At 36.7% G+C, this 70,632-nt stretch overlaps 8 protein-coding genes across 9 annotated transcripts in view; 3 read left to right on the plus strand and 5 right to left on the minus strand.

Moving 5' to 3' along the window:
• Positions 1-11,221: 11,221 nt before the first annotated feature.
• LOC137714634 (ankyrin repeat-containing protein ITN1-like) lies at positions 11,222-15,704 on the minus strand. Its single transcript, XM_068453798.1, has 5 exons — positions 15,614-15,704; positions 14,604-14,696; positions 14,215-14,508; positions 12,867-13,216; positions 11,222-11,833 (listed from the first exon to the last, which is right to left on the minus strand). The coding sequence occupies exons 1-5, from the start codon at positions 15,702-15,704 to the stop codon at positions 11,222-11,224; spliced, it is 1,440 nt and encodes a 479-aa protein (XP_068309899.1).
• Positions 14,078-18,609, minus strand: LOC137716595 (uncharacterized). Its single transcript, XM_068456042.1, has 5 exons — positions 18,088-18,609; positions 17,593-17,992; positions 17,258-17,404; positions 14,604-14,720; positions 14,078-14,508 (listed from the first exon to the last, which is right to left on the minus strand). The coding sequence occupies exons 1-2, from the start codon at positions 18,572-18,574 to the stop codon at positions 17,832-17,834; spliced, it is 648 nt and encodes a 215-aa protein (XP_068312143.1). The 5' UTR covers positions 18,575-18,609; the 3' UTR covers positions 14,078-14,508; positions 14,604-14,720; positions 17,258-17,404; positions 17,593-17,831.
• A 7,633-nt stretch (positions 18,610-26,242) lies between these two features.
• Positions 26,243-28,972, plus strand: LOC137716062 (chlorophyllase-1-like). Its single transcript, XM_068455454.1, has 2 exons — positions 26,243-26,632; positions 28,014-28,972. The coding sequence occupies exons 1-2, from the start codon at positions 26,351-26,353 to the stop codon at positions 28,701-28,703; spliced, it is 972 nt and encodes a 323-aa protein (XP_068311555.1). The 5' UTR covers positions 26,243-26,350; the 3' UTR covers positions 28,704-28,972.
• A 2,258-nt stretch (positions 28,973-31,230) lies between these two features.
• LOC137714159 (protein LIFEGUARD 2-like) lies at positions 31,231-33,051 on the plus strand. Its single transcript, XM_068453436.1, has 4 exons — positions 31,231-31,698; positions 31,787-31,900; positions 32,459-32,616; positions 32,724-33,051. The coding sequence occupies exons 1-4, from the start codon at positions 31,440-31,442 to the stop codon at positions 32,928-32,930; spliced, it is 738 nt and encodes a 245-aa protein (XP_068309537.1). The 5' UTR covers positions 31,231-31,439; the 3' UTR covers positions 32,931-33,051.
• Positions 33,052-35,387: 2,336 nt separating this feature from the next.
• Positions 35,388-40,299, minus strand: LOC137714120 (VAN3-binding protein-like). Its single transcript, XM_068453405.1, has 7 exons — positions 39,931-40,299; positions 39,507-39,632; positions 37,548-37,980; positions 36,495-36,749; positions 36,351-36,400; positions 35,976-36,033; positions 35,388-35,898 (listed from the first exon to the last, which is right to left on the minus strand). Exons 1-7 carry the CDS (start codon positions 40,297-40,299, stop codon positions 35,690-35,692), a joined length of 1,500 nt encoding a protein of 499 aa, XP_068309506.1. The 3' UTR covers positions 35,388-35,689.
• A 3,119-nt stretch (positions 40,300-43,418) lies between these two features.
• Positions 43,419-45,816, minus strand: LOC137716398 (uncharacterized). The gene is made up of 2 exons (XM_068455845.1): positions 45,435-45,816; positions 43,419-44,714 (listed from the first exon to the last, which is right to left on the minus strand). The coding sequence occupies exons 1-2, from the start codon at positions 45,702-45,704 to the stop codon at positions 43,737-43,739; spliced, it is 1,248 nt and encodes a 415-aa protein (XP_068311946.1). The 5' UTR covers positions 45,705-45,816; the 3' UTR covers positions 43,419-43,736.
• Positions 45,817-46,512: 696 nt separating this feature from the next.
• Positions 46,513-51,183, minus strand: LOC137715724 (serine/threonine-protein kinase Nek2-like). 2 transcript variants are annotated; one of them, XM_068455065.1, is made up of 15 exons: positions 50,873-51,183; positions 50,302-50,437; positions 50,151-50,217; positions 49,964-50,029; positions 49,806-49,852; positions 49,646-49,691; positions 49,439-49,519; positions 49,311-49,353; positions 49,169-49,218; positions 48,998-49,079; positions 48,842-48,891; positions 48,610-48,683; positions 48,214-48,265; positions 47,569-48,030; positions 46,513-47,479 (listed from the first exon to the last, which is right to left on the minus strand). In XM_068455065.1, exons 2-15 carry the CDS (start codon positions 50,385-50,387, stop codon positions 46,844-46,846), a joined length of 1,842 nt encoding a protein of 613 aa, XP_068311166.1. In that variant the 5' UTR covers positions 50,388-50,437; positions 50,873-51,183; the 3' UTR covers positions 46,513-46,843. The 2 variants fall into 2 exon arrangements, with proteins under 2 accessions (XP_068311166.1, XP_068311167.1); XM_068455066.1 differs by having other exon boundaries at positions 50,847-51,183.
• A 15,916-nt stretch (positions 51,184-67,099) lies between these two features.
• LOC137715612 (sulfate transporter 3.1-like) overlaps positions 67,100-70,632 on the plus strand; it is a 7,167-nt gene continuing 3,634 nt past the window's right edge. The window contains exons 1-5 of the mRNA XM_068454956.1: positions 67,100-67,744; positions 67,980-68,187; positions 69,004-69,175; positions 69,709-69,774; positions 70,493-70,606. Of these exons, the coding sequence (XP_068311057.1) occupies positions 67,408-67,744; positions 67,980-68,187; positions 69,004-69,175; positions 69,709-69,774; positions 70,493-70,606 (897 nt within the window). The 5' untranslated portion in view covers positions 67,100-67,407. The remainder of the gene's footprint in view (positions 67,745-67,979; positions 68,188-69,003; positions 69,176-69,708; positions 69,775-70,492; positions 70,607-70,632) is intronic.

The following is a 70,632-nucleotide window of genomic DNA, read 5'->3' on the forward strand; positions in this document are numbered from 1 at the left end:
AGTCCGATTTGCATATTTTCTTGTTACATATTTCTATATATATATATATATGTGTGTGTGTGTGTGTTTGTTTGTAGGTACTATGAACCTGAAGTTTATAAAATTTTCTCGACAAAATTAATTGAATGGATTTAAGTTTTCGAACTTTTATGCATGTGACTGGTTCAATTAATTTTATTCTAGATATGACTAGTGGGAAAGTTAGTTGTCTGGCAGATAGTGCAACTACGGACACCGTTTTGCGTGAACGCATCTATTTCACTAACTTCGTACCTAAGAATGCACCTCTGACAACCCTCTCAGGTTCATCCATCCTGATCGAAGGATACAGAAAGACTCGTAAATGTTGTCCAATGGCACTATTTTGACCATTCAAGAGACACTTTATTCTCCACATTCCAGAAGAACGTTGTTGAGCATTAAAGATATACGAGACAATAATTAAAGATAACAATTACCACGTTGAAACCCATGTAGAAAATGGAGTTGAATTTCTATGCATAACTTCCTGCGAATATGGCCAGAAACGTATTCTAGAGAAGATGGAGCATATCCTAAGTGGTCTGTATACTACGACCATACGCTCTATTGAAAACCACTATATGGCCGGCCCTACATCTAGGGACCGCGCATGAAATTACTCTTTGTCATGATCATTTGGGACATCCTGGACGAACAACGATGTTCTGTATCCTTAAATCAACACATATGCATCCATTAACCTGAAGTTTAGGTTCGATTCAAGGAATCACATGTCAAACATGCTCCATGAGAAAGCTTATTATTAAGCCTTCTTATGATAAGATTCATTCGAATCCTCCCATTTTTCTACAACAAATTCATGGGGACATTTGTGGACTGATTCACCCTCCATGCAGACCATTTAGATATTTTATGGTTTTGGTTGACGCTTCTACACGTTGGTCACACGTGTGCTTTTTGTCTATAAAGAATGTTGCATTCTTCAAACTGTTGGCTCAGATTATCAAGCTCAGGGTTCACCACCCTGATTATCCGATCAAATATATTCGATTGGATAATGCTGGAGAATTCACATCTTAAACTTTGGATTACTATTGCATGTTGGTTGAGGTTGAAGTTGAACATCCAATACCCCATGTTCACACTCAGAATGGCCTAGCAGAGGCATTCATGAAGTGCTTACAAATGATTGCTCGATCGTTGGTCATATATATCAAGCTCTCAATCGCTGCTTGGGGCCATGCAATATTGCACGCATCCATGTTAGTCTGTTTGAGGCCTATTGCGACCCAACCATATAATGCCTTTTAGTTGGTTACCAGATACGAACCTGACATATCGCATTTGTGCGTTTTTGGTTGTGCGGTTTATATGTCGATTTCGCCGTCCTTACATGCAAAAAATAGGGCCTCAGCGAAGGATGGGAATTTATGATTGATATGATTCTCCTTCGACTATTCGTTACTTAGAACCTTCGATAGGCGATCTGTTTACTGTTCATTTCATGGATTGTCACTTCTATAAGACAGTCTTCCTGTCGTCAGAAGGAGATAAGAACGTCAACACTCCTGAAGAAAAACGCGAATTATCGTGGAGGACTCCCACTTTGTCTCATTTAGAAACCCACACCGCTCAGTCTGAAATTGAAGTGCAGCGCATATTAGATCTTCAGAGCATACCAGATGTTTTCACCGATCTAGAGCGCGTGACAAGATCACATATTTCAGCTACAAATATGCCTTCAAAGATGGATGTACCATATGTACGACAGACTTCCCTCCTGGAGGCCCTAGACGCCAATCTTGGTAATCCATATACATTAGTGGCTAGCCAATCATCTCTTTTACACAAAAGCATGGCAGACCTCTTGGTTCAAAGGATTCACACCCCCGAAAGAGGAAACCCATGGCACAGAGACCTGAAAAGCCTACTGTGAATCCAATTATCGCTTACTCATTCTATCAAACTCATGAGGAAATTCTAGATTACTGAAGCGTCTTTGAAGAGACGAATCCTCATCTCGAGAATCATGAGATTTCGGTCTATCATGCTAGCTTATATGATGTGTGGTGTAGAAATGAGATGATCGTCGACGATGCATTAACATATGTAGTAGCTACTGAGATCATGTTGAGCGATGCCATTGAACCTCGTTCCGTTGATGAATGTCAACATACAACTGATTGGTCAAACTGGAAACAAGTAATCTAAGTCGAACTCGATTCGTTTGCGAAACGTAAGGTGTTTGGACCTGTATCTCCTGCTCCTCCACATATGAAGCCCGTTGGCTACACGTGGGTTTTCGTTCGGAAATGTAATGAGAAGAAATTAAATTGTGCGTTACAAAGCTCGTCTTGTTGCACAAGGCTTCTCATAATGCCCCAGGATTGACTATGACAAAACTTATTCACCCGTTATGGATGTGATTACTTTTCACTACCTTATCAGTTTGGTAGTTTCCGAAAAACTGAGTATGCAACTAATGAATGTAGTAACTGCGTATCTTTATAGGGATCTTGATACAGAAATCTATATGAAAATTCCCGAATGACTTTACGATTTGAAACAACTTGGAAGAATGTGGAATAACCATTTGAGTGAGTATTTGACTAGTCAAGGATATATGAACAACGAAATATGCCCTTGTGTGTTCATTAAGAAGTCACATTTCGGTTTTGCGATAGTTGCAGTATATGTCGATGACATGAACTTTATCGGAACTCCTGAAGAGCTCGCAAGAACTGCCGCGCACCTGAAGTCAGAATTTGAGATGAAAGATCTAGGAAATACTCGATACTGTCTTGATCTTGAGATAAAACACCGTTCGGATGAAATCTTAGTACATCAAACGAACTACACCCAGAAGGTGTTATGTTGCTTTAACGAGGATAAAGCGAAGCCTTCGAGTACTCCTATGGTCGTTCGATCACTATATGCAAAATGAGATCCTTTCTATCCGAAGGAGGATGATGAAGAGATTTTGGAGCTTGAAGTTCTTTATCTAAGTGCGATAAACAATTTATTGTACTTAGCTTAATGCACTAGACCCGACATCTTCTTCATTGTTAATCTTTTGGCAAGATACAATAATGCACCAACACGCAGACAATGGACTGCCGTGAAAAACATCTTCCGTTACCTTAAGGGTATTACGGATTTGGACTTATTTTATCCTTACAGATCCTCGAGTGATGTTGCACCATTTGCTTCTCAAGTCTATTCTTGCTTTGTTGGTTCTGTCGACACATGATACTTATCTGATCCACACAAGGCGCGTTCTTAAATGGGTTATGTCTTTACCGTTGGAGGCACTACAATCTGTTGGAGGTCAACTAAATAGACCTTAATTGCCACTTCGTCTAACCATGCTGAAATTCTCACCTTACATGAAGCAACTCGGGAATGCTTTTGGTTGAGAACAATTGTGGGCCATATTCAAAGCTCCTACGATCTCTACCTCGCCGTAGATGTCCTTATGACGATCTTTGAAGACAACGCAACATGCATCGAACATCTCAAGAAGAGTTACATCAAATGAGACAACACCAGACACATTGTGCCGAAGTTTTTTTTTTTCACATTAACAACAAGAGCATCAGAAAATTGAAGTCACGCAAATTCGTTCACAAGACAATCTGGTTGGCCCCTTCACCAAATCACTACCGAATGCGACGTTTTAGAAGCTTGTTCAAGGAATTGGTATGCGTAAACTTTCTGAGTTGTCACATTGCTATTTCTCTTTGGAATTGTGTCAAATCAGGGGGAGTATCCTGAAAAATACTTGCTTGATGTTAATGTACTCTTTTTCCTTACAATTAAGAGCATTTTTCCCACTACGTTTTTGCTACCTAGCTAGGTTTTAATGAGGCGCCCACCTTGGGCTAGTTATATCCCTGATGACGTCTTGTACACATTTCTTTTGACTTTGCATTTCTCACACATTTTTCCTTAGACTATGGATTTTGTCCCTGCTCGGGTTTTTGCCATATCCGTAGGGTTTTTTTTAGTAAAACTCATTTACTTGTGCAAGTTCCTACCTTATTGAGAATAAGCGTTGTTTCTTAGAATCAGTGCCGACGAGTTGACTTCCTCAACTTCTGCATGATGCTAAATCTACCTTGAGAATTTACACACTCAAGGAGGAGTGTTGTAAACTTTCCTAGTTTATAAGTGATTGTGTAAATCCTAAATTAGATTTGATTCTAGATATCATTTCCTATTACAACTTGAATTCCTTGGGGATGAAGGAATTTCTTCGCTCCTTTTACTACTATAAATAAAGGCACTATGTAGGAGGGATAACACATACATTCCCCTACAATTCTACAAACACATCTCTCTCAATCTCTCTACCCTTGCCGCCAGCCCCCTTTAGCCTTGTCAAATAAAATAGGCTACAACGGTATTTTGATATGTTATTTGTTTTTTTGTTTAGATATGTATTAAGCTACTGGTAAGTTTATATTATCATAATTTTGGTACGCAAAAAGCTAACGGCAAGTTATGTATAACCCTAAAACCTATTGGTGCGTTTGAAGTGAATATGAGTACATATCAATTCGGCCTATGTACATTTCAATTTAGTAAGCATACATTTTAATTCAATAGGAGTGCATTTTAATTTATCATGGATACGTTTTAATTTGAGAATAAATTGTGTTGGTACATGTTTATTTTTAAAGAATGATGGTACATTTCAATTCAATCATTTTGAATTTCTAGAGACTAATATAAAGAATGAGAAATAACCATAATGACAATAGTTACAATAATGAAGAAATAAGTTACAAATATTTTTGTATAAAATAAAGTTATAAATAATTTGGATATATTGAAAATTTTTGATAAATAATTGAATTTAAGAAAGGGATATGATTCCATTAAAAAAAAAATAGCAATAAATAAATTAATATTATTGACTGCATTTTTTTTTACCTAAAAATGAATTTAAAAAATACTTAAATTAAGAATGTAACTAGAATACAGGGTTTAATCTAAAATTAGAAAGCAACAAATGTTTAATCTAGAAAAATCTAAAATAAGGAATCTGATTCTAATTTTTTTTTTTTTTTTGGACAGTGATAACAACGGTAACCAATAACCTGCCAAACATAAAGAATGCCAATGGGAGCAATTGCCCTAGAGAAATTGCCAGGGAGATCAAACCTCTGTTAACTAAGAAGACAAGTTTCACAAGGAGGATGCAGGAAGAGGGTGGACATAGGCTTTTTACGCACAGCAGACTGAACTCGTTTTCAGCTTCAAAATCTCGATAAAATAAGTTAATGAGATGACCAAATAACCCTGGGAACATTCGCTCAGGTCCATGTCATCCATTGTTGTGGGACATAAAAATGGGAATAAGACTGGAAGTAGGGAACCCTAGGCTTTAAAAAACACTTCAACCTTCACTCTACTTCCAAGATGAATGTCAATCGCCCTAGTTTAAATTATGAGGTACAGGCGTACAGTTCCAAGTTCAAGTTTCAAAAACGTTATTGACCTTAATGTGGGATTTTCCATTGGTAACCTAATGTATTGTTACGAAGTAATCGAAAGGTAGTAATTTATTTTATTGGGTTGTTAATGGGTATTTGTTAAGATTTGTTTAATTTGGTATCGTCACAATATAGGTGTGAGATTGGTTGTGATGATGATGGTGTAAGGTGAAACCAAATTAAATAAGTCTTAATGGTTACCCATTAACAATCCAATGAGTTAATTTGCCACCTCTACTCGAAAATATCATCTTGATTCATTAATACACTAAATTTAAAATTTTTACTATACCATTTGATTAGTCTAAGCACACACCAAATAATGAGTCGTTTGCAATTCATACTTAATATGCTAATATACTAAAAAAAAACCAGTTAGTATGACCGAAAAATAAATAATTTATAACTATTAATTGATTTACTATTTTTAATCGATGCAACACATCAAACACATCACATGATTAGTCCCTCACTGTTGTATACACAAAGAAATATGTTTTTTCATTGGAAACATTTTGTCCTATGAAAGATAATGACAATGTGACACACCCCAACCCAGAATGTCCACTAGGACTCCGAATCGAATTGTGTTGGCCGACACCTGTAAGGTGATAAAGCCATAAAGTGTAGTGATGTGGAAAGTATGAATAAATTTAAACCTAAGTAAATACCACAGTGCGCTGGTGAGCGGGAATGAACCCATTCATACGTGACGTCAGAGCATAAGTAAAGTACAGTAAAGTAGGTAAGGATTATACCCTCAGAAGTAGCCACCTATACTGAGACTCGCTAAGAATCCTCGTCGATACGAACTTTCAGTAGCTAAAACCTGGAGGGGTGCAAAACAGAAAATGTGAGTGGGCAAAAACAAAGTTTTTGAAAACACATTTCTCTTTTTAAACATAATAACCCCTCACCGTAAAACTCGTACAGTTTCCCAGAAAATAATACTACAAACGTAATTAGAAACCATTCTCGAAAGCAATGGAAATCGAGTATATACCATGTCAAGTACCTTAGCTGTAAACATTTAAGTCAGGTGATATAATTTAAAGCAAAATGATATGTCAGTCGGAGTCACCTAATATGACCTATACGACTGAACTTATAGCTCATCAATCAACTTTTGCAAAAGAGTCGGAACCACCTAATGTGGTCTGTACGACAAGACTGGGTGTAAATAAGTACGCTCAAGTCCTACGATCACATGAAGATTGTGCGAATAATCGCAAGTCACCTACGTGTCGGAACCACCTAATGTGGTCTGTACGATAGGACTGTGCACCAAACTTGGATCCAAGGTGAGCGTGCAGTGCGGGAGGTGAACATCACGTGAAGAACTGTGCCCTAGCTACGGGCGGGAGCACTAACATTGGGGTGTAGGGTAGTGAGCACTAAATACAACTAATCATAACCATACACATCGTAATCACTATCATCATGATATACTTACCTGAAACTTACCTGGGCCTCCGCAACATTAACAAATATTATGCATATGTATACTAATGCATATACTAACATGTAATGTAATTGACATGGCATTTAAAAACGTAAATCCATTTAACACAATTCTGGGAAAATGTAAAGTATATGTGTATGTGTGTGTGTGTGTGTGTGTATACAGAAAACCAAAAGCCCACTCACCTGGAGTCCGCGCTATACTCCCTAGCACGAATATTGAAATGTCTCGAACGATCGTCGCCTAGAACAAATATCAAACCACGTCTCAGAATCCTTACTAATAGAACATGTAATTTACATAAAACACATCTCCAAGGACATTCTAGAATGATATGAGACCCGTTGATTAAAAGTTAATCATCAGTCAAAGATCGACGGTAGGGTCCACTACCCTACGTAACTCAATCCAAAAGATCCGCATCTTAGATCTTCAGTCCGTAACTTCCAAAGATACACATTATGTTTCTAGAACAACACAGTAAAGTTTCATTACGATCCAACGGCTAGATCTCCGCCAATTGCAAATTCAAGTGGCAATTAACGTTTTATTTTATAAACTTACAAATCCGATTCGGGAAGATCTGTAATTTTCTATGGTCCTTAAATATTACGTACTATAACGTATTAAAGTTTAGTGATGATCCAACGGTCGGATCGTCAATTGCTATAATGTTTAAGTGGCGGACCTTAACAAAATTTCGTCGAATTCTACAGATTTTGCAGATTTTCTGGGCAATCTTTGGAACTCCATATCTCACTTGTTTGTCAACCAAATTTGACCCATAATATACCAAAACAAAGCTAGATAGAACAAAATTATACCTGCTTGGAGTCCAAATTGTCGCCGGAGATGGCCATAAAATGGCCTGAAAGACGGCTGTCCACGGGAAAACAGGGAAATTCGCCAGAATTTCTGGGCAACCTTTCAACGTCCATAGCTTTGTCAATACTCAACGAAATTGATAAGCTCATATTTATATATATTTTATATCAAATTCACTTGTCTTTTCTTAGTTAGTTCCTTATATTTTTGAGTTATTTACTTTGTTTTTGTGTTTTGTAGGATTTGTCAAGTAAAGAAAAGAAAAATAACACAAGTGGAATTTTAAGTAATAAATTCGTCAAAACTGCCTGTGCAGGTCAGCTGACTTTGGAAGAAAGTTACGGACATCTCAGAATGAATTAGAGAATGAGCCTTATATGCTTGGAAAGCTACGGATGTCTATTTTCTGGAGCATTTCGCGGATTGTTAATATCATTTTTCTAGAAAAAGTTATGGTCGTTCTAACACTGAAAGGTTCCCAGGAGGCTGAGCAGTTTGTAACTGACAAGAAAGCATTGAAAGCAATAAATCCCATAAAACTAACAGCCAAAACTGATGCAGCCAAGAACAAGCCAGCTTATTCAAATATCAGAGGAAATGAAAAATTAAGTGAGAGTAATGGGCATAAAGGCTGCCCAAAGAGTTACAATTGTTTTAACATTTCCTCCCACTTATTGTCATCACTAAATGGCTGTTAGTGGGGGGAGTTATGGAGAAAAAACTGTGGCAGCAGAAAAAAAGAAAAGAGCTACAGGTGGCAGCAGCAAAGGGGGAGAAAAAGTGTGAAAAAAAATATAGAAAAACAAGGAAGGAAGCAAGGAAAAAAGGAAAGGCTGCTGCGTTGGGGAAGGAAGGAAAGGAAGGAGGAAATCTTGGCATTCTCTTCTCTCGGTTTTATCTTCTCAAACTCATGTCTTTCTTTTGATTTAATTTGAGAATTATGTGTAACTAATTTTTAGTAGTTAGGGGCTGTTTTGAAGCCCCGAATATTATTGCAAGTTTGTTATGATATTTCGTTTGAATTACTTTTACGAATGGATGAAAATTGGTTCACTACTTGTCTCATTGATGAATTCTTTTTGTGTTTTCTATGGATGCATAATTAGTAAGCATATCTAGGATTCTAATGCTATGAATATGTGTGTGCCTGCCCTTGTCGAATGAGAACCTACATATGTTCTAGAGTAGTACTTGTTAATTGCGATTAACATGTGAATCAATTTCTAGGATAAGTAAGACAACGCTAGTACTTACGATGCCTTGTGATGACTCAAACTCTTTTCGTTCTTAATGATTTCTACTTGTTAAATCTATGAACACACCATTCTAGATTGCATGTTAGGGACTAAGTTAAATTGAAAACGCCATTCTCTTAACATACTACATAAGAAAGAGTAATAGGTTGGGTTCTAACATTGAACCAACTTGAGCATCTTCATCCGAAAATGAAAGGAATTTGAATGAAACATAACATGTTTGCATGATTATTTGGTGGTGGATAGCAATTCCCCTAACTTGTTTTTCTTAATTTGCGAACTACTCAAAAATCTATCTCTGTTCTGTTTTTGTTCGATTTAATTTAAATAGTAAATCAACTCCAAAAATCCCAAAAATTTGTGTGAGTGTAGCTCTGTGTGTCTAGTATCTGCATATAAAATTTCGTAGACTTTAGATAAGTGTAAGTCGGTCTAATAATTATTTTTCGGTGGCTGGTCAGTAGTGACAGCAGCCCAGTTTTTGTGACATTTTAAGTAGTTAGATAAAACAATCTTCTGCGGGAAAGACCCTTATTTTCATATGCTACAATTGACAAATCTTAGTGTTAATAAGGAAAATTAATAGGACATTTGTGTGCTACTTTGTGGTGTGTATTTAATCCTATCAGAAATCAAGTGATTCAAAAACAGAAATCATAGTTCTCGACGAGAGGAAGAGATTGGTACCTTTAAATATGGATATCTTGTTGTGATTTTGCCGTAAAACGCCTTAAAATTGGCCGAGGTCGCCGGAAACTGGGCAAACTTTAAATCGTTATAACTTTCTCATTTCTCCACCAAATCACACGATCCAAAACATGAAAATTCATCTACACAACATGAGGAATCGATTTATACATGCTTTTAGTTCAAAAGATGGCTGGGAATTGTCTGAATCACGCCTAGAAGTCTCGGCCCAAAACTTGTTCTTCGAACTCGAGGTTAGGATTCATTTTCAATGAAACAAGACTCAAAACTGGGTTTATAGTGGTGAAGAAATGCAGATAATGGTGGTTTTGATGTTCAACAAGCCGAAATTTTTGGTGATGATGGTCGTTTGTTTCACGGGAGAAAGGGAGAGCCGAGAGAGAGTTAGAGAGTTAGAGAGAAGAGCTACGAAAGAAGAAGAAAAAGAAAGAGAGAGAGTGTTCCAGAAAAGTGGGGGTGGCCCTACGTGGTACTCATCCAATGGTCAGACAAAATACCACATGTGTTTCAAATGACAAATTACCAAAATACCCTCGATGTTTAAAGGTTCGTAGAATCTTCGTTATAACTCCGAATTACATTCCGCTTGTTCCCACGTATCCGTACCGACGTGTAATACGAGGATATGACAAGAAAATGAGTCTTATGTGACACAACACAGCAGTCAACAAAAGTCAACGTATTCACCTCGAAGGGCATTTTCGTAAATTCACTTATTAAAACTATAAAAAACCGTAAAATTGGGAACGGGTCGTTATACAATGAGAGTGTCTTTTATTTGTGGTGTGTTTTGACTTTGGAGTCGTTTTATCGTGTCCCAACAACAATTCACATACTCAATAGCTACTTTGAACAAGTTGTCTTCGGTCAATTATTTTTTACTAAAGAAGTATTTTCAGTGTGTTTGATATTAAAACTAAAAAATAAAAATAAAAAAAATAAAAAAAGGTCTTTTCAGTGTGAGCAGAAATCTATTTTCTAAGATCATATTTTATTTCCTGAATTGTCATGAATACATCATAGACTTTTAAAGTGGTAGATTTCAACGTTTAATTAGCTATTATCCATCCTCAAAGAAAAAAAAGTGTGTATCTTCCTTTACGAATCGGAGTAAAACAAAGCATATCCTTCCTTTAGAGGATGAGCACACAAAGATCACTGTTTCACTTATAAATGTCAATTTGTCCAACCTCTTACATTACAAAGATCATATGATCAGGAAAAAAAAATACATGACCATGGAAAAGAAAATATAGCTCCACTCATAAAAAATAAATTTAAAAATTAATAAAATGATTGAATACGTGACACAACTTAAGAACCATAAAATTTAAAAACTTAATTGAATGACGAATGTAAAACAAAGTATGCAAAGCACAAGTTCCAACCGATTGCCAACCAAAGCAAAACATGCAAATTTAAATCAAAGTTACATGGTTTTGCAACTCAAGTTTACCTCCCCATGTAAATAGGGGCTCTTGATGTTGAAACTAAAGAGGAGCTATCTTGTAACTCCGTTGTGGTACTTTCTTAAAAGTAGCCCAAATCAGATCAACGTACAGTGGAAACTGCGCCATGGCAAAAAAGGTTACCGGCAAGCAAGTGATTGCGTAGACTGGAAATGTAGCGTATTTGAGCTTATCTTTAAGCACGAAAAAATGTCCGGCGCAAAAAGAAACCAACACGGAAGCTATAGACACGAACAGTGACGTCAGCCCTACCAACAGCTTTCTCGGCAGGTCCTTACCGAAGTCCTTCTCTTGGTACCGGGACGTTAAAATGGCTAGGAACATGACCATGGCCGTGACGGAGAAGCAGAGGGCGACCAAGGAGGCAATGGCGAAAATGTCAAAAGCTGGCTGATTTTCTAGGTTTGGTGTTCCGCTTCGTTCATCGACGCCGCCGGGGACGGTGGTTGAGGTGGCGAAGGCAACGGTGGCAATGAGGGCAGCCACGACGGAGCAGGACTCGGAGGTGTTGGTCAGCCACTCCCCTCCGTCCTTGACGATTGTGGTGTGGGTTTCGGTGAAGATTTCCCTTGCTGTCCTGCCCTTCTTGTTGTGGCGGGCAAAGAAGTGTAGCGGCATGGAGGTTTTTACAAACTGCAAATTAGGAAATAATTTGTTTACAATTGGGAAATTTGATTTTCTAACTATTAATTTATGAGAAAATCGGAGGCAGTGGTTCATGATAATTAATCTCTAAATTTGTCATATTGTGGAGCAACTATTTTTTTGGGTAACTTGGTTATTAACTTATGTCCTTTATTTGCCCCTTAAAACTTTTATTTGAATGAAAATTTAAACTGTGTTTCTCTAAAAGGGTTTCACATTGTGACAAATTCAGAGACTAATATTTACTAATTTTTAGTTTCAAAATCTAAGCTCCAATCAAGTCAAAGTTAGGGACAAATGTCAAATTCTCTTAATTTATTATCATTTTAATCATTTTTCTTTGCCTGAATGAAATTATTCCGATTCTTTCATCTATAGTTTATTCACTCTCATCTATAATTATCTTGGGGAAATTTTGAAAACTAGTAAAGTTGTAGACATATTTAAGAGCCTCAAGATGGCTCAAGAACTGTTCAAGGGGACTTTTACTGTGACTATATTTCTAAATTTTGTAAAAAGAAAACCTTAAAATGTTTAATATTAGTAAAAATGTTCTCCAAATTTCGCATAATATGTACTATCTTAATTTTTACAAAGAATGCAGCCACTTAGCTCTGCGATCTAGTGATATTCCTTTTTTATTTGTAAGTAAGATGTCCTAAGTTTGATTCTCGCTAAAGGTGAATTCGAATTGAATTATTGTCCATTGTGAGACTTAGTCCACTCCTTCCGCCTCTTAGTGTAGACACTCTCTATAAAGAATACAAAATTTAGATGGTACAAACAATAGTATTTGAGTGATTGTTAAGATAATTCACTATTCGGTTTTCGTCCCTTGTTTGATCATAGTTAGATATTATTGCCTAATTTTCTCTTTATGTCGGCAAAAACAGAAATCATTTTAGTTGGTGTGTGAATATATCATAGATAAAATAAAATGGTATGATGAAAAAGAAAATATAAAATAAAAATATAAGATTAATCGGTTGATTATTTCAGTTCTTTGAATTTGAATCCTTACCTCATACCATCTGATTTCCCATTGCATTTGTAGCGCAGCTCCAGGAATTAGCCAAGGCTTATGCTCTCCCAACTTTGCTGCTAGATGTAATGCACTATTCCCATCATGATCCACCATACTGAACACACTTTCTTTCAGGATTTTTCTTTTGAGCAAGAGCTTGTACACATGGGGTTGCCTGTGTTCCACTGCCAACAACACTATGTTCTTTTTCTCTAAGTTCATATCATGTATTGCCACCGGAAAAAGTTCAAGGATCTCCTCCACCATTTCAGTAACCCCATTTTTTGCAGCAATCAGTATTGGCGATTCCCCTCTTGCGCTTGGGGTTTTATTCTCCGCCTTTTGATCTGTTGATGACCCTAGAAATTATCAAGTCATTTGATGTATATATAACAAAGGGGTTTTTTTAACTTCAATTCTTGAAAAAGATTTTAGTCCTTTAACATGTACTTAATTCAAATTTATATGTCACTTAGTACTACAGTCTAGTGCTATTTCTATTCGCTTGTAAGAGAGAAATCTTATGTTCGATTCTTGACAAAGACGAATTTCAACCACATATTATTGTTAGCCCATTGTGAGGGTTAACTTAGTCCCCAATTCCTTGTAGATAATATGATTTGTTAAAAAAAAATATTATATTATATTTTTGTTTTCATATTTAGTGGATATATTATTTAATGTCTCCAAATTAAGTTTTAAATTTATTATTATACATATTTTAATTCATTAATTGTTTAGCTTCCTCTAATTAGTGTACCTAAACATTCATACCATAATATATTTTACTGATTAGTGTACTAAAATGTCCGTACCTAACATAGTATGATGTATTAGTGGCACATAAGAACATATACAAAAACATATAAGTGTACTGAGAAATCCGTACCCAAACATATTATAGTAAATTAGTGTACCAAAATATCCGTACCTAAATATATTACACTAAACAAGTGTACCGAAATGTTCATACTTAAACATAATATACTAAACTAGTTTACCGAAATGTCCGTACCTAAACATATTGTAATAAATTAGTGGCATATAAGAAAATATGCAAAAAGCACAAGTGTACTAAAAAGTCTTTTCAAAATATTTTCTTATATAAGATACTTATAACAAATTGGTGATGCAAAATGTCAACAAATAAAAGCTAAGATATTTTTTTTAACAAACAATATTGTCGACGCTAAACGGAAGTGGGATGGGCTTAGCCTCATAATAGGCTAGCGATAACGTGGTTCAAATTCACATTTGGTGAGAATCGAACCTAAGATCTCTCACTTATAAGTAAAGAAGAATACCACCGTAAATTCTAATTAAGCAATTTAAATAGCAATTATACCTTCTGGGATGTTTTCTTTACCATTATTTGGCTTCTCAGCCTCCTGTTGAGGCAATGGGGAAGTGCTACTAGTCACAGTTCCTTGTTCACTGTCGCCCTCGGGGAGCATGAAGATGGCGCGGCCGTCAACAAGTTCATAAGGTTTGGTCTCATCATTGTCTTTGTGGGCCTGCGGATTCATACCACTGTCTTCATACTCATATGATCTAGCTCGTTTTAACAATTCGTTCATGATCTGAACAGACCATTTGTGTTTTTCTTTCTTATCCCTTATCTTTCTTATCTGCGCAGACCCTTTAAACAACATATGATGATTAGATAAAGAAAATTATGTATCTAAATAAGAGAGAATAGGAGATAAAATGAAAAGTTCATTACGGATTTATTACCTAAGCCAAGTACAATCAGCATTGCCTTTGATAAAAGCTTGACAGACTCAAAGCAGGTGTTGTAGTTTACGGGAAACTTTTGGTGTCCTTGACCTGCATCAACATTGGATTTTGGCCCTACATGAGTCAGAGTCAATAATCTGCTGTCTTTTTGTATGTCTAGTTTGGTAATTTGAATTTTGATTTAAACTCTAATCTGCTGTCACATGGCAGAGATGAATTGTAATGTTGCTGGCCTATAGCCTTAGCAGCTGTCCTATGTACTGGGGACATTATCCAAATCATGAAAATCCACTCTGCCCTTCATTCATATCTTCATTTTTTTATAATCTTTAATTCTAGATTCTGATTAGGTTGGAAGCTGGTCTGAATACAAACAGCATATATAAAATTTTCTCGACAAACTAAGATTTCTAAACCCTACACCCTAATTTGCTTCCCTATATTTAGGAGGGTAGGTAAGACAGGTATAGGATTTCTAATCCTATCAAATGTGACAAAATAATAAGGGTTAATTTCAGTTTATTACTTTTAAGTTTCGTAACTTTCAACATTTGATACATGAAGTTTTTTTCATCCCAGATTCATATCTCAAGTCTTAATTTTGAAACAGTCTCATACATCTGTTAAGCTGATTGTTAATTTGCCACTAACTGGTGATGTGGTGCCCATATAGATAATGACTGAAGGTCACGTGTCATTAAAAGTCCACATAGAAATTCAAAAGGGAAGTGTTATTGACATTCCAAAAATCTCATTTTACACTCCTCACAAGTGTATTTTGCTTTCTAAATATAGAAAGTTTAGAGTGTAAAATGAGAATTTTGGAGTACAAATAACAATTCCCATTCAAAAACAAATAATAATTAATTAACAAAAAAAAAAACACATTTTTCTTCTCTTCTTGACCCTTTTCCACTCCCCCTCACATCCACCCTTTCTTCTTGTTCTTTGGATTCCCTCTCCTGCATTTTCACAAGCACTTCCTCTAACCCAATAAATTTGTTTACTCCATTGCAATTGCTTTCCTCCATCAGCAATTGCTTTCCTTCCTCTAATCCAGCTTTCGTCGGCAAAATCTGACCGTCTAATCACCGTCATAGTCGGCGAGCTCAAAAGAGTACCAACATTTCACGCATGAAATCGGGTTTCTCCCAGATTTTTGGCTCGACCCAGTTGCTTTGAGCTCCGAATCTTCGTAGCAATGGTTGCAGAGCCTTGGATTTTGAAGATAGGTAACCAGGTGAACTCCAATCTCAAGCATGCTCTTCTTCTTCTTTAACCTTCTAAGAAATCATCAGTTTCCAAATCCTAACCCGCCGCCAAAACCCAGCAGATCATCAACATTCTCTACTTCGAGGTCTCCAGTGTCATGTCCAAGACCGTCCACCTCCACGAGTATCTCACCGACTCCGAGATCTAAAGTTTAAAAACGAGATCTTGAAGTTTAGGAAGAAGATTGCAAGAAATGGAGCGGTAGTTCAACCTTTTCTATCCTCTCAAGATCTCACTTGGAATTGTGGGTTAGGGATTTGGGGTTTTGACTTCTGGTGGACTTGACGGTGGTGGGGGAAATCAAGTTGTTGGGTGTGATCTTTATGTTTGTGAAAATGCAAGTGAGGGAATTCAAAGAACAAGGGAAAAGAAAAATGTATTTAATTTTTTGGGTACAAAGGTGGAGGCCAAAGAAATCCCGCTCATCTCTTCACTCCACGGCCAAATCCCACTCATTGGGTTTTCATCTCTTGTTCTTTCATCGCAGCAACCCGCCAAAACCACCAAAGTTGCACCTCCGTTGCACCTAGATCCGCAAAAGAAATAATTGCAGAAGAGAGAGAAAGGGACAGGGAGAGAGGAGGCAATTATCCCCACCTTTTTCTATTTTTTTTTTTTTTTTAAGTTTTTAAATTTTGAATTTTGAAATTTTGGTTTTTTTTTTGAATTTTTAATTTCCACATGGACCCCTTAATGACACGTGATGCCCAGTCATTGTCCATATGGGTACCACGTCATCAGTTAACGAGAGGCTTCAGCCAGACTAACGAATGTATGACACTGTACCAAAATTAACACTTTAGGTATGACTCTGGAACGAAAAAAAACCTCATGTACTAAATGTTGAAAACCACGAAACTTGAAGATAGTAAATTGAGATTTACCCAAATAATAATATTAGTATTGATTCTTGAAGGGACAAAACTTTCCTTATTCAAGGAATAAAGGAAAGTCTCTATCCACCATTATAACGAGATATCATTTTACAGTACGAACGTCATAGTTAAGCAAAATTGTTCACATTCTTTAATCATCATCGTCGCTAGAAAAATCTATTCGATTTGGAGGCCGTTTCAAAGAAATTAACAGTTCATCTTGAAGAAGATATTTGTTACATATTTGTCAATTTTTTTTTTTATACATATAGATGACTATACGGGCTCCAAATCAAAAGAGTTTTCTAGAATTGATCTTTAGACGATGATAAAGAGAATGAACGGTTTCATTGGCATTTGTACAGTGAAAGGGGAGGAGGACTTTTCCCCTTACTAGAATGAGGAAACTATATATATATATATATATATATATCCTTCTTGAAGCACCTTATAATAAAGTGTAAACGTAGAAAGGTTACACAACATGCCTTCCTTAGAAGTTACCTGGATTTGAAGTGTTGAGAGTTTGCTTTTTAGGTTCTGCAGGGTTCTCTGGATCTGCTGATTTTGTTTCTCCTTTCTGTACTTGAGGGACACTCCCTGTACCTGCTGATTGTGTTTCTTTTCTCTGATTGGCATGGTTTTGAATAACTGCAAAATGAATACTTACTTTTTAGTGGTGAGCATAAGAGAATTACATCGAACTATGAAGATAAAATATTCAAGTCTAAATTATAATCACTTGGCTATGATTATAATTCTATGGTGGCATGAAGTTTGCAGGAGAAATACTCAAACAATTGAGGCATTTTGAGATATTTGATTTTGAATTCCCCTACCGCTGAGAATTGGTGTCCCGAACAACCTAATGAAGTTGATGCATGTATGGTAGTTTTCTGGATATTTGGGATTCTTTTCCTCTTTGAAGGTCTTAATTATTCCCTCATTATCTGGATCCCATCGCTCCGCCTTGAGTTCATCAACATAAATACCTTCCAAATTACCAAATATATACAAAGAAGAATGAGTAGGGTGATACATGTAATTATATTTCAATCTTACCAATAATAGTTCTGTATTAGTACTCACAGTAGTAAATAATATTTTGGAATCGGCTGAGGTGGCTACCGCTTTTGAAGGCAGAAGGCTTGGTAGCCAGAAGATGGAGAGGGGAAAAGCCTTCCGCATTGACATAATTAACAAGATCTTCATACAAGTGAATTATCTGAAATGCCAAATCTGTCAACCAACAAGGTACACATTGTTATTTATTTACATATCATAAGGGAATATATAGCTGAGATATGGAAGTGATCAAGTTAAGGGATCATTACCAAAGTAGTCCCCGGCAATTGCACAATGCAAGATGGTATCACCATCATTTCTCCTACAATAATTGTAGTTCGGGAGACCATTGGGGCTACAGATGTAGTGCATGCGTAAGAAGGCATTTTTTTTACCATAGGCAGCAGCCAAGAATAGAGGAGTCTCATTGTCTACATTCAGAGCACCGACCAATGATGGATGATCTTTGGCAATGCACAAACACATTGTCTCGTTTCCCATCCATGCTGCGACGTGGAGCGGGGTATTCCCTCGCTCGTTTTTAATTTTAAGCTCCTCTTCAGTAATCAGTTTTACTAGCTTTTCAACATGTTCTTCTTGGCCATCGGATACTGCTATGTGTAGTGCTGTGTCACCTGATTTGGTGATTCTTGCCCCACGAGCCTTCTCGTTGAGCTCATAGGTTCTAATAACTTCTTCCCACTTGCTTTGCATGGCAATTCGGAACAAGTATTTCTTAATCTTCTCTGGGTCCATACTCTTGATCTCGCCATCATCTGCGATAGAACCTGCCTCTTTGTTTGAGTTCACGGTAGAAGCCATTTTTTCTCTTCCTGATATGAGTAGCAGTTAACATTGACGTCTGTCTACATATTTATTCTGGCAAATAAACCATGTTTAACTTGTAAAGTACTGTAGTTTCCAAAAAGAAGATACTTCTTCTGTGACCACAACTCTCTACTCTACCCTTTACACTTGCCAAATTACAAAGAAAATTCTCTTCACCCTTTTTCTTTAATTTGTTACTTACCTCCCCTTTACACTTGTTACTCTATACCAACATCAAAAAAGTTCACAACAGCTATTCCAAACTTCCCTTTTCGTTTTTCGGTTTCCAGCTGTGGACGTACAACATAAGAAAGTCATTCTTATCACCTAGCAAAAGATGACCCAATGATCTTGATTTTGGAAATGACTTTTATCACCTAGCACTGCAAGTATTAGATGCTTCCTGAATTTACTTGGTGTACAATTTTCCAACAAGAGACGAAACTGTCGGTGCTTCCTCTTCATTTCTTTTTCTCTTTTCCTTTAACAATGTCTTAAACTTGACTAAATATCAATGTTGTAAAAGGCGAAAGCATAGGCGATGTGTTTCATGGATAGCCTTGCCTAGACGAAAGTTTTGAGACGTGAGACCCTAAATTTTTTTATATATGTAATATTACGCCGATATACTCACACACTCTTTTAATAATGAAAACAAAATTATGCTACCTTTAAATGTGTTGGTCACGTGCTTTGTTGGATCTATAAACGATGTTAAGAACTTAAAAAGTATGGATGCGTTTTGAGTTTTTTTGGGTCTATAAAATATATCAAACAAAAAGTATTAAAAATTCTTTCTGCTTATCTTTTAGTTTTTCAATATATATATATATTAGAGTAAAAAACAAAAAAACTATCTCAATTATGAATTGAACCACAATCTCATACCTCATATTTTAAACATTGCAATGTAATACCTCAACTCATGAATTTGTTGCAATGTCATGCCTCTATTAAATTTTGTGACATCCCACATCGCCCAGGGGAGTGATCCTTATATATATATTATCATCTCTACCTAACACGAGGTTTTTTGAAAGCTCACTGGCTTCGGGTTCCATCAGAACTCCGAAGTTAAGCGAGTAGCGCACGAGAGCATTCCCATGATGGGTGACCCACTGGGAAGTTCTCGTGTGAGTTCCCAAAAACAAAACCGTGAGGGTGTGGTTGGGGCCCAAAGGGGACAATATCATGCTATGGTGGAGTCGGGCCCGGGAAGTGATCCCGCCCAGGCCGGGATGTGATAATTTAGTATCAGAGCCTAACCCTGGCCGCGTGTGTGCCGACAAGGACGTCGGGCCCCTAAGGGGGTGGATTGTGACATCCCACATCACCCAGGAGAGTGATCCTTAAATGTATATTCCCATCTCTACCTAGCACGAGACCTTTTGAGAGCTCACTGGTTTCGGGTTCCATCGGAACTCCGAAGTTAAGCGAGTAGCGCGCGAGAGCATTATCATGATGGGTGACCCACTGGGAAGTTCTCGTGTGAGTTCCCAAAAACAAAACCGTGAGGGCGTGGTTAGGGCCTAAAGCGGACAATATCGTGCTACGGTGGAGTCGGGCCGGGGAAGTGGTCCCGCCCGGGCTAGGATGTGACAAATTTTCTATCAATTTGGCTGTTAAATGATGACGTGGCAAGAGCGAGATCCACTCCTTCTCCAACTGGAATAAAACGTTAATAATTTATTTATTTATTAATAAAAATTAATAATTTATAATAAAAAAATTAATAATTCATGATGAATATTAATAATAGGGTTGTTAAAAGATGACGTGGCGAATGAGTCCCATCACGTCATCATTAACAGCCAAATTGATATAAAACTTAATGGAAGTATGACATTGCAACAAATTCATAAGTTGAGGTATGACATTGCATTGTTTAAAATACGAGGTATGAAATTGTAGTTCGACCCATAGTAAAGGTAAGTTTTGTGTAATTTACCTATACATTAGTATAACAACATAAACTTACAAAAAAGAATACTAAAAGAATATGACATTAAAAGCTATCATGAAAGAGAAAAAAATCTAAATTTTTTTAGAGAAACAAGCCACAAAAGCTTTCGTCTTCTTCAAACTCTCTGCAACTGAAGAAAAAAACCCAAATTTTATCCTCTTTTTTTTTCCTCCAGATTTCGTCAACTTTTAAACAAAGCCAACACCCAATCGAACACCCTAATGAAGCTAGGCCAGTTTTCCGCCGACTCCCACAAAATAGAGGCGAAATTGCTCCCACCTCGCCTCCAAGGTTGCCTACTCGCATCCTGAGGCAAGTTTTTTAAAGCATTACCAAATATGCATCTAATTAAAAGTCCTAAACCAGTACATCAGTGTCTATTTGTGAGTTGAGTTCAATTTTCTTAGCAACAATTAGGATTAAGTACCTAAAATCCTCTAACCATTTAGAGTCATTCCAAATCGGTCTCAACATTTTTAAACATTCCAAACAAGTACCCAACCTATAAAAAATGTCACTTACATTTTTTTTTTCCATAAACGATATTATCTACACTAAAAGAGAGGGGCATTGGCTTAACCTACAATGAGGTAGCAATACTGTGGTTCAAATTTATCTTTGGCGATAATCGAACCTAAGACCTCTACATTACAAATGTCACATGCTTAAGCCCTAGTTAATTTTAGTTAAGTGTACATGTGGCAACAATGGGTCCCATTTTTTAGCTCACTTGACCACTAACATAATAATACAAATAACTTAAAAAAAATGTGAAAATGATAAAATAAATATAAATAAACAAATTCAAAAATAAAATAAAAAACAAAAATGAAGATTGGGAAATATTATGACCACAAAAACCCCATCCCAACCTTTGTATTCAAAATTCACCAACTGGATAGTTCATGGTCAACATTAATATTAATTGCCTCAAAATTTGAATTTAAAATAAATTATGTAATATGTAACATCCCACATCGCCCAAGGGAGTGGATCATGTAAGCCTTATATGTATATTCTCATCTCTACCTAGCATAATGCCTTTTGGGAGCTTACTGGCTTCGGGTTCCGTAGGAACTTTGAAGTTAAGCGAGTTCGCGCAAGAGCAATCCCAGGATGGGTGACCCACTGGGAAGTTCTCGTGTGAGTTCCCAGAAACAATACCATGGTCGGGGCCCAAAGCAGACAATATCTTGCTAAGGTGGAGTCGAGCCCGGGATGTGACAAATTGGTATCAGAGCTAATCCCTGGTCGGATGTGTGCCGACGAGAACGTCGGGCCCCTAAGGGGGGTGGATTGTAACATCCCACATCGCCCAGGGAAGTGGATCTTGTAAGCCTTATATGTATATTCCCATCTTTACCTAGCACGAGGCCTTTTGGGAGCTCACTGGCTTCGGGTTTCGTAGGAACTTCGAAGTTAAGCGAGTTCGCGCAAGAGTAATCCCAAGATGGGTGACCCACTGGGAAGTTCTCGTGTGAGTTCCCAGAAACAAAACCGTGAGAGCGTGGTCGAGGCCCAAAACGAACAATATCGTGCTACGGTGGAGTCAAACCCGGAATGTGGTGGGGGCCGGGGCCGGGATGTGACATAATATGAAACCCAATGATCAAGCGGGTGTTGAATTGAAACAAAAATGGACCTAAATTGAAATTACATCAATAGGTCAATCTCCTAACAAAGAATATGGTTAAGATGTCACGCCCCGATCCCCATATATGTTTAGCATCGATCACCACGTGACGTCACCACATACCTGTTCATATTTCATGCCCCGGCTCCAAGACATAACTAAAACACAAATCAAAGGTCCTACAACATATCAACTTTTCTTTTATCTTATGACTGCATCTAACTTTTGCGTTAAACTACTTCCGTTGTTCTCAACTGCACAAGAACATTTCTCAGATTCTGAGCATTCGCAATACAGCTACAACCTCGGGAGGAATCAGGCGGCACCAATATGGATATATCATGCTAGTTATGTATATAAATGGTGGAGGTTTTTCATCATTTATGGTATTCACAGCGCAGATAGGAATTGATTCTTTCCCTACTGAAATATCATCAGCGCATAGGCCTTCCCGAACTTTAAATTTTTTAGACTTCTTCACTTCTTTCCAAGCCAGCTCTGGTTGATCTTGGATTATGTCTAGTTGAAAATTGAAAACAAGCTTACCTTGAGAGCCCATACCCTGCCAACATTTCTCTACCAAATATAGTCCATCATACACGTCTTAACTTTTTCCATCTTCAGAGCGACAGATCACTCATAACAGGCTTTAGTTCATTCTATGTTAGTGCTTTGAGTCTTGACACACTTGGAATGAACACGGTGTGATTGACATACCATCATGTTTATATAAAGTACTCATAAGAGTTACGAAAAACACTTGAGTACCCTGTGAAATAAGCTTCAATGACTAATGAGGCACCGGTGTGATGCCAACTAAAGACCCTCTAAGACCTAATTCAGCGACGTTTCAATGAATGAACTTATAAAAAGCATCTAGAACACTAAAAATGGCTTGCCTTTGGTGCGTGCAATAGGGTCTTGAAGAAGTTGTGAGGCTTAATGGTAGGTATAATTTGAGAACCAAGGAAAGAGTAAGGGGGGTGTACTCAAACTCAGATTTGAAAGGATTTTAAAAGACTTTAAAATCTTAATGTAGTCAATTAAAAGATTTTAAAGTATTTTAGAATCCATCCAAATCTACGTGTAATCAATTAACAGATTTTAAAGGATTTTAAAATCCATCCAAATCTAAGTGTATTAAAAAAATTAAGATTTTGGAGGATTTCAATAAGTTGTGGATTTTGTGGGATTTGAGAGCAAAAAGTATATATAACCAAGACTAAAAAGAATCCAACCTCACCCCCTAAGATTTCAAATCATTCCACCACAATCCATTCAAATTCTTTAAAATTCATATGGTTTTTGTAGTAATCTTTAATCATCTTAAATCCTATAAAATCTGTCACTTTTAAAATCCTTTCAAATCTTAATTTGACTACACCTCCCCAAAAATTTTGGAAATTCAGATTTGGATCCCACTCAAAATCTGAGTTGGATTAGGAGTCAAATTTGGAAGTTTAGGAAGAAGACCGAATCTCGGTTGAATTCGGACTATAAATATCTTTCTAGCAGGCAAGTTTCATATTGGGCCCTCTTTATTCTTCTTAGACCAAATTGGGCATATAATATTTTTCATTTAATGGGGTACAATAGGTATTTCGATATTTCCTTCGCAGCTTGTACACGTTTTGTGACCTTGCAAATTAGGGTCCCACAATTTAGACTTGTGACAAATCAATCATGTGGCTCCATCTATATTATCATATCCAAATTGAAGATGTATATGTATACATATATGTGCATAAACCCAAATTTTGAGGAATAAAATCAATAAAATCCAAATTGAAGATGTATATGTATACATATATGTGCATAAACCCAAATTTTGAGGAATAAAATCAATAAAATCCAAATTGAAGATGTATTTGTATATGTAGTTGCAAAACAATTCAAGAGAATTAATTTGTGGTTTATTTTCAACAAAAATGAAGAACAGAATAGAAAAGAGAGACATGCATCCTTAAAGCTTGAGCTCAAGAATTCTTAGCCCCTTTAAGATCATGTATGAATCTGTAATTTACTTGCCGGAATGACCCAATAAGCGAACGTACCTTATCTTTGAAGAATCCCAAACACAAAACCACATTCTGATCAACCTGGAACGTTATGAATGCATCTTGAGGTTTTGAATCAAGGTGAGCATTTTCAAAGTGAAATGTCAAAGTAGGCAAGTCTTTGAACCCTAGAGGCGGTTTCCATTCGTAGCACAGATCGAAGTTAGCCTTGGTAGGACTCGTATTCTTAACTAGGCGAGGAAACCGCATAAAATACATCTCCAGAAACTGAATTAGTGCCTTGAAAGCAGATGTGATAAGATAAGAAAGTGTACTACCATTGTCCAAGAAACACCCTCCTGTTTTGCCTCCATCTCGTATAGCAAAGGCCGTTGGATCTATTAGAAGCTTTTGTCCGTGCACGCTTATGCCCAACATATTCACGTAGTAATATGATATGCCTGGAAGGAGGGCTAATTTCGTGACGCGTACTCCCTCGAGTGGTTATGGTATGCCTGCGACCTTGAAGTCTTCCAGCCTACCGAATGTAATGTTCTTTGTGTCATAAGCACAACGGAACACAATGTTTTCTATAGGCTGTGGTCGCCCACTGCTTGACAAGGAATAGAAAGTTTCACCTGCAAGCAACAAAGAAAGCAAAAGCAAAAGATGTTACCCATGTCCCTGCGAATACGTGGATCAAATGTATCAATGAGGACCATATTTCCAAAATCAGACCCAAAATGACTCTTTTATTAAGGCTTGGGATGTCCAAAACATATTTCCAAAAGGGCCCATCACAAAAAGAGACCATCTTGGACACCAAAATGTCCAAATAAGCCCAAAATGTCAATTTAATAGCACTGCACGCTGCACTTTTATTTTATCGTCATAAATTATCTGCTCGGTAGAAAAATATGAAACTTTGATACGAATAATTTGAGAGACTCACGAACATCCTCCAATTTAAACCACTCAAAAATTCATCTATTTGATCACTTTTTGCTCAAGAGGAAATCACATATCCTACATTAGAATATAAATGAAATTATCAAAACTTCATCAAAATAACCAATAAATATATACATAAAATAGAGTAAAATATGTAGTATAATATTGACTCATCACGAGTCCAGAGAAGACGGAAGGACTAGGATTCCCTCCCCTCCTTTTTCTACCTCCTTCCATCTCTTCCTCTTACATTCTCTATTTTGTCTTTCTCCTTCTATAAAAAATTAATATAAGATATTGACGTGACTTAATTATGACCATTCAAATAAGAGAAAATGGAAGGAAATCTAGTAATTTGAGTTTGAGTCAACGCCTTTAGTATTTGTTTCCCCAGTGGGGGGCTTACCTCGTTAAAATACTTTTGCACTGTGATTTCAGTCTTATACAAGTTAAGTTTGTTCAAATCTAGCAATTCTTCGTCGCTCTTGTATATATGGTATAACAAGATCATATTTCATCTGCAATCCCTTTTGTCTAAAGTTGTTTATACAATAAGTTAAATTTTGTTGGTATTTTTGTCCCCATCTAGGTTATTCCTATTCAGTGTGTTAAAAATTTCAATGTAGCACCGCCTAAGCCTGGCGTTAGGTGGCAGTTGACCACCGTCACGATTAATCACCATATGTAAAAAGCTTATATAGGGAAAAAAAAATATACATATATACAGTTGTCAATATACTTGCAGAAAGTAATCAAAGGTCTTATTTGGTATAAGAGGGTTGGATTAGAATGAATAACCCTTTAATTTCAAAGCATATTGGAGGCAAAGGAGAATAATGTCTTTATACAGTTGTCAATATACTCACAGCCTCTCGCACAAGGCGACAGGAGTGGTACTATAATCCTTGGTCCTCGGCTTAATTAGCCCCACTTGGATTTGGACCCTTTCACTCAAGCCAATAGGAGTGGTACTATAATCCTTCATTTTCCATGTGTTACTCAAGTCCTTTTCTTTTCATTTAATGAAACTTATCTTTTCTTCCAAATTTTTCAGCCAAGTCTAAACTGATCCTCCCAAGTTGGCTGTCGGGCAAACGTTGGATTCACTATTAGAAAGAACCGAAGGTCACATTACATAGTACTCACTTGCATTGAGCTCCATGGCACTTGTGGAAAAAAATAAGTCTGCTGCTCAGCCTGCACCGACTACATCTGTTTTTAATCAAGGAAATTGCCCCTTCAAATGCATCACGGAGGAGACACCACTGTCTTCCTGCTTTGATTCTTCAGCACCTCCAAAGCCCTTGTTCATTGTTACACCGACGGTAGCCGGCACTTACCCTGTAATCTTGCTTCATCACGGCTGCTACCTCCGCAACTACTTCTACAAGGAGTTACTCCAGCACATAGCCTCACATGGATTCATAGCTGTAGCACCTCAGGTAATATTGTCTTACCATTCTATATTAACGTCCAATACAATTTCAGAATAATTTATTTTGTATTAATCCAACAATTGCCGTCCATGAGATTTTTGGTCCTATCTACTCCGCCAAAAGGGTTATAAGTGCCTGAAAATGCTTCTCTAGAAATCATATACGCCCGTAAGAACTTTTGTTTTTTTTAATTTAAACTCCTTTTCATTATCTAAAAAATATTTTGACCATTTTAAATGAACTTTCAAACAAACTTTTAATTCAGAAATTGACTAAAATAATCATAATCAAATCTGAATTGCTAAGGAGGTGTATTCAATTGAGATTTTGAGGGATTTTAATTCTTTTAATAAATCTAGGAGTATTCAATCAGGATTTTAAGTGATTATTTGAAATTTAAGGTGTATTCAATTATAATTTTAAAATAGTTTATTAAAATCCTTAGAAATCCGAGTGTATTCAATTAGGATTTTAAAGAAATTTATAACATTTCAAGTGTATTCAATTAGAAATTGATTTTAAAGAATTTGAGAAAGTTGAGAAAGTTGAGAAAGTTGAGGAATTGGAGGGAATTAGAGAGATTTTGTAGTGTATTTTAAGCATCCACAAATCACACCTCTTCCCATGAGATTTCGAGGGATTGAATCAAAATTTTAGGTGGGGGGTTATTCAATTGGGATTTTGAGGGATTTTAATTCTTTTAATGAATCTAGGGGTATTCAATCAGGATTTTAAGTAATTCTATGAAATTTAATGTGTATTCAATCAGGATTTTAAGATAGCTTATTAAAATCTTTAGAAATCTAGGTGTATTCAATAAGAATTTTAAAGAAGTTTATAATATTCCAAGTGTATTCAATTAGAATTTGAATTTAAAGAATTTGGAAAAGTTGAGGAATTAGAGAGAATTGGAGAGATTTTGTAGTGTAAGCATCCACAAATCTCACCTCTCTCCATGAGATTTCGAGGGAATTGAATTAAAATTTTACATAAAATCTTTACAAATCAGTTAAACTCTATAAAAATCTATGGATTTATAAATCCATTAAAATCTCTCAAATTCCCAATTGAATACACCCCCCCCTTATATGAAATCTCTACAAATCAATTAAACTCCATTAAAATCCATGAATTTTTAAATTCATTAAAGTTTCTCAAATTTTCAATTGAATACACCCCCCTAAATTGATTAAAATCAAATCATTGTATTACAATGTCGACCCCATAGCAATCAAATATGGACCATGCTGAAAAATTGATCATTTCAGAAATTGATATTTGAAAAAAATAAATAAATAAATAATAATAATAATAAATAAGGGCCCAATTTAATACATTGTCTGACAACAGAATTAATTGTGTGAGTTTGGTTTTTCATTTTGATTAGTTATGTGGGGTTTTGCTTCCAAGTGGACCTGAAGAAGTAGACTCGGGAGCAAAAGTCATAAACTGGTTGCCAAAAGGCCTCCAACCCCTGCTGCCAGAAAATGTTGTAGCAGACTTCACCAAATTTGCTCTTTCAGGCCACAGCAGAGGTGGGAAAACAGCATTTGCAATAGCACTTGGGCGTGCCAATACTTCCCTGTCCCTCAAAATTTCAGTCTTAATAGGCATTGATCCTGTGGCCGGTGCAAATCGATACTGCAGAACACGTCCTCATATCCTCACCTATTGCCCTCAATCTTTCGACCTCTCGATTCCAGTCATGGTGATCGGCACTGGCCTGGGACCGGAAAGTAAAAATGCTTGCATGTCACAACCTTGTGCCCCAGATGGCGTGAACCACAAGGAGTTCTTCTATGAGTGCAAGCCTCCATGTGCACATTTTGTTGTGAAGGACTATGGTCACATGGACATGTTGGACGATGATCCACAGGGCGTGGTTGGGGCAGTGTCGGGGTGCATGTGTAAAAACGGGACAGGACCGAGGGAGATAATGAGGAAGACTGTGGGTGGGATTGTTGTGGCGTTTCTGAATGCTTATTTGAATGGTGATGATAGGTATTTGCTTGCCATTGTTGGTGATCCTGATAGTTCTCCTGCAAAGCTTGAACCTGTGGAGTTCATTACAGCATAAGTTCAAGCTCAAGGTCGTCTTGATAATAATTACCGACATCAGCTGCACATATTGGCACATAAAGAGGGGGTTATAAGGCCTATCAGTGGTTAATGTCAGTGACTATTTTCAGGCTTTCTTCGAGGGTTATTTCGGATCCTAGATTGTTATTTTCGAATAAACAGCTCAGTCATCAAATGCATGTGCTCAAGTACTGAAATTTGGGGGTTGATATGTACTAGAACCATCTCAATTTTTCTAATTCATTATATCATGTTCATTTAACATTGGTTATTCATCCAAAAAAATGATGCCTCCATATGACAGCATCAAATTGGTAGTTTAGGCGATGCCAACCCACCAACACTTTGACCTCTCGGTTCAACCAAAAAAATATAACACCTCTTCTTGCTGTCAAAACAGTCCACGGTGTAGCAGATCGGTTGGAGATGCTCAAAAAAGTTAGTTAAATTTTAAGATATACCTAAACCCTTCTCGCTTGGACTTCCCTTTGCATTGTATACCACCATCTCCTTCCCCACTTTCTCCTCCGAATGTTCAACATCCCCATGCTTTGAAATACATCGGTTCCTTGAGAAGGTTCATTGAAATTTCTTTTTGTATCTTTTGAAACCATGTTCATCTCAGAATTTACATCATCGTGCCGTTCCATTTCTTGTACAGCATGTTCCTTGCATTTTGGTTGAACCTTGTCCCCAATTACTATAGAAATATCCCCTCCACTTTCACCCTTGTGAAACTCTTTGTCTTGAACATCCTCGCCTGTTTGCTTCGCATTAATCTTTGCTGTGTTTGATGATGATGGTTCGCCATCCACAGGGGACCTCTCTTGACCAAAGTTCCTTGCCTCCAAGAAGAAATTTTTCATTGTGACTGGAACACGAGTGGTACACTAAGTGTTTTTACATAAGTGGTGGGAAGTTTTATTTTTTAAGTTATTAACTTTTTAATACACATATCTCATCGTTTGTATAGTGACACGTGATGCACCATCCTGTATTCCGGTCACATTAAAAAATCTCTCCTCTCTAGGGCAGGATTTCTTCTAGAAAAGAGAAGGGAAGTCCCGAACGGCTGATACTATTCTTCGAGGGGATATTCTTTTAACTGCAGTCTTCTCCAGACCATTTCCATTAGAAATGGAGATGGATCCTTTGGTTGGTGAATCAGGTACAACAGCAGCAATCTGTTCATTTGGTGGAGCCACACCAAGCTGACATGGGTTCTTCAACGAATCAGATTTTTCATGCAGCAATGCATTTAAATCAACTCTCTCCACAGTACCAAAAGCCTCACCGTTAATCAATGCAGTTTCATTCACCGAACCAGTAGATACCATTTGGGTTTCAATCCCTTGTTCATCATCGTTGTTACCCCCGCTAATCAAAGGCTCGGCAGTCCCCACATCCTTACCGTTCATCAAGTCAGTTTCATCCACATGACCATTTGAGAGGCCGAGCTTGTCAACCCCGTGTCCATGGCCATTTTCCATGGATCGTCCCAATCTACCCTCAGAGTGACTACCACTAAGTTGAGCAATTCGCCTCGATGATTCCGAATGCTGTTGCAATTCCAAGATCAAACCAAAATGTAATGAAATTTAAAAATCATAGTAATTTCATTACAACCACAATTATTCCCAACGGTCTAATCCAACAACAGAGAAAATTAGGAAGAAGACCAAATCTCGATTGAATTCGGACAATAATTTCTCTTTCTTATCTTGGGCCCTCTTTATTCTTCTTAGGTCGAATTGGGCCTATTTCTTAGGCTATAGGTTGAAGCGGACCTGTTATTATGTCATATGAACCTGTTAATATAGTATTAATGAGAAGTTCGGCTAAACTACACAATTAGCAACTTAATTTAGTATCAAATTCGTCGTTCACAAGATTCAAATCATAGACCTCTCACTTCTAAGTAAATAGAAATACTATCAGGTCATAGTACCGTGTGACAAATCATATAAACCTGTTAAATTCAGCTCATAATCTTTCATTATTTAATGGCGTAAAACAAGAGGTATTTCGATAGTTTCTTTCGTATCTTGAACCCATCTTGTTATCTTGCAAATTAAGGTCCCTCAATTTAGATTTGTCACAAATCAATTATGTGGCCTCGCTCGATGGTGCGGCCGCATATTGGAAGGTCAACTTGGAGTTTGGACTTCATTGGAAGTTTTGGCAGAAAAGTTAAATTTGATAAATAAGTTTAGCTAGCTAATATTAACACTTAAGAAATATGAAAGTCATCTTGCCACATCAATTAAACACTAATGAGACTTTTAAAAATAGAGCACTTTATGGACATAACACTCTATATTTTTTATACAATATTTTATAATATTGAATTAATAATTAACGTTAAATTGTATAGTGCCAGAATATATGCCGAACTAGATTTCTCCACGTAGATTCTCCCATTCATCCCAAAACGATGAAAATTCCCACCGAAACCTCCACACTCCACAGCACCCGTCACCAAATACCGACATTCCTTTACCACAAAGGCCCACCCAAGACACATCCAGAACCTCCGGGGCGCCACGTGTCAATACCAAATGCAACCGCCAATCCCACATACGTGTACACGCGACCCGTCGCGAAGTCTCTTAACTGCACGCGAAGGTGCAGTTCTGTTCTACTTATAAACCCCCACAACGTCCCTCACTTTCCCGCAAAGAATCCCGGCAACCAAACACTCGATAACGATCTTAATCTGAGCAAACCGGAGAAGATGAATATGATGTGGAATCAGGCGTATCGGAAGAGTGATCCCGAGGCCGGAGCGAGGCCGCTCTACCCTACGATGCTCGAGAGCCCCGAGCTCCGGTGGTCCTTCATCCGCAAAATCTACGCGATCGTTGCCATGCAATTACTCGCCACCATCGCTGTCGCCGCCGTCGTCGTTTCTGTCCGGCCGGTGGCTCACTTCTTTGTCAGCACCGGCGCCGGCCTTGCTCTCTACATTGTTCTCATCATTACGCCTTTCATCGGTACGCTTTGAATTCCTCTGAAAATTTGATGGTTTTTGGGAGTTTGCTGTGAAATTTATGGTTTTGATTTGTTGTTGGTTGGTCGCAGTGCTGTGCCCGTTGTATTATTACCACCAGAGGCATCCGGTGAATTACCTTTTACTTGGAATTTTCACCCTTTCACTGGCATGTGTGGTCGGTTTGACTTGTGCATTTACTAGTGGTAAGTGGTTCATAATCTTTCCTCTATTTTTTCTTGGTAATTTGATTTAGGGGTTCTGTAGTTTGTGATGGAATTTTAGCCAAATTAGTCTTGAGAATAACATAACACCTCATTTTGATTCTTGAAATTTAAAATCAATAGAAATTATTTTTGACTTTGTTTACTATCAATTATTTTGATCATTTCATAAATAAAAACTTCTTAAATAAGGACTGAAATGAAAAAAAAAAAAAAAAAAAAAAAAAACAACTGTTGATTTGATAAACAATGTGTTAAAATAATTTTACAAAATTTGAGAATATTTTTGTCATTTTAATCTTATTTAACGGAGATTTTTCATGAAAGTTTTATCAACACACTGATAGTGTTAGTGCTTTAAATCCTTAAATTTTAAAGGGTGGGGATCAAATCCTATAATAGGATGCAGGATGCATAGACATTATTGCTTTCCGGCATGCGATTTTAGGTGCGGGATTTGTTGAGTGGTCTCTAGCCGTCTACTTTGGTGGCCAATTAGATAATATTGTGAAATTATGTAACTTGTTGAATTTAAAACAGGGAAGGTGATTTTGGAGTCGGTTATTCTAACGGCAGTGGTCGTAATCGGTTTGACCTTGTACACATTCTGGGCTGCAAGGAGAGGCCACGACTTCAACTTTCTTGGTCCCTTCTTGTCTGGAGCTATTTTGGTTCTCTTCGTATTTGCTCTGATTCAGGTATGTCTTGTGTTTACTCGATCCAATGGAGTCATTCTCTACTGTGAATTTGATGTCTTTTTTCGGGTTTTGAACTTTCGGGTTTGTTTGTTCTTACTTGGTTGCAGATTTTGTTCCCGTTGGGTAGGATCTCCGTGATGATATACGGTTGCTTGGCGTCGATCATATTTTGCGGGTACATTGTGTACGACACGGACAACTTGATCAAGCGATACTCTTACGACGAGTACATTTGGGCAGCAGTCGCTTTGTATTTGGATATCATCAACCTCTTCCTCGCGCTTCTCACCGTTTTCAGGGTTTCTGATAGATGAGAAGAAGTTGTTGATTGCTTAGTCTCTTTTGTTGCCAAATGTGATTACATATTGCTTATGGTTAATTGTGAATGTCATAAACAACTAAACCCTCTCATTGTACAATGATAAATACCTGATTTTCATGGAAGATTCCGTGTGTTTTGCGTCATTCCTTTGTTACTTATTTCATTGAATTCAATTCCTGTCTTTCCTTCGCGGGTTAGAATTTCTGTTTATTACGGGTTACGGGCCAATTAGACGGCGTTCAGATTCTATAATACAATTTCATGTGTCAGAAAACCTGACTCATGTTATTGTTTTATTGGTGTTCAGATTTAATAATACAATTTTATATGTTAGAAAACTTGATTCATGTTATTATTTTATTGGAGCATCATATGTTAAAAAACTTGACTGTTTAGATTTAATAATACAATCTCATGTGTTAGAAAACCGGACTCATGTTATTGTTTTATCGATGTTCAGATTTAATAATACAATTTTTTGTATTAGAAAACTTGACTCGTGTTATTATTTTTGGGAAAATCATGTGTCAAAAAATTTGATCCATTTTATTGTTTCATTGGAACGGGATACCATGACTGCGTTAACTCCATTTCCCACAAGTCATTCTCTTATTTAGGAGGATTCGGAAAGTCCTACTGTACAACATAGGAGCACTAGTTAGAGCGCCAAAACCGCAGTTCTTGGCCTCTGTTTTTTATGAGAAAAACTTGTGTTCTTGGCCTCCGTTTTTATGAGAAAAACTTGTGTAGGCGCGTTCAACCTAGTTTGAGCGCGTGAATCGCAGTTCTCGGCCTCTGTTGTATGAGAAAAACTTGTGTAGGGTAGTTACACACTTAATTTTTCTTAAGGAATTACCTTAAATGATATGGTTTACTGGATGAAATGTTTTTTAACAGCTGAGCTTAGAGTTGAGTACTCTTTGGCTGTTTCTCAGTAAATTACCTCAAGAGGGGGTGAGAGTTTTAACCATGAAACAGTTCGTTGAAGAGGAAGTTTTTAACCGCGGCAATCCATCACTTTGCTATTAGCCGGATGCTAGACCATACGTTTGATCATTCATGCGACCCTACTCAAATTGTTGATCCATTATTCGACGCTACAAATCTGTGTACCACTATAAATCTGTGTACCACTATAAATCTATTTGGCACTCGAGGTTTTTTTTTATGCAGACAAATTAGGATCATAATAATTTACAACTCGTTCAATCGGGTGGTTTCGGACACTTGGCCTTAAAACCTACCATGGTTTTTAAATTTTGGTTTTTTTTTCGAAAGTAATACTATACTTATCATTTTTGTATCATTTTTTTTTAATAGAGATAGAGTCCACAATGCATATGGGTTTCATTTCAATTAAAGATGTAGTACAAATGTGATAAGAATAGTTTTTTTTGTTTTTTTCTACGATAAACATGGTATCTCATATCATGGTAGGAAAGTCATATACTTGTTTTCTAATGAGAGATCTTGTTTTACAGCAAGGACTTACACGTTTTTAAAAAGGTTTTACAAAATTTTATTTTCAAGCCAGAAAAGGATCATTGCTGGATTATTTTATTGGGGATCCTAGGAATCCAGTGATCGTGATCGTTCATCGTATATCGTGCAATCAGAGATCGTTAGGTACTTATTATATTTAATTTTAAATTTTAATTTTGAAATAATTTCTGACCGTATGATGTACGATTAACGATCATGATCCCGAGAATCCTAAGATCCTTAGGAAAATGATCCGGCAAGGATCCTTTTCCTTTCAAGCCCACTCATCCTTATCTTTTGCCGTTGAGATTTTAGTGCAAGATGTATTGTGACGACAAGGATTGCTGGCAAAAGATGACATGTAGGAGGATTCCTTCTTTCAGTATAAATGGTCTTACTTTATCTTTTACTGCAATTTACTTATACTCTGACATCACTTATGTGATAAAAATTGAATTCCCTTTACATGCGCACTCTAGTATTAGTTACTTTTGGTTTAAATTAGTTCGCATTTTCCACATCACCATCACTTTATGGCTTGTCACATTTCAAGTGTCGACCAGTATACCTCGATTCAGTGTCTAAGCACAGATTTCAAATCGGTGTGTCAATTTGGTATCACACAATATAGGGTCTAGGAGAATGGGACTATATTGCGACTATGGGACTTGGATCCTCTCCTGAGCCCAAGGAGAGGATCCTCCTGACCAAATGACTTGGGCCGTTGAATGAAAATCTAACGGCTACAAACAGAGGGGTTCCCTTAAAGTTATAATAATTATAGCCGTTGTATTTTCATCCAACGGCCTAAGTCTTTTGGTCAGGAGGATCTTCTCCTTGGGCTCAGGAGAGGATCCAAATCCGCGACTATGTATACATTTTTCATAAAGCAGGCCATGTCCTCTGAAATTCTGAATTCAAAAGTTAAGTGCTTTAGCTGAGGAGAGATTTTTCAGTGTGACCGATACACGGAATGTTACATCACATATCATTATACAAATGGTAGGATATGTATGCTAAAAAGTTAATAACCTAAAAAATAAAATTTCTCACCACTCCTATTAAAACCACTGATGTATCACTTGTGTTCCCACTACAACTAAAAATTTCTCTTTGCTCAAGACCTTTTCCGCTTACTCCCCCTACACTACAGTACACTACATGTGCCTAACACCTCCCTATTTATCCGAAAGCAACAGAAATCACAGTCCTGCCAGATTTTTCAGCATCCTATGTCAACCGATTTGTTAACATAATGCATAGACCTAATCAATGCCTGTTCTTTCTGTCGGCGACAATAGACAGCAGCCCCGAAACGCCGCGAGTCCAGACGTCGTGTTCTCTCTGGTTCTTGCACTCGAACTCAACAATGCCTCTCGCTTCTGTCTTCAGCCCAAAGTAACGACGCTGGTCTCCGTCGTCGAACAAGTGTCTCCCGGGCCATGCCGGCATGCTCTTGCACACCTCCAACACAACATCTGCGCACCCGAAATCAACGTTTACGTTAAAATTATTTCACATTAAATTTCAAAGTGCAGGAGAGAAGTAGGCTTACTCTTCTTCTTCTTGGTGAAAGTTCCTGCAACGTGTTTGCTCTTCATTTTCAGCATCACCTATAAAAATTCACCGTAGGATTAATGAATAGTGACGACTATAGTACGAAGATTTTGGTTACGTTAGGTGCTGTCAAGTTTATCGACAACATATCAACAATCATATTTCTTCTTGCATTCTCAACCGCGTATTTACATTATGTTTCACTTTAGTCTCATTCGTCAAGTAAGTTGATTTTGCATCCATTTACGTGCACAGTTTATCATTAAAAACCTGAACTGGGAAGGAATTTTGCCTCATTTGACGGGTTGGAGTGACGGTGCTGACAACATAACATATAAGAGAGAAAAAAGTGCAGTTAACGGCGAAGTCTCACCTGTCCGGTTCGGTGAATGTAAACAGACACTAGTTTCCAGTGGAGATCACCTGCAAAATGCAAACCATATAGTTCAACTTAGATAAAATTTAGGTACCAAAACTCTTCTTTTTTTTTTTTTTAATTTAATTTTCATTGAAATACCTTTTCGTGTGCGTTTGAGGAGTTCAGTGCCCCTAGCAAGGAGGTCTTGGTTAGAGACCCCAAGAAACGTAGGGTCAACAGGGACAAGATCGTCACTAAAGCTGCTGCTGCCGCTGCTGCGATCACCACCGTTGTTGTTGTTAGCTTTACCAGCGCAGACTCCGATTCCCATTCCCTTTTCCACTGGAATCACTGCGGATATGTTCCACGCCTCCTTCATTGCCCTTGCCTTTAGGGTCGCTGCCCCTCGTAAAGCTTGCCATATTAGACAGATTTTTTAAAAGTTAAACATTATTAAACTTTAATTTGTTTTAAACATTATTAAACTTTAATTTTTTATTTAGAGAATGTTTTAAATCTAAAAAGACGTTTGTACTACATTTACCGATTAGCAAGGTGAGCAACTCAAACAGAGATGTACTACTCAGATGCACAAAATCGATCACATTATTTTATTAAAAATTGCATTAGTAATGTGGAAAATGATCTCATAATTGTGATCGTTCATCGTATATCGTACGGTCAAAAATCATTTTAAAATTTAAAATTAAATATAAATAGTACTTAACGAAAACTGACCGCATGATGTATGATGAACGATTACGATCACGGGATCCTTAGGATCCCCAGGAAAAGGATCTGAAATGTGATCAGATTAATATATCCAAATAGCATTATTGTGAGAGGTTATCAATGTGAATAAATATGTTATATATGAACAAATATGTTATATATGTCATAGTGATATAGTACCTACATAAAAAACGTGACCAGATCACGTAATTAGTCATGTAAACTCTTGAGAATTTATTTCTGATCATAAGATAGATTCTATCCAACGATATAATTAGTACATGTGAAACAAACGACAACACTATAGAAAGGACAATATTTTTAAGACCATCCCACATTAGCGTGTGAACGTTATGCGACCACTTACTAATTAACGCAACAAATGGTTGGCCAATGTGATAAAATAAAAAATGTAACATCTTTAGCAAATTTGGCAAGATTATTTTGTGTAGTAATTTATGAGCTAGGAATCAATGGTACCTGTGGCAGCAGCTGCAATGAGAGTGGTAATATCGTCACGAGAGCGAACATTAACGGCGGAGCTGACGACAGAAGTAAGATGGTCATGGTCAGCTCCCATAGCCTCCGCAGCCTCAGCACATTGAGCAGCTACCAACGTGGCGGCACAAGCCACCGCCATGTCTGTCTTCCCTGCTTGATCGTTCTTTCTTGACCCTGAAGAAGCTGCCGTGCCTGCAGCAGTGGCGGCCACAGCGGCAGCCACCGCCGCAACTGAAACTGCAGCATGGACCTGCGCATTGTGCACCCTTGTCTCCTCCTTTTTCTTCTCTTTTCTCTCCTTCAGCCATCTCCCCACCGTCTTGGCTCCGCCGCTAGGGGCATTGTTTCCATTTCCAGCGCTGCTACGGCTGCCGTTGAATAGGTTTTGTATGCTGTTGTGGGTTCTAAAATACTGCGTGCCACAATACAAGTCCATCAAATGAAGGAACCATGAACCAAAAAAATATCAAAGGTTTAATTTCTACGCTAAAACAAGGGTTTTATTCCCGCTTTCTGTAGTTTCATTCATCGAATTTAGTAAAGTAGAGTTGTGAATTATTCCAATTCAAGGACGTAAGTCATAAATAGCACTTTGACGGATGTCCTCGAATTGGAACAAGTTCGCAATATTCTATGTGTACCAATTCAATATGTCGAAAATACAGGCATGAAGGTGAAATTTCATGAAAACTACAAGGACTAAACGATTTTTTAGGACAATATTTTGGTGAAGGGTGACGTGAAATCTGCAAGATTAGAATCAGTGCCAGGTTTGCTTACAAGGAGGGAAGAAACCAAAATAAGCAAAGTTGCAGAGATGCATGACAAGGCAAGGGACTCTGGTTACCATTTTAAGCACCTGACTTCCTCAATTTTACACTCCATCCATCTTATCTCTCTATCCTTGAGCTCAAGGCAAAGCCTGGCCTGGTGCCTATTTTTGTCTATTCACTTTTTTTTTTTTTTTTTTTATATTATTTAGACGGGTGCTATTTACACACCATTTTTTAGTCTCACACACGTCTCTTAATTTTCATCCGTCGGATCGAATGAATTGAAAAAAAAATTAAAAAAAATTAACAAGGAATAGGTGGGAGGTAAAAATAGTTATGTGGATAGCGTACCCATTATTTATAGGGTGTTGTTGAGATACCCACACATTCGTTTCTACCTTTTACACATTTCTCTCAATTCCAACTGTTGGACCAAATGAATTGAAAATGATCAAATGATAGAAACTAACGTAAATATGTAAAAGGTAAACAGAGTGAATAGCACCACCCTATTTATATTGTTTTCTTTCGTATATACTACATATACAATCATATTAGAACAATAAATTTAGGGTAACTCACACAACAATTCAGTTATATAGCTATCGAACTTGTTAACCGGAGTCGTATTTAAAACTTTACACTTACAAATCATAATTATTTATCGAACTCATCAAGTTAAGTCAAATTTAAAAAGTTGCACTTACAAACAGGTGAATACTAATGAACCCTAATGCTATTATTCTATAATTATTATTTTTTTTTTTTTTTTCTTGTTTTGACTTCAACAAAATAAGGCCTGGTTGATAAGACTCCATGGCCTGAATTTTAAGGAAATAAAAAAAAGTTTCTTGTCTTGAAAGGGGAGAAAAGAGAAAAAGAGAAAAGCATCTCCTGTATTTTTCTGTAGTAATCAAAATATTTTTAATAAATAATAAAATAAAACTTAAAAAAAAAAAAAGATTAATTAATTACTGAGTAGAAAGGACAGAGATGTCATGAGATGGTGTGTGTATGACAGAGGAAAACAGAGAAAGCTGAGGGACATTGACACATTTGGTCTCCTGGTTTGCCTTATTGGACAAGAATTCTGGAATTTTGTTTAATATCTATTTTATTAAATAATAATCTAAATAAATAAAATCAAGAAGAAGTAGAAGAAGACCTTAACGACGTCGTCGAACTCATCGGAGGGAGAGACTGGAAGGCTATCTGTCTCTGCTAGAGAACCACCATTGTTCAGAGGTTCACTGCTGTGTGAGAGCCTCCCTGATGTCAATGGAGACAATTCCTGCAAAACCCCTAGAGAAATTAGGACCAAAAATGTAAATTGAAAACAAGAAAACTTTGAAAGTGAAAAGAACTCATCGGAATACTATTGTGGTGGTATTCCTCATCAATAACGCAATATCATGTGTTTGGTTTAAAATACGGTCACAATTATTGTAGTTAAAGTTTTCCCAACTGATGGAACAACTTTCCGAAATGTTACCGTGACATTATTTCAAGCAAATGTTATTTTACTGGCTTGGAATACTGTCACAATTTCATCCCACTGTAGGTAAGTTTCTTTTGAGTGAAGTATGCACCTCTCTCATGGACTGTGACATAATGCGGTCAAGGACGAGCTGGGAAGTGACAGAGGAAGCAAAGTAAAATTGGTTTCCGGGAAGCGCCTGCAGCTTCTCTGCTTTTTCGGCAATGTCTTCAGGAATGGAAGGAGTGGTGGTGGTGCAAGAGGAAGAGTTGTTTGAGGACTTGGAATTAGCCATGCATGAAGGAGGCAGAGGAGGAGGGTGAGACTGAGACAGAGCTTTGGAGACTTCAAGAGCAGAGGCACTCCATGACCTTGAGAGAAACTCCATTGGAACTCTTGGGCTTTTGGGGAGGTGGTCACGGTGGTTGACCGGACTCTGGTCAGTCCGGCGAGTGGTTAACATTGGTAGTGTTTCTTCCATGAAGTGGAAATGTTGTGGAGAGAGAGAGGTGGGTTTGAATTTCGTAAAGGGGTTTTGGGATCAGGATATTGGACTATATACACACACACAGTTGTTATGTTTTCATCTATCTGTTAGATTTTCGACACATTTTATAACAAAAGTAGAGAGGAAAACATTAAACTGTCAATTTGTTCCCTGAACTATTAACGTTAATTCTTATCACGTGCACACTATATTACTCTCCTTTGTGGACAAAAATGTCACTTCACTAGACTTTCAGATACAAAAGCTATAGAATCGCACATATTTGCATAGGTTTATATTTTAGAAATCTAAGGTTTTCAATTATTTTAAAGAATGAAGCGATCAAACTACTCTCACATGTTGTGTAGAGGGAAAATCGGCAAAAAAAAAAAAAAGGTTTAAGTTGTTAGTTTTCCAATTAAAAAGTTCGCGCCCGGGTGGGGGGAATCGAAAGTTAAGTGATAGTTAAAAGGGCAAATTGGCAGTTTACTTTAGAAGAAAATTCATACAAAGTATGTGGGAAATTTTGACAAATGAGCGAACATGGTAACTCTCGTTATAATATGAATACAAAACACATATATGTTATAAAATATAATAAGGAGGCAAATCCGTGACACTATTTTGTTTACATCAACTTTTATGAGTTTATTTTGTAATGTATTTCAACAATTCAAATCGTATGAGTTTATTTTTTAATGTATTTCAACAATTCAAACCGTCTTTCTTTTAGGTATTCCTTAACAAAACCATGTATACCAAAAATTACTCAAATTTAAAACTATATGACCGTTGGATTAAGGTTTTAAGATTTTTTTGTTGAACTGAATTTATCCTTTTTCTTTACTATAAATAAATTAGGTCTTTGGTCAAATTAGATGCGGCTAAAGTACTTTTGTGGTGCCACGTGGAAAGATGAATATTTTAGCGTAACTTTATTTGTAGCTTATGATGGTGTGAAAGATTAGTGGAATAAATAGCAATTTTGTAAACATTATGTGTACACAAAGAGGTTTTAGGGATGCTTTTAGTTTTAGGCCCAGGAGGATCTGGGGTTCCTCAATCGTCTGTTTATCGTATATCGTATGGTCATTTTTGTCAAATACTATTCATATTTAATTTAAAATAAAAATATTTAAAATAATTTCTGATCGCATGGTATACGATGAACGAACATGATTTGAGGACCCTCAAGATCCTCACAAAGAGGATCCTCATTCCTTTTAGCCCCCTTCTAGTGTGATCCTACTTTGATCATGTGACTAGTCATCTTTCTTCAAAGGAGCTTTTGATAAAGGACAAAAATGAGTTACACCATTTTTCATACTGACCCTCCCAAGCTAAATTCTGAAAGAGGTATGGGTTGCCCTTTAAAAATCTGATATGCCTCTGAAAGTTGCATTTTAACTGCTTGAAGAATTGCTTCTATGGACAATGGGTAGGTAATTGCTAGGCTCATGCTTTTATATGCATTAGTATGGGAATTTGTCGTATTCAACACATGTTAGATCTCTGTTGACATACTTGCTCAAAAGCTATTAACATCAATCGACATGCTCGTTCAAAAGTTATTAACATCAATCGACATACTCGCTCAAAAACTGTGGCAATGGCATATGTCGACAGGCGTGCACTGTGACTTAGCAAATGAACTCAGGCCTACCAAAGCTCAATGAAATGTTAATTTGCATGTTATTCCATCTAAAAAATTTGCGTGATGCGTGCACTATTCTTATTGACCCCACCCAAATATATTTTCTGGATTCATCATTGTCTGTATGCAAACTAACCCTACCACTCATATAGCAATACTTAAAAATGTGCGTGGAAGCTGATATTGATCATTTATGCTTATATCATACGTAAAAAATAAACGACGATATCACCTCACGCACATCGGGACTAAGCATATCACTTCACTCAATTAACAATGTTTAGGAGGGATTTGCAGACTTTCTATGGTGACATAGGCACATAACAAGAATCAATTAGATGTCAAAATTGGCTAGAATCCTTGAGTATTAGTGACCTAAGTGATTGTGTTCCTTAAGCCAAAGGTCTTCGCAACGTCCGAGGCCGACATGTTTGGGGGTCGAGACAAATTTCAGTGGAACCATTTTTTTCTCTCTACCGTTTTGAGACCCAAAGCTGCGCACTGGAGAGGGACCTATGCTAAAATGCGCGTGCCCGCTCACGTCATCATCTGGCTTTTGTATCTGTATAAATAAACACCCTTTTCATAAAAATAAAATATAAAAAATAAAAATCTGACCAAAAAGGATCGAAAGGAAGAAGAGAAGCAGCCCTTTTTTTTTAATCTGTAAGGCTTTTTTTTGTTTCTTAGCTCATGACTGTTGACTGGAGGGGACAGCATTTGTTCCCTTCGCCTCATTTTCCCACCACATTTCATATTCAATTAAGTAATAGTGGGTGAAAACGTGAATTTGGTCAATTAGTCAGAGTAGTGTGTCTGTCATTTTATACTCGAGTTCGAATCTCATCTTCAAAGTTAAGTTAGTTGGCTGGAACAGTGTGCCTGCTCAACTATTTCTGAGTTCAAATCCGTGACGTAGAGACTAGAGTAAAGTAATTTATATTGTCACATTGGTAAAAGAATAAACAAACTCAATTCCCCTGGTGTGTGCTTCTCTATACGCATGGAGACCGGAACACCGTACCAACTTTGCCTGGTTGAAACTATTCCATCAAGTTGTTTCTGCAGCCAGAGTCTGCAGATTCTGTTTCCTTTACTGCAGAATCAGTAGACAAAAGTTGAATAGGCAAAAACTACAACAACCAGAAACTTACTACACGCAGCTAAACATATTAGAACTTCAGTTAATCTCGAGTAACCGGTCTTAAGTAGCTAAAGAGAGAGAGGCAATTGATTTCTCTCTCACTTGTAACAAAATCAGAGAATGATGAGTTTAATAGGTTACAGGCATTCAATCTTTGTATTTTCAGCGATGTAAATCACATCGAAAGTTAGCATATTGTAATGCTATTTTCTTGGTAGATTAACAACTCCATAATTCACTGGTGTTGCATGAAATTTTGAACAAAGGTACAAGAAATGAGAACCAGTACTCACTGCAAAGTATTCAAGAAGTATATTTCTGAACAAGAAAGCGTCTTAATTTAAATCTTCGCATTCATCCAAGAAGAACATGATCAACAAATCAGAATCCAAGTTACAGAGCTTTGCAGAAAGAAGGTATTTGATCAGTCTAAGTAGCAATTAGCGATTAGCATTGTAGAAATTCAAGGGACAGTTTTTCTACGCGGAGTAATTTCCGCACTCCCCTTTTCACTTCCCTTGTTCCTCTATTTTTTCTAGTCATGAGATTGAATAGCTCAGAGGACAATCAACGGACATAATTTAGGAGAGAAGTGTTGGAGGTGAAAAGGCAGAGTGCTGAAATCACTCCCATTTATCTATTTGACTGCAAACCAGATCCACCATAGTATTGCTTTGTCGTTTCGCGCGAGAAATCTGCAAATGTCATCCCATCTTTCAACCGCAATGCCAGCGGTGGTACAATTTTCTGTAATTCTTCAGTTAGCCTACTTTGTTCCGGATCATCAACCTGTTTGACCTCTGATGATATCTCCAAGGATTTGTCCATGGAATAATCTGTTACAGAGAAAGTTTTGTTCCACGGCGGCTGCAAGAACACAACAAAAGTTTCTCTGCTCAAATTTTCGAACTTGGAATGCCTGCAAACAGAGTGAAGGGTGGCATGGAGCTTTCCTCGTGATATGATATTAGCCGACTCGCCAACCTGAACTATAAAACTCTCAGGAGAGGCCTTCACCATGAACACATTATCCTTTCTGGGATCAAATATTTGTAAATAAGTATTTCCATTAGGGTAAGCATACTCTTGATCCCTTTCTTCTTTCGCTTGTGGATGATTTGACAAGAGAAACATCGGAGCTGTCAAGACGGTGAAAATCCCATAGTCATAATGCCATTGCTGCCACAGGTTATCAGAGCAAATCCCCGAAACTTGTTTGCATTTGTCACCAATCCAATTCCTGCTAGAATTGAAGGGTCTTTTCGATGTTCTCTTCGTGCTCATTGCTTCTTCAACAAGAATGGAACTATCAAGCGATGAATGATAGTGTATGAGACGAGCTTTGGCAGAGCAGGACTCCAACAAGCTCTCCTCAAGCTCATTTCCACCAATGGCACGATCGCATACTCGAGCAAGTTTAAGGCCTAGCTCCATCATGCAAAAACCCAACTCCCTAAATCCATTTCCGAGATTCTCAAACTCATTCACGGATCCATGTTCTGAATTCAATTCGGGTTCATCAAAATCATGTGAATATTTGATTTGCATTGCGAAAGACGACACATTTCTCTCAGGGTTTTTCAAAGGCACATCACTCCCCAAGTTGTGATCCTAAACAAACACTTAGCTTAGTTACCAGGGCAAGAAATAAAACAAAGGGCAAAATTGCACTAGCGGTCCCTATAGTTCATTCGGATATTCAATTTCATCTATATAGTTTATTTTGACATGTTCATCCTTATACTTTGGTTATGTTTTCACTTTAGTGTAATCCGTCCTCTAAGTTGATTTTTTCCATCCCATTATCCGCCACATCTTCTCATTCGAAAAATTCAACTCAGAGAGATTTGTGCCCAATTTGACACATTGGAATAACGTTGCTAACGAAATGAAACTATGAGCTCGTTTAGGAGCTGCTTTTAAATGATTAAAACCGTTTTTAAATAAAAAGTTTTTTAAAACAATCATTAGTTAAAATTTAAAATGCAAATTTTAAAATGCAAATTAATCATGAAAAAACTCTTGAATTATGTGCTTCTTGCGGGACATTTAAAATGTTTTGGAACAAAAAAAGCATTTTACCTAAAAGCAGTTTCAGTGACTTGTGACTTAAAAGCATTTTCCAATCGACCCCTATATTCAATGAAAATAATCGACCCCTATATTCAATGAAAATAAAGCATTTTCCAATCGACCCCTATATTCAATGAAAATAAGGAAAAATTACAAGGACGAAAGTGAAAATTCAAGTAATTACAACTGCTACGAGTGCAATTTAGCCTGCAACAAAAATAAACTTTTTTTTCTTTATGAAAAATAAAAAGTTAATACCTTGAGAATGCCTTTGCGATGATTAGGGTTGAGAAGGGCGAGCTTGCGAGCGAGAGGGAGGAGGGTACGGCGGAGAGAGGCGGATTTGGGGACGCCGGTAATGGCGAGAAGGCCTGGGCCAGCGGGACCTAGGGCTTCCATTATGGCTTTGCTCGTTGACTCCGCCCTTTCGAGCTCTCCTGCCGACGACAATGATTCATCGTTTGACGACACGAGTACGAGATCGGAGTAGCGGAGCTCGTAGAGTTGTAGGACTTCGGCGGTTTCCATGTCCGTCTGCGACTCTGTCTTATTTTCTCGAATTGGGTCGGAGTTAATGGGGAAGATGATACAGAATGTAAGGTTCACTATACAAGTGGTCTTGTAAAGGATTTGGATACTCTTCGAGGTAACTAGTCGGATCCTCCTGATCTGTGTTATTAAACTGTTAAATTTTTATTCAACGATTATAATTATTATAATTTTTAAAAAACTTCCTATTTTTATCCAGCAGTCCATTAACACTGATTAGAATGATCCGACCTTGTAGAGGATCCAATCCGTTTACCACCATAAAGGTCAGTCAAAATAAAAATTAAGTATAAAAGTACGATGTCGAAAATTATTAAAATCGACATGTTGGCGTGGACTCATATACAACGAGAATGATTTATAAGGCACAGTTTGTTACGGTGTACCTATTATATGTCGACGTTCGTATTATGTAAGTTGTTATATTTTTGGGTCACGAATATTGTGACGTTTTGTACCATTAAATATTATGTGAAGACTTTAGAGAAACTTACAGATGATAAGAAGATAGAGATAAAACTTGCAAAAAGAAGAAAAATAATTAACACAAAAATGAATAATATTTACTACTCAAAGTGTGAGTAAGAGTTGCTACTCAAAATTGTTCATTGCTAATTCATAGAACTCTATGTTTATTAAACCAATCATATTATAAATCATTTTATAAAGACCACCTCTAAAAAAAATCAATTAAAATTAAAGTCGTTTAATGATCGAATAATATAAAAACAGATGGCCGAAATTGATAAAAACATTACGATCCGTCTATGTATTTACTATAATAGACTGACTAAACAATTTAATTTTAATTCATTTTTCGCAGAGATAATCTTTACAGAATAATTCTTAACATAAACAATTCAGATCATAAACACAATACTCAATGATTCGAACAAAAAGGGTTTTGAGTAGAAGGTTCTACTCGTCCTCGAGTAGCCAAGCATCGTTCAACTAAAAACCATTCAAAACTCGTTTTAAAGTTATCCTACAATTTCCACTCACTTTGAGATCTTGCCACCTTCAGCATGAAGATATTACACAGCTACTCTTTTCGAATTCCAGAATTCCAAGACGTACGGAATGTACATGATAAAGCAATCGCAATGCGAGAATGCAAACTAGGCCGCGATTTCTTTGAAGCTCTTGGCCAACCAAATGGCTGTTTCCCTCGGAGAAACCTTCTCGGGTCCGAATGGCTTCAAGAGCACTCCGAGCTCATCAAACCTTTCTTGTTGTAGAAGACGCGCACTGAACTCAAGCAACCCTTCCAAAGCCTCTGCACGTTGCTGGAATGATGAGGTGTCGAATCGCTGCTGTCGTGACTCGGAAGATGAATGGCTCGAAACACCAGTGGTAGGGTTCTGCTCAGGAGATTCACTGCCATTTCGAGCAGTTCCGTGGCTGCCATCAATTGTACTGGACTTGGAAATGGTTCTGTCTACAACCTGGACTATGCACTTGTCCTTGGTGATAGAGCAGTTGATGCTGTTCGGCATGGTAGAAGGGTATCTTGCGGATGTTGATGAAATTCCACGGGTTGGAATGAGTGGATCTTCAGAAGAGGCTAAGGGGAATTCAGCCATCTTGTCAAGTCGCGGGGCATTGACAGAAACGTCTGGAGACTCCATAATCCCAAGGGGACCAACATTGGCTCTATATGGGGTTTGCACAGCTGCAGAACTTGTCAAGAACGGAAGAGAAGCTCTTCGAGAAGAATGGGAAGTTTTTCTGGCTGGAGAATGTGACACCGGAAGCTGCAATCATAAGAGTAACAAAGTTGTCAAAATCAATATATAAACTCACCGAGTTTTATCCAACTTACTAATTTAGTAGTATGACTTACCGAATCACGTTTTGAGTTGACATGAGAAATTCTTGACTTTGTAATGTGCTTCCTGGGAGTAACAGAAACTTTTGCTGTTGTTGCTCGTGGACTATTAACAACATTGTACTTTGTGGACACCGACTTTCTGTTACCATAATCTTCCTGGGTACTTCCCACAGATACCTCGGTGAACTTATGACTTAAACAACCCGGGAATTCCTGTGTCCTCACACTAGAACATGGAGAACACTGTTCAGTTCCAGAAATACTAGGATTTAAGGTCCTATCATTGCTGAATGACTGTCTTTTCTCTCTGCTGGTACGAACAGGACTAGTTTCTGGCTCCATGAATCGTGTTTTCCTCCCATAACTGGACTGAGACCAGTCAACTGGGAAAGTATTCCGTCGGGGGCTATTTAATTTTAGATGAACCTCAAGCACATAAGGCTGAAGATGGGGATGAGCAAGCACCTCTGCAGCCTGACAAAACATGGATAATGTTGTGAACAAATCCACGCAAATGGATGATTCATTTCTATAAACAAGGCCGTGTAACTCAACAAACATTCATGCAATGGACATCATACATGACCTACTAGTACATGCAAGAATCAAATAAACGAAAATGTAGTCGGCAAAGGAAAACAAATAAATCAAACTTACACGTGGCCTAAGTTCTGGGTTCTTCCGCAGCATGCTTTTAACAAGACCTCGACTGCAAAAGAGAAGAAAACAGAGAATAGAGAAACCATGTTGTCAATCAACACATTCTGATTCATTGAATACCATATGCAAATATTCATTAAGCAACCATCATCACAAAGTTTCCTAGAATATGGCTTTTAGTTCCTTCGTTAGGTGTTTCAATTAAATAAATCTAAATTCTTCAGAGCGGAAGCAGCTTTCAATAAATATTAAATATCACACATTTAAGAAGGAAAAAAAGGGTCAAAATTTCCACCGACAATGTCTAAACTCAACTCAAAATAAAATATATAAATGAAGTTGCAATCATGAAAAGAACTTAAGACAGGCAACCGAAGCAGGAAATAGACTCACAATGCACCAGAGTACAATGTCGGAAGTGGAGCCACTATTGACTTGTTTATTTTGTTAATCAGAGATTGTATATCCTGTAGTCCGAAGGAAATTCATAAGTCATCAAGGAAAAAGGTATATGTGTTTCCATTCAACTCCTCAAGCCTTAGATAATTCTTGTTTAGTGCCAAAAATACCGCTAAAAGGTAATACAAAGTTCGCAACATTCCTTACTGAAAATTAGCAAACTTACAAAGGCTTTAAATGCTGGCCTGAAAGCAGCGATTTCATATATACAGCATCCTGCAAGACACGTTATACTGATATGTGTATATGGCTAAAAATAAGGACAAAGAAAAGGAATGGGTTTGGGTGGAGGAATACGCTCATTAAGAAGAGGGACACTTACCTAAAGACCAAATATCTGACTTAGAACCATAAGGTATGTCAGCAAGAAGCTCAGGGCACATATGACTTGGAGTTCCGACAACCTGTACATGGAGCAGACATATCATATCACACATAAGCCAGGGTGTAAATCTTAAAAGTCAAAACTATCTGTGTTGGCTGAACTACTTACAGAGGAAGCTAGATCATCCGAAGTTAACATTTTAGCGAGACCAAAGTCACCTACATATTATTATTGTAATTTCAGGATACAATTACCAAGAGAGAATCAAAAATGTGTAACCGAAATTGAACATGAATAAATTATAGCTTACCCAGACGGATGTCTTGATCTTTTGTCAAAAATATATTTGAACACTGAAGCAAAAGAAAAAGTCAGAGAAAACTGTTGAATTTCGAAATTGTAACTCTAAACTAATCTGTCCTTTAACTTGCCACTGACCTTGACATCTCGGTGAAGAATATGGTTTGCATGCAAGTAGTCAAGTGCCATCAACAGTTGAACTAACCATTGGCAGAGTTTCTGTTCATATCCAAATTTCAAGTAACAGACAAAAATTACTGGGGGTATCACATTCTGATTAAACATCTAGCACACAATTGGGAGATCTAAAAAAACATGTGGAAAATTCACTGCAAATATAGCAACCTCTTCAGAGAAATGAACACCACGGGCCCTTTTTATGGCTTCTGCCCTGTACAGCAAGAGGCATTAGCATGAAAAGGTCAGAAGAGCGGCGGGGAACAAGGCCAAATCAAATAATTCCTGAAGAAGTAATGAACCGATTTAACAAAGAAGCAAAACTTACATGTCTCCTCCTTCACAATACCCTATAACAATGCACACAAAGCAACCCTGAAAGTAAAGGCATCCAAGCTTCAATTGCAGAACTAAAGAATTAAAGTAACATGAACAACTACCAACTCATGGTGGAAAAAAGAATAAATGTTCTTAAGAGATACTGACCCTTTCAACCCAGGAATCTTTGTATTCCACAATAAATGGATTATGAACCGTGGAAATAAGCTCCATCTGCATTACACCAAACCAAGATAGCCATTTAAATTCCAAACATTTACAGCCACCATTCCAGTATTACTTAACACTGTTAGCATATGGATTTAGTTGTAAACAAAAAATAAAGAACGCCAACCTCCTGGTGGGCAGATCTCCGGCTTCTATCAGTTTGACGAGCAAGACGGATCTTCTTTAGGACATACCTATGCACGTAAGTATGTATCAAAATTTAGTAAATCTATCACAGACTCGAGTAAATACTAGACCTAATTTGAAAGGAGACTCACTTCTTCTTTTCGTGCTTATGCCTCACGAGAAGAGCAGAACCAAAAGAACCCTTCCCAATCTGCTCTAGAACTTCATACTGCTCCATCTTAAATTCTACCAGTCTCACTCTTCAGTGTCTATAAAACACTTCTACACCTAAAAACAATGCACAAAAACAATCCACACATGAAGAAACAAAAAAGGAAAAACAAGATTAACCGCACCCGAAAAACTAAACACACACAACAATTTAAATCATGAAGCAAAAATTAGTGAACTTTCAACAATGTAATCATGAAGCAAATTCACTAATTAGTAAAATTATGAAGCACAATTTAACCCTTACACAAGTTTATCAGTTTGAACAAGGAAGTAAACTATGAATTACACCCATGGCAAACACAACCCATCAACCCATTAAGCATAGTTCAATCCTTAATCAAGCTTAATCAGCAATTTAATCAAATACCCAATACGAACACGTGCGTCAATCCATCATAAACAAACTATGAAAACAGCAAGAAAAAGTAGGATCAACAGTAACAAGAAGTAAAAAGAAAAGTACCCAAGAATCCAGAACAAGAAAAATACCAAGAAACTCGAAGAGCGAGTGAATCTGCAGCTTCTTCTTCCTTAAAAACTTAAACTTTTCTATCTAAAAAATTTTAAAAAAAAAGGGAGTTGGAGTGTTTATTTGAATTAAGTGGGGACAAAATTAGGAGATTCAGATAAAAGCCCTCCACCTACTTACCTCCTAATTAATTAATTTCCTAATTTTTCTCCATCAGATAAATCGAATAACAAGGTGAGCGCCAAATGGAGTAAAACGAAAGCAAAGCCAAAGAAAGCAGAATTCAAGTTCAAAATTTGCAGAGAGAGAGAGAGAGAGAGGCAGGTTTGGCCTCGGTTACGAAAAGATTCTGGAGAAGGACCGGGGAAATCGGGTGGGCCCACTGCACGGGTAGGTGGAGAAGGAATTGAAACTGCCAAAGGGGCCCACCGCATACACGTCGAACGGTACTTTCCATTTTTAAGGATTTTGCCGGGTTTTTCAAATTTGTCGGAGGTCGGAGGCCTGCCCTGGTTACAAGTTCAAGTTAGTGGGTTGAGGCCCAAAGTGAATAGTGGTGGGCTTTTTGGGGAAATTGGGAGTTTATGAGTCGGGATACGATTCCATGTCTTAACAAAAGTGAAGGAAATGGCTTTTTTTTTTTTTTTTTTTTTTTTTTTTTTGTGTCCCTCCGCTTATTGTAGAGTACCTGCTTGAATACAGTACACTTGAAAAAATTTATCCTGAGTTAGGGTGGGTCGATTTGTTTTTTATTTTTAATACGAATGGGGAGGGGAGAAATAAGTAAAACTGAGACCTTTGCATCTAGTTTCATTTGATCTGTCTAAACTAGCAACAGGCACACACGCAATGTGTGCGCAACAAAATTTGTTTTTAATGTGAACTTTTAATTTGTTTTGCTTTTTCATCTATTTATGAAGTTTTTTATTTTTATGTAATTAACCACACCAGTAAAGTAAGCTTTCAGAGGTAATGTGAAAGTAAAATAAAACTTCAAAGAGAAGAGTTTGTAAACACGATAAATCTCAGAGGATAAATCCTATAGTCGGTGATTTGGCCTGCTTACTAATGGACGCAAACAAAAAAATTATTCTGCCCTGAATACTGGCAAGTGGTAGGTTTCAGCGATCCGTGTTCAACAAGGCAACACAAACAGCATGCATGTTTTGTTTCCTCCCAAAATCCCAAGGGTTTAGGGTTTAGGGGTTCATTGCTGCAATTTATGGCGTACATGTATATAAGCCCATTTAAACATTCCAAATTTCCAACTACATCTACATGAATATTAGGCCAAATATTTATTCACATACCTAAACACAAGCACAAAATGTGCTAAATAAGCCTAGAAGATGGTGGACGTGGTTCAACTTTAATTAAGAGTGATTCCGTTTTACATACAAGTTTCGTTTTTGGACACTCATTAATTTTAGGCTTAAATGTTAGAATGGTCCTTGTGTTTTAGTCACTGGGTCAATTTAGTCCTTGTGTTTTTAATTTGACCAATTTGGTCCTTGTGTTTTTCTCCGTTAGACAGTTAAGGACATTTCCATCTAATTTCTGTAAAAAAATTTACAAATTATTATAAAATTATTTATTTGTTTTAAAATATTTAAAAATTAAAAATTAAAGAAAAATTATTCTCCTTCCAACTCCCCAACCTCCTCTAACGTTACCCTCTCTTTTCTATGTCACAATCTTTAATCATTTTTCAAATTGGAAGTTTTATCTCTTATATGTGTTATTTCTCATTGATTTGCATTTTAATAGTAAAGAGAAAGGGTAATTATATCTCTTATAATTTTTCTTATGAAAATTTTAATAGAGATTAAATGAAATGTCCTTAATTGGCTAACAGAGACAAATACGAGGTCTAAATTAGACCAAATCGAAAACACAGGAACTAAATTGGCCACATGACTATAACACAGGGACCATTCAAGGGAAGGGATGCATATTTTTTTTTTTCAAAAAATGGAGATTAGTTGTGGGACTCACTTCACATCGATCTTCAACAATCAAAACTGTATATTGTATAAGTCTCGATTCATTGATCATCCTTGCAAAAATTCAATTTAATCCGAAACCATTTGCCTATTTAATTATCACGATGAAATTTCAATGTTCCTTAAAGAATAAAGTGTGCATCAATTTCTTTGAATTCAATTAGATGTCTCAAATATTTTCGATTTGGCTAATATTTTGCAAGGATGATCTATGAGGTGCAACTTGAAAAATAGACGGTTTGGATCATTAAAGTTAGATGCGATGTGAGCCCTACAATTAATCCCCATTTACAAAATATATATATATATATATATATATATATATATATATATATATATATATATATATATATATATATCTTACCTTAAAGGCTTCCCATATACCTATATATAAAATTATCATAAACGAGTAATTGAAGGCTGAGACTGAGGATGCAGTGCCGGTGGTTGAAACTCAAATAGCATATGGGTGTCCAAAGAAAAATATCATGAAAAGTTAAAAGAAGGTTATTCTTGAAAGTTCAGTAAATTGGGTCTAGAAAAATAAGGGTTTACAAAGACGAAACTTGAATGCACATAGAACCACTCTTAATTAGAGAAAACGAACACGAGCTTCAATTTTTGCAAATCACTTACTGACGAATATAATGAAAAGTTCATGCCTAAATGACAAACTATGACTTCTTACATATAACAAGGAAGTAGTTTCATAATATAATTATAAGAAATGTTCTTGTATCCTATTTAATTTGTTTTCTTGTTGTTTAGACCAGATGGAGAGCCCTTTGTGCTCTCATGCTCATTTTACCGAGAATAATTTATATAGTATGGATACACCACCACATATTGTTCTGTGTCGATGAAACAAAGTCATGTGGACATAATTTTACTGATTTTATTTCATTGGTGCAGCACGCTCTAGTAAGTCGTTATCCACTTTACGAGGCCAAATTCCAAGACGCAACATAGACCAATATGAAACATGGGACAGAGACACATTTGGATTTTCTAATCCATGCTGGTTTGTGAAAGTAGTAGAAATAAGTGTAAGATAGGGTCAATCTGGAAACGTCTCAAGATATGAATTGCCCTACAGCAGAGGCTAAGGGAGTGCAAATGGAAGCCACAAGATCCATTAGAATATTTCTGCATCTTGGACGACATTCGTCTGCAAATGTCGTTTTTGTGCACACTATGTCGCTTAGGGTGCTCTAATGGTCACAGCAAGCCACAAAGGGTGTGTTTGTTTCTCGGGAAAAAATCAGTTTTCAAAAGTGTGGAAAAAGGGTTTTGGTGAGGGACAAGAGATAAGCACTGCTTCTATATCCAAGTAGAAGAAGAGAATAGAGGAGTGGTAGTTTCTTTCACTTTATTCTGTATGATTCTTATTGAACCATTCTTTACACATTAGCTTTTGTCTGGCTGCATGATATGTCAAAAGATACTACCTTCAGATTAAAAATTTGTGTAAGATTAAAATCTAATTTTAGTTTCTTGATACATTTAATTTAATTACCTCATTTTATTAATTATATTTTGACGTTTTATTTCTCTTTTTATACCCAATTGTAATGTATTAGTTATATTTTATCTTAATTTTATTCCGTTCATTGTAATATATTTTATTTAGACATTTAGGTAAACTGATTTTTTCATATAACATGTTCAAATAGGGCCGAAATGAGGAGCTATAGATGGGCCAGAAAGGAAAAGGTGTGAAGCAGAGTAAATAGCTAGTTGATTTAAAAGGCATTCATCTAGCCAGTTAGGAAAATATATTTTGTCCAAACAGACGTTTATATAAATCAATGCGTTTTAATATATTTTCATTACACTTATGTATTTACATATTTCTTATGTGTCACTATTTTTTTTTTAACGTTTTCTCATTTAGATACATGTATAAGGATATAATTGTGGGATGTTAAACAAAATCAATAAATTAAATTGAAAATATGACTTTAACCCCTCAAACTCAATTTCTTTCATATAAAACCTGACATAAATTTTTTACTCGAATAAAACCCAATGACTAGACTCCACATAAGCAAATTCATTAATTATGTTTGACTTTACACATTTTAAATTTTTCGAATGCCTAAGATGTGACATCCCACTTCGCCCAGGGGAGTGATCCTTATATGTATATTCCCATCCCGACCTAGTACGAGACCTTTTGGGAGCTCACTGGCTTCGGAGTTCATCAGAATTCTGAAGTTAAGCGAGTAGCGCACGAGAGCACTCCCATGATGGGTGATCCACTGAGAAGTTCTCGTGTGAGTTTCCAGAAACAAAACCGTGAAGACGTAGTCGGGGCCCAAAGCGGACAATATCGTGCTATGGTGGTGGAGCGGGCCCGGGATGTGACAATTTGGTATCATAGCCTAACCCTGGCTTCGTGTGTGCCGACGAGGACGTCGGGCCCCTAAGAGGGGTGGATTGTGACATCCCACGTCGCCCAGGGGAGTAATCCTTATATGTATATTCTCATCCCTACCTAGTACGAGGCCTTTTGGGAGCTCACTGGCTTCAGAGTTCATCGGAACTCTGAAGTTAAGTGAGTAGCGCACGAGAGCACTCCCATGATGGGTGACCTACTGGGAAGTTCTTGTGTGAGTTTCCAGAAACAAAACCGTGAGGGCATAGTCGGGGCCCAAAGCGGATAATATTGTGCTACGGTGGTGGAGCAGGCTCGGGATGTGGTGGATCCCGGGGCGGGATGTGACATAAGATACCCCTTTTTGCATGTTTAATGTGCACAATTAAACATATGTATATTTTAAGGAGGATTAATGATTTTACCAAAATAAAAAAAAATAATAATAATAATAATAAAAAAGGTACTAATATTCTAAATGCATTGCATGTTATATGAGAATTCAAGATTTCCACGTTTTGTAATTAATTTGGTTGATTCATGTTTCTCTCACTCCATAAATTTTGCTTCTAATTTGATATAGGAATTAGTTTGGCAAGTTTTCTTAATCTTAACAACATTTTTCAATTTAAATATATATACATTAGTGAAATAGTCTATCTTTTAAAATATTTATCAATAAAATAATGTACCTATTGTTCAAATTTTAGAATAAAATTTTACCTGTTCTTATTTAACAATAATGTATCCACAATGTTATTTTTGTATGAATATAATTTACCTACTTTTTGATTTTATATGAAACTAATTTACCTACTATGACAATAATGTATCTACAATACTACATAAAAGATTTACCTTTTTTAACAACACTAGTGTATCTACAATTTTGTTTTCGTATGAATATAATTTACCTACAATTTAACTTTTCAAAAAATGTATCTTCTATTTTATGTTTTACTATCATATGTATGTTTATGTGTTCGCAAAATAATTTATCTAAAGTTATATAGTTAAGAGATATTGTAATGCATTATATTAATCCATTATTAGATTGGTAAAAGAAATTGTTAAAAACGTTAGCCATAATGGTTGGCTAATAATGGTTGCATGAGAACAATTATAGAAAGTTGTGGCATAAATTGTAAATAACTTATATTAATAGGTTACTTGTTTTCTTATGTGGCAATTTATTTAAATTTTGGGTTTTTACTGGATGTTGATTCATAGGTGGGTTTTTATCCGAGATATATGAGTTGTATGGGCCTATATCTAAACAACCCTAAATTAAAATGTGTATGCTAATGTGACATCCCACATCACCCAGGGGAGTGATCCTTAAATGTATATTCTTATTTCTACCTAACACGAGGCCTTTTGGGAGCTCACTGGCTTCGGGTTCCGTAGGAACTCCGAAGTTAAGCGAGAAGGGGGCTAGAGCAATCCCATGATGGGTGACCCACTGGAAAGTTGCTCGTGAGTTCCCAAAAACAAAACCGTGAGGGAATGGTAAGCTCAAAGCGGACAATATCGTGCTACGGTGGTGGAGCGGGCCCGGGAAGTGATTCGCCCCGGGCCGGGATGTGACAATTTGGTATCAGAGCCTAACCCTGGTCGCGTGTGTGCCGACGAGGACGTCGGGCCCCTAAGGGGGGTGGATTGTGACATCCCACATCGCCCAGGGGAGTGATCCTTATATGTATATTCCCATCCTTACCTAGCACGAGGCCTTTTGGGAGCTCACTGGCTTCGGGTTCCGTAGGAACTCCGAAGTTAAGCGAGAGTGAGGCTTGAGCAATCCCATGATGGGTGACTTACTGGGAAGTTGCTCGTGAGTTCCCAAAAACAAAACCGTGAGGGAATGGTAAGCCCAAAGCGGACAATATCGTGCTACGGTGGTGGAGCGGGCCCGGGAAGTAGTTCCGCCCCGGGCCGGGATGTGACAATTTGGTATCAGAGCCTAACCCTGGTCGCGTGTGTGTCGACGAGGACGTCGGGCCCCTAAGGGGGGTGGATTGTGACATCCCACATCACCCAGGGGAGTGATCCTTAAATGTATATTCCCATTTCTACCTAGCACGAGGCCTTTTGGGAGCTCACTGGCTTCGGGTTCCGTAGGAACTCCGAAGTTAAGCGAGAAGGGGGCTAGAGCAATCCCATGATGGGTGACCCACTGGGAAGTTGCTCGTGAGTTCCCAAAAATAAAACCGTGAGGGAATGGTAAGCCCAAAGCGGACAATATCGTGCTACGGTGGTGGAGCGAGCCCGGGAAGTGATCCGCCCCGGGGCGGGATGTGACAGCTAATACATTCAAATATTTCATGGGTGTCATTGAATAAAATACATGTTAAATATTTAAAAAAAAATTGAATTTGAATTAAAGTACACTTCAAATGACTAGAATCAACATGTAATCTAACACCAAATTTTAATTAAATTCAATATTTTTCAAAAATTAAAGTTCAAAACCCCCTTATAATGTCACGTTAAGCCGCGATGCTCCTACTCATTTATACTTTATGAGAAATTCTGGATTTAGTACTCATATTTCAAAAGATAGCTTGTAATGAAATGGATTGTTTCTTCTTGCAAACCAATCAAACATCAACGTTAAATACATGCGTACTTTTGTTTGGTGAATTTAACGAGTTATTGTTAATTACGTGTGTGACAATTAATCAATCATTCCATATAAGAAGTCAATCAGCAATCTATCATCTATCATCCAATTTATAGAGAAAAAGTAAATAGGATGTGTTCTTCAAAAAAAAAAAAAAAAAATGTAAATAGGATGTGGCAAATAGGCACAAATTTGAGGGGGATTTTAAGCCGACTTTTTTTCAGAAAAGCAGCAAGAGATATGGCAATGGATTGGTGGGATCCAGATCCTCTCCGAATCTAAGGATCTTGATCCTAATGATCAATTGATCCGGCTAATTGAAATTTAATCCAACGATTACAAACAGGGAATCTTACTAAAAGTGAAAATAATTATAACTGTTAGATCAAATTTTAACAGGCCGGATCAATTGATCCCTAAGTTCAGATCCTTAGATCCAAAGAGGATTTGGATTTGGATTGATGGGCCTAGTATGGCAGAAATGAGAATCTCTGTTCATGATGGAGTCTGTGAACAATACATAATAAACAAAATGATTATGTTTTTAAGAAAATAAAGCCATTACAAAGTAATATTATTTGAGAGGACAATTATCCATGAAATTATGAACAAAATTACACTATTAACATATATATATATATATATATATATATATATATTTCATGTTTTCCAATCTCTTGAACTCTTCTGTTTTTTTTTTTTATAGAACCACACGTTCTTTGATCAATTGCCTCCGTGAACCTTGAAGAAATTAATGTAACATCTCATATCGTTTAGGGGAGTGGATTCTGTAAGCCTTATATATATTTTCATCTCTACCTAGCAAGAGACCTTTTGGGAGCTCATTGGTTTTGAGTTCCATCAAAACTCCAAAGTTAAGCGAGTTCGCGCTAAAGCAATCTCAGGATGGGTGACCCACTGGAAAGTTCTCATGTGAGTTACCAGAAACAAAACCGTGAGGGCGTGGTTAGGGCCCAAAGTGGACAATATCGTGCTACGGTGGAGTTGAGCCTGAGATGTGGTGGGGGCCCGGGCCGGGATGTGACAATTTGGTATCAGAGCCAATCCCTGGCCAGAAGTGTGCCGACGAGGACGTTAGGCTCCTGACGGGGATGGATTGTAAATCCCACATCGTCCAGGGGAGTGGATCTTGTAAGCCTTATATGTATATTCCCATCTCTACCTAGCACGAGACTTTTTGTGAGCTCACTGGCTTCGGGTTCCATCGGAACTCCGAAGTTAAGCGAGTTCGTGTGAGAGCAATCTCAAGATGGGTGACCCACTGGGAAGTTCTCGTGTGAGTTCCTAGAAACAAAATTGTGTGGGCATGGTGGGGGCTCAAAGCGAACAATATCGTATTACGGTGGAGTCGAGCCCGAGATGTGATGGGGCCCGGGTGGGGATGTGACAATTAAGGAGAGTATTGGCACCATACATTCCTTTTCAACCTCTCTGCACTTTATTTCTGAAAGTCGAAGGAAATATTGGCAGCACTTTGAGGCCACAATTTTTCCACCCCAAACCCTAAAATGGGTCTCACCACCAACTGCATATTCCTGCCCTGTTCAAGGATATATTGCTTTCGGGTTTCATTGGAGTGGTCATATATTCTTTTTTGTGGGGGCCTATCTTCCTTTCTTGTACATATATACCTGGCCAGATATAATGCTCTCACAACATGAAATTACAATTATCTCAACAACGAGAGATTTTTCAGTGTGCCCGGAACATAAGCATATATGTCATATGTCATTTTTAAGTGTAAGGACACTTGAAAAGAAAATATCCTTGTACTTGTATAACAAACATACCGTTTTGTGTTCCAGCACAATAAAAAATCTCTCCTCAACAACTAGACTGCAATGAGACCTTTAAACTCAATAAAAAAAATTGTGAATTCAATGATATTTGTGATGCAAACAACAGTGTTCCCACATTTGGAGAGAGAGAGAGAGAGAGAGAGAGAGGGGGGGGGGTTTGTTGTTCATTTTTCACATGTTCTCTGTTACTCAATTAATGGAGGGTTTGTGGACTGGAGCAGGATTTGTACCATAATCCAGGTACAAATATTTTAGGCCATAGGAGTTTCTAAGTATGCATGCCACCGGGTCCGATGAAGCAAATCATCTGTAGCCACCAATTCTGCTCCCCTTGAAGACATTATCATGCTCACCTTTTATTTTATTGGAAACTCGATCATTGCCAGAAATTTGATATGAAATCCACCAATAATGGAGATATGATATGAAGTCAACCAATAATGCAGGTTATAAGATAAAATTAAATTATAGTTCAAATTATTACATAGTTGTTCCCAACATAATACTATTTTCTACTTTTTTTTTTTTTTAATATGCATCTAAATTCCAGCATGCAATCAGAAATATATATCGTTTTCCCTGTATCTCTCACCACAGTTAAAAAAAACTATCTTCTGAAACTTTGCATATAAATTTTGTTGTTGAATTGGAGAAGACAGCTGCATGAATTCAAGGCCTATATTATTTATCCCTCTTAGGTTCCATCAAGTCATTGTTAGCGCCCCCACATATAATTAGCACTTCTTTCACGGCAGTTTAACTTAGCAATTGCATCGACATAAGCATATGACAAGAAGAGCTGGCACAGATTCGAAGTTAACTATATATATATGAGAATGCTTTTAAGAGAATGCATTCTCCATTGTTGGTTGTGCAGCCTTTGTAGGCAGACAAAGGATACCTAATCCATATCCGAATGGTAAATCGAAGGACAATGAAGTGCAACTTCCCAGGAGCATTCGCCTTCAATTATTGTAACTTTAATATGAAATCATGGAAATTTGAAATGATGTTCATTTCACCTATCGGTTTCGGATTTGATACTCAGTTACCAGGTTCACAATACATGGCACGATTAAGTAAGGTGAAGTGGAGCTAAAAATTCTTTCTAAATTCAAGCAATATGAGCTGAAAGGTATAAGAAGATGAAAATTAGGATAAACATTATCCGTGGTTACACTATTCTTTTTTAATTTTTTATGTACAACGTTATTTTAGTCTAAGGAATTGATCCAGTAATTCAGGCTAAGTCACACAAAAGATGAATACAATAAAACCATATCAAACACACTATTCACGAGAGTTAAAATTAAAACACATCTCACTTACAAGTGAAATTAAAACACATCTCACTTACAAGTGAAATTAAAACACATCTCACTTACAAGTGAAAAGAAATATCACTAAACTGTAATACCGGAATTGATAATTACGTGGAAAAAACATGCACCAGACTGTAATCGACAAGCATAGAGATGTACATATTGAAAGCGAAAGCGAAAGAAATTATAACTAATTTATTAATTAGAGACGTTTCATGGAGGGCATTGTGAGGTTTTTGCCCAGGAAGGTTGTAACTTGGGCAGGTTTTTCTTGACAGAAAGATTCCAACAACAATCTATTCGAAGTGTGAACTCGGATTTGATTCCTGTTGATGACAAAAAATATCAACATAATGATTCAAGAAAAATAGCAGACAAATGATGAGTTTGAAAAAGAAAATACTACTTAATTAGTAACTTAATTAACAACTGAATTCGTCAGCAAAATGTCAACTCTGCCAATTAAATTAACACATTCATGTTCATCGAGCTTTATTTATAAATTTTCTGGCCTGCATTATCTCAATTATCACGTTTTATATTGTAAATAATGACCTCTTAACAGCTCTTCTACATAAATAAATTTCATATAAGTCACATTTTTCTGTAAGAAAATGTAATTAATTTTAGTTAATATTTAACTGATAATATGCATGACCTATGTATAATCTGGACTCTGCATTTTATTTGTTGCAGATAATATCGAGTATGACTCCGAACCTTCAGGGCTAGGAACAGACACACACACGTGTTATAATTGATTCTTAGAACCCTAAATTAGATATACGAATGAATGAAGAATACATAAATGCATGCAAAAACGTGCGCGGAGGCACTGCGCACATGCAAAATATAGGTTTCTCAATGGATTAAAGGCTGTCCAATGTCAACGGCTATATATATATTTTATGGATATCACACCCATAATTCCATATAAATAAAAGAATAAATTAGTGGCAATTCAATAAAAAGTCTGTAATCCCACTAGAACTTTCAGAGCACACATTACATAAACGTGAATTACAAAATAATATTTTTGTAAAAGAAAGTTCAAAACTTGGGTACATAGACTGCCTCCCTTTTTGAAGTTTTATTATAGGATTTGACGTGAAAAACGGAATGTCGACTGTTGGCTATATAATGCTTTTCTTCTCCTTTTTTAGCTGGGATTATGACCGGCAGCGTAAGATAAACTTACACAAATGGAGCTTTTGGAAGAAAAAAAAATCAAAAAGATAAAAAAATGTTTATTTTATTTTTCCCTATTGGTGCATGAGTGTACAACCATTCAGGGGTAGAAGTCATAATATAGGTTGAACGTACAGCCATGATGCAGCTCACTATATGGTACACAATTATTTAAAAAACATTGGCCTTGTCCTATAATTTTGACACAGATAGATCAAGATCCCCTTCTATCCCCTTGGCCCTTGTTGAGAAAAAGTTACCGGCTCCAAAAGACAATTTATATGAAATTTCTAGTTGTTACTAAATCATAATTATTTACTTTTTAAAAAACTCGACCACTGACAAGCATTACAAATCCCATAAAGCTCAACAAAATTTATAATATAGTCAATAATGGGACATTGTAAACAATTCCTCTTCTTAATAATTGATATGTTTGATTGGTTTATCCACTTCAATGATTCACACGAAATAAAAACAATTTATAAGCAAATTATGAGATTACTAATTATATCGCCTTCCAGATTAGTTTAAGTGTGATTGATTTCTATATATAAGAATCAGACACTTTTAACTTGATTTCTATAACAAGATTGCTACACTAGTATGAATTTGATATACATAATTCAATCTATTAATTATGGGACTCATCTACTTCCTAATCAAGCTCACGAGTTCAATAATATATTGAACTCAATAATTAGAATCACTCTCATAAAAATCAAATTCTCAAACCCACCATAAGGGTATGGATTCTTTTCAAATTAGAATCAAAATTAATTTTTATTAGGCTATTGGGAAAGCCTAAGGGGCAAATAAAATAAATATATAATGCAGTTCAACATATATAGGGTCATTTTGTCAAAGTATTGTGTTGGACATAGGCTTGTTATTATGCATGAGAGGATAGTTAAATTCTTTAGATAACCTTAATTAGTTGTCCCACTTTGTCTTCTGGGACACACTCTCATACCCGTGATACTGTCACAAACACAAGATGTTGGTTCTTCATCGTGTGTGTGTATATCACCAACTAGAATTTTGGTTCAGTAATATTGTTTTGTATTAATTTGCCGCCCCTCGTTGAAACCCATCTACTTAATTATTGTCTGGAAATAGCTGATCAAAACAAAAGATGACGCAACCTCGAATAATATTTAGGGTAAATTACATTTTATCCTTTTAAATTTGGAGTCGATTTTAATTTATTACAACATTTTAAAAACATTTCAATTTCATATATTCGTTACAAAATTCGTTATGTGATGACGTGGTTGCCAAATTTGTACCATGTGGCAAAAAAATAAATTTTTATACCCTTTAAAATATTATAATAATTTATCATATTAAAAAAAAAAAAAAAAGAAAGAAAAGAAACCGTGAAGTTGTCGCAGCTCGATCTTGAAGAAACCCAAGAAGCTTCCAGATACGCTAGTGTGCAGGTGTTTGTGGGTGGGGTGGGAGATGGGTTTCTAGATGGTTTGTTTGTGGGGGGGTTTGGTGGGGATGCAGGGGTGGAGTGGGGGTGGCGGGGTTGCAGGTTGAAGGTGGGGTGGGGTGGGATGGGATGGGTGTGCTCGGGGAAGAAGATGGGTTTCTTTCTATTTTTTTTTTTTTTTTTTCCTTCTTTTTTTAATTGGATAAATTATTATAATATTTTTAATGCATACAAATTTATTTATTTTACCACGTGACATAAATTTGGGAGTCACGTCATCGCTTAACGAATTTTGTAATAGATATATGAAATTGAAATAAAATAATAAGTAAATTTATGAAATTGAAATGTTTTAAAAATATTATAAGGAATTAAAATTGACATCAAACCTGAAAGGATAAAATGTAATTTATTCTAATATTTATTATAAAAATATAAGTTAATTGTCGATCTACTGTGCAGTAGTTGATAGTGCTGTAGCATCAATTTAGTCCTTACAAGTCAGCAGAACATAAAGACGTAAGACGTTTTACCAAAAAAAAAAAAAAAAAAAAAAAAAAAAAAAGACGTAAGACGTTTGAAAAAGTAACACTTTTATATGCTTTACGCAGGTAATCAGCAGCTGAAGAGGAATTCAAATTTGACCCCTATATTTGATTGATTTATTCAATGAATTTGTGACTGAGAATGATCGACCCTCTTTTGGATCAAGTTGGCAAATTCGCCAATGGGTTTCGTCTGGTACTCGACAAGGTGAATCTTCATATCAAAGGCCTAACTTATTTTGTTTCAGAAAAATACTTGATTTGTGATTGTTGGACACGACGCGTGAATAGTCTCTTTAATACAATATTTTAAAATGAGCAGTAAACAGTATATGCAGTCTTCAGTGCAAAATATTACTCTCGACGTAAGATTAACTTCAATGGTAGACTAAAAGCTAAATTACCAAATTTCTTCCAAACCCAATTCAACTCAAGGGAAAAATTTGGGTTAAATGCTAAATGTTAAACCAAGGCCAAATTCCCCCCAAAATTTAGCCTAGAAATTGGAACGGACTCCATCCAATATTTTTTGGAATTTAAATTTTTTTAGATTAAAATGTTCATAAAATTAATTTATCGTCTACATATTTATTTATTTAAAAAAAAAAAGTAATTTAACAAAGAAAATAGCCCAAGTTCATTCTTTAATAATCTCGAGCTAAAATTTTAGGTTAGAATGGTTGGAGCAGAAAAGATGTTTCTGGGCTAAAAGCTAAACTTTCCGGGCTAAAATATTTGGCTTTTAGCCCAACCATTGGAGATGGTCTAACTATGCATGTAAAGAGAAGTATCCTTTGCAAGTGAGCCATCTACCACAGTAGGGGAGATGAGTGTTATCTTTATATCTCGGCGTGGGATTCAAACTCCATCAGTTCCTTAATCTAATATCTAATCTAACAAATGTATCGGTTGACAAAAAAAAAAAAAAAATCCTCTTATTTTCTTATAGAAAGCACTATTACCATATTTCTTTTTATTTCTCACATACTTTTATTAATTATTTTTTTATTAACTATTTTTAAAAAAATTAAGAAAAATATGTAAATAGTAAAAGTGAATGCGTGGAAAGGAACCATCGTTTCTTGATACGTATTGGGAGTCATGTGTTTTCACATGAGATGAGAGAGAGGATATTCAGAGAGAGAAAAAGTTTTGTTATATGACATATACAATTACTTAAAAAAGGAAGGTAATTAATCAAGATTCTACGTAAGCATTGAGGTAATTATCAAAGTGCGCAAATTAAGAATGATTTTCTCAGTCCGCCGAAAACGAAAAAGAAAAGAAGGTTGATTACCAACTTTGATGATTTGACTGCTCCATACATGAATATACATTAACATGGACACTAGAAGAATCAAGCAATGTTAGGCACTCTTGAGTTTGAATTAAGAAGATTATTATTAATAATCCAGTCAAACTAGCCGAGTTATTCTGTACATACCATGAAACTGTTGTGAAGGCTTGCTTATCTTAATAATTGAAAAGTTTGACCTTGATCCATATATAGAAGATAAGGGGAAATTAGAGCAGTGGTTCTTAATTTTAGTTTGATTGGAACTAAACTAAAAATTGTGAGCTGGACCTTGAACTTTAGTTTTAGGTTGAAGTGTTACTCAAAAAAATCATTACTCCACATTGTGTAATCCCGTTACACTTCAGTCCCTTTTTTCCTCTTAAATCCTTTAATTTTAAGTTGAAGTGTTACTAAAAAAAAACATTACTTCAGATTATGATAAATTTAGGGACCAATACGCCAATTTTCTTCTAAAGATAAATATGATAAGCTAGAGATAATACGAAATGAGTTTGATGAGATCATAAGTTTTATGACACATGTTTATTTAATTACTATATACTAGACATAGGAATTAGAATTATGTTAATTCATAATTTCTGAGATGTTCCTCTCACATGTAATACTTAAAAAACAGAGAATAATTAATTAGGTGGACTAGTGGATTTCTTACCACTCTTTCTTTCCCTAATAACGATTTCTTACAAGTGACCCTTTATTATAGTGATGAAAATGTGTTGAGCCCTTACACAATGGCGTGGGTTCAAACTCCGTTGATGACTAATTTAACATCTAATCTAATAAAATCTATCGTTTGACCGAAAAAAAAAAATAACGATTTCTCATATTCATAACTTCTCTCTATATTTTTAAGTCGGTAAACATGCCAGAAGTTATACCTTAATATTTAGGTCATCTGAGAATATCAAAATTGGATGCATGCCAATTACGTGCAATTAACTGTCTTCCACAAACTAATCAGCACTCTTAAGCCAACACGTGTTGAGAACAATTGAGATTCATGGACATGGATCCTCTCCAGATCCATTTGTCCTAATCCACCTGGTCAAATCATCCGGACCATTGAAATTTGATCAAATGACTACAAATAGGGGCTCACTTTAAAAGTTATAATAACTTTAGTTGTTAGCTCAAATTTCAATAGCCTGTATGATATGACTAGGTGGATTAGGACACCTAGATCCGGAGAGGATCCATGTCCGAGATTCATAGATATATACTAGAACAACCAGTGGGAGTGCACCACATCTTCACAAGTGATGCCATAGTGGCAAACAACGAGTAGGCCACGCCCATATTTGCATATCCAAATCCTAGATGTGTAAGGTATTTCTCCCCAATTCATTCCTGTTCAAGAGTTAAACCACTCCTTTCTTCTTATTTGTGTAGTGTACAGTGACACTATGACTTGTAATAAAAAAAATCCTTTAAAAATTAAAAAGAAGAAAAGATCCATAATATTTATATACGTGAGCTTCCTCGATTTTGCCTCCTCCTCTCAGCTGAGCAGAAGTGAACAAAATAGAGCATGAGGTGTGCAGCTAACATATTTGAAAACCTCTACAAACATGTCCCCCTTTAATCACTAATACAATACCCCATCGTCGGTCCCCCAACGCATTCTCTTAAAAAAAATTGAGAAAATTAATCAAACACTACCTTCCCCCACTTGTATATATTTGCCACAAGCAATCACTCCTCTCAGTCTTAACAATCAGCTTTGCTCTCCCTCTCCCTCTCCCTCTCCCAATACTTCCCACAACTTCTTGATTTCTCACCCAACTTCCCACCACATTCCCCAAATCCTTCTCCAAATTTAGCATATCCCAAATTCGTACCCCATTCAGTACTTTTACAAATTGTGTCACGTTAATTTGTTCGTACCTAGCTAGCTATTTGGAGATCACTTCCCTTTCATTTTATTATGGGTACTGATTACGCGTACCCTTCAACCAATGTGGAGGACTCTCTACACCGAGTAGAGATCCCACCACCTCAACCTTTCATCAAAACATTGAAGTCTTCTCTCAAGGAGACCTTCTTTCCTGATGACCCTTTGAGGCCGTTTAAGAACCAACCTACTTCAAGAAAATTCATTCTTGGCTTCCAGTACTTCTTTCCAATCCTCGAATGGGCGCCTCGCTACACGCTCGAGTTCTTGAAATCGGATCTCATTTCCGGCATCACCATCGCTAGCCTCGCGATCCCTCAGGGGATTAGCTATGCCAAGCTTGCTAACTTGCCACCAATTCTTGGCCTATGTAAGTAGCCTTTATAACAGAATTAGTCACTTTTTTCCTTCATGTTATTCATGCTCCCAGTTTCTCGTTCTGCACCCAGAACTGAATATTGTCGGAATTATTTTATCCTTTTTTTCTCCAAATTTAACGTGAATGGATCAATAGCAATTATAGGTCCCATGTGTCATGTGCGAGTTGGGTTGTGATAGATTACTGAACTTTATTTGTTTATTAATTAAAATAATTACTAATGCAGATTCAAGCTTTGTTCCACCATTGATTTATGCCATGATGGGGAGCTCAAGAGATTTGGCTGTGGGGACTGTGGCTGTGGCCTCACTTCTCACAGCTTCAATGCTGGGGGCTGAGGTCAATGCTGCCGAAAACCCTACCCTTTATCTTCACCTTGCCTTCACCGCAACCTTCTTTGCCGGAGTTTTCCAAGCTTCCTTGGGTTTGTTGAGGTTAGCAATTACTAATGATCCTTTTATATTACGGTCTAATGGTATTCCTCTTGTCATTTGTGGTAAGTGAGAGGTCTTAGGTTCAATTCTCGCCAAAGACAAATTCGAACCACATTATTGCTAGTCCATTGTGAGGCTAAGTCCACACCCTCCCCCTTAGGATAGATAATATCATATGGTAAAAAAATAAAAAATAGAAGCAAACTTGTTTTTTGTGTGTGAACATATCAATATTTTTACATTAGGAGGAGGGAGAGTTCGGCTAAGCCACACAATGGGCAACCTAGTTTGGTATCAAATTCCCCATCCACGAGATTCGAACATAAGACCTCTAATTTCTAAGTGAAAAGGAATACCACCAGATCGTAGTACTGAGTGGTTAGAAGCAAACTTGTTAACTTTTCATAAAAAGACAGAATAACATATGATTAATTGTAGTGGAACAACAAGACAATCTCAAATTGTACTTGTTCTCTGGTTTTTTTGTCTTTTAGGAGAATTAAGTTTGTCCTAGTTCAATATAAACTAGTGAGATTCAATCAGAATAACGCTCATTTTTGTAACAGATCATATTCAAGATCCTGCATAGATAGTGATCGATCACTGCCAGCTTATATAGATTGGAAAAATAAAAATAAAATGATAAGGATAGAAAGAAGATAAGAATTATAATCCGAATTTATTTTTCTGTCATTTATAATATATATTCTACAGGAGAGCTGAGGCCGCAAATTTGCTTACAAATTTTTTGTGTATATATATATATATATATATATTTATATTGATATATAATTTGATTCGACTGGATTATTGCAGGCTAGGGTTTATTGTGGATTTTTTATCACATGCAACGATAATAGGGTTTATGGCGGGGGCAGCAACAGTGGTTTGCCTGCAACAGCTAAAAGGAATTCTAGGGCTTGACCATTTCACCCGTGGGACCGATTTAGTGTCAGTTATGCGCTCTGTTTTCAGCCAAACACACGAGGTTTGTTGTCCCTTCCCTGCACTTTTCTATCCACACAAATAAACCAATATCACAATTCTATAAACCTCAAACACTCACTGATTCGTTTCTACATGTTTAATTCAATTAATGGAAAAAGATGAGTGGAGATTAATGAATCTTAACGCTAAGGTTCTATATAATACTGTTTTTAAAGTCATACGTGATATATCTTGACACATATGACTAATTATATATGACTTAGACAGTTATTATGAAGATAATATTATTTGTATGTACTCACGAGAAAATGTTATTAAGGAATTTAACTCTTTTTTGCGTCATCATAAGATGAGTTCGATTCTTGACCCAACTAGAGTGGCCATGCTGAGGAAAAAGGTGAAAAAGTTTAGGGGATTTTTCTAAAGTTTAAAGTGTTTTTATTTCAAAAGGTATATGATGTGTTGAAATAACAATAGGCATAGAAGAATTTGAGCAAGAAAGTTTGCATCTTTGGTTTTTTAATTGTATATAATATTCTATTTCTATCTAACAATGATTGATGGTTGTTGCAGTGGAGATGGGAAAGCGGAGTTTTGGGATGTATATTTCTTTTCTTCCTCCTCACCACAAAATATATTGTAAGTGAATCGAACCGGCCATATCTTAATTTCTTGTTTATTAATTTCATATACTTATTTGTTTTATACATCAGATGCTTATTCTTTATATCTGTCATGTTTTAATTAACCTTGATAGAAAATTAAGCTCTCTTCTGTCACGCAATTATATGCCTGCTGGACCGGAAAATTAAATAACATAAAATATTGAATGTAAAAAAAAAGAAGAAGGTATAATTCGATTGGATTAAGAGGGGCATTACTTAAATAATTTATAGAAAAGTATCACTGGATGGGATACATGCGTCCTAATCAAAACACTTCTTGAAACTGCTTTGCATGTCACTTTTTCATGGTTTGAAATCGACTTTTAGGTATATATAAATTTTCTTCTTAAAAGTTCTGCTTTTTTCAACCCCAACCTGCTCCCACTTTCAACATCAAGTAAAAAAACTTTCGAAGATGATGACCCCGGCCGGTCTTCATCTGCATGCACCTTGTTAAAGTAATACTAGGATTAATTAAATAATAACAAAATTTAATTAATCCATGACAAGTGAACTTTTAAAATAACATATATACTAATTAACCATTGTCTGGACTCTTTCTCTGGCTTTGTCATTAGAATCATTGCCCTAGTTTTGTTTATGTTGTAACTTGTAAACAGTAAGAAAAGTGAATTTTTAAATTAATCCTAATGTTTCTTTGTCTTTATATGTTGGACAATATGATAATGCAGAGCAAGAAGAAACCAAAGCTCTTTTGGATCTCAGCCCTGGCACCTTTGACGTCGGTAGTTTTGGGAAGCGTTCTGGTTTATCTCACCCATGCCGATAAACACGGCGTTCAAGTGGTGAGCTCTCACATCAAACTAAGGGG

This window comes from Pyrus communis, chromosome 14 (assembly GCF_963583255.1).
Source record: "Pyrus communis chromosome 14, drPyrComm1.1, whole genome shotgun sequence".
Taxonomy (NCBI): Eukaryota; Viridiplantae; Streptophyta; class Magnoliopsida; order Rosales; family Rosaceae; genus Pyrus; species Pyrus communis.

Coding starts and splice junctions, on each gene's coding strand:
- LOC137714634 (XM_068453798.1), bottom strand. CDS start 15,704: ATGACGGTGATTAGACGGTCAGATTTTGCCGACGAAAGCTGGATTAGA. Junction 14,509..14,603: donor GCTGATTGTACTTGGCTTAG/GTAATAAATCCG, acceptor TGTTGTTTAAAG/GGTCTGCGCAGATAAGAAAG. Junction 13,217..14,214: donor TAAAGAAAACATCCCAGAAG/GTATAATTGCTA, acceptor GGTCATCAACAG/ATCAAAAGGCGGAGAATAAA.
- LOC137714120 (XM_068453405.1), bottom strand. CDS start 40,299: ATGGAAGAAACACTACCAATGTTAACCACTCGCCGGACTGACCAGAGT. Junction 36,034..36,350: donor ACATTCACCGAACCGGACAG/GTGAGACTTCGC, acceptor GAATTTTTATAG/GTGATGCTGAAAATGAAGAG. Junction 35,899..35,975: donor TTTCACCAAGAAGAAGAAGA/GTAAGCCTACTT, acceptor TCGGGTGCGCAG/ATGTTGTGTTGGAGGTGTGC.
- LOC137716062 (XM_068455454.1), top strand. CDS start 26,351: ATGGCACTTGTGGAAAAAAATAAGTCTGCTGCTCAGCCTGCACCGACT. Junction 26,633..28,013: donor TCATAGCTGTAGCACCTCAG/GTAATATTGTCT, acceptor CATTTTGATTAG/TTATGTGGGGTTTTGCTTCC.
- LOC137716595 (XM_068456042.1), bottom strand. CDS start 18,574: ATGGACCCAGAGAAGATTAAGAAATACTTGTTCCGAATTGCCATGCAA. Junction 17,993..18,087: donor AATTGCCGGGGACTACTTTG/GTAATGATCCCT, acceptor GTTGGTTGACAG/ATTTGGCATTTCAGATAATT.
- LOC137716398 (XM_068455845.1), bottom strand. CDS start 45,704: ATGGAAACCGCCGAAGTCCTACAACTCTACGAGCTCCGCTACTCCGAT. Junction 44,715..45,434: donor ATCGCAAAGGCATTCTCAAG/GTATTAACTTTT, acceptor GTGTTTGTTTAG/GATCACAACTTGGGGAGTGA.
- LOC137715724 (XM_068455065.1), bottom strand. CDS start 50,387: ATGGAGCAGTATGAAGTTCTAGAGCAGATTGGGAAGGGTTCTTTTGGT. Junction 50,218..50,301: donor CATAAGCACGAAAAGAAGAA/GTGAGTCTCCTT, acceptor TTACGTGCATAG/GTATGTCCTAAAGAAGATCC. Junction 48,266..48,609: donor ACATTGTACTCTGGTGCATT/GTGAGTCTATTT, acceptor TCTCTTTTGCAG/TCGAGGTCTTGTTAAAAGCA.
- LOC137714159 (XM_068453436.1), top strand. CDS start 31,440: ATGAATATGATGTGGAATCAGGCGTATCGGAAGAGTGATCCCGAGGCC. Junction 31,699..31,786: donor CATCATTACGCCTTTCATCG/GTACGCTTTGAA, acceptor GGTTGGTCGCAG/TGCTGTGCCCGTTGTATTAT. Junction 31,901..32,458: donor GACTTGTGCATTTACTAGTG/GTAAGTGGTTCA, acceptor AATTTAAAACAG/GGAAGGTGATTTTGGAGTCG.